The 70,867-nt window shown below is 46.8% G+C and overlaps 2 protein-coding genes across 4 annotated transcripts; both read right to left on the bottom strand.

Moving 5' to 3' along the window:
* Positions 1-27,557: 27,557 nt before the first annotated feature.
* Positions 27,558-55,704, bottom strand: RBM28 (RNA binding motif protein 28). Its single transcript, XM_016213392.2, has 19 exons — positions 55,496-55,704; positions 51,740-51,898; positions 51,353-51,447; positions 50,882-50,957; positions 50,308-50,400; positions 49,508-49,579; positions 48,243-48,429; positions 47,938-48,080; positions 46,241-46,313; positions 43,204-43,313; positions 40,595-40,668; positions 39,650-39,785; positions 38,358-38,422; positions 36,015-36,173; positions 34,065-34,214; positions 33,647-33,721; positions 30,846-31,102; positions 30,155-30,254; positions 27,558-28,063 (listed from the first exon to the last, which is right to left on the bottom strand). Exons 1-19 carry the CDS (start codon positions 55,611-55,613, stop codon positions 27,929-27,931), a joined length of 2,277 nt encoding a protein of 758 aa, XP_016068878.2. The 5' UTR covers positions 55,614-55,704; the 3' UTR covers positions 27,558-27,928.
* Positions 55,705-59,775: 4,071 nt separating this feature from the next.
* PRRT4 (proline rich transmembrane protein 4) lies at positions 59,776-68,847 on the bottom strand. 3 transcript variants are annotated; one of them, XM_087821390.1, is made up of 4 exons: positions 67,876-68,847; positions 67,686-67,790; positions 67,211-67,330; positions 59,777-62,152 (listed from the first exon to the last, which is right to left on the bottom strand). In XM_087821390.1, the coding sequence occupies exons 1-4, from the start codon at positions 68,525-68,527 to the stop codon at positions 60,327-60,329; spliced, it is 2,703 nt and encodes a 900-aa protein (XP_087677516.1). In that variant the 5' UTR covers positions 68,528-68,847; the 3' UTR covers positions 59,777-60,326. The 3 variants fall into 3 exon arrangements, with proteins under 3 accessions (XP_087677517.1, XP_087677516.1, XP_087677518.1); XM_087821392.1 differs by having other exon boundaries at positions 59,778-60,891; XM_087821391.1 differs by lacking the exon at positions 67,211-67,330 and having other exon boundaries at positions 59,776-62,152.
* Positions 68,848-70,867: the final 2,020 nt, after the last annotated feature.

The raw sequence follows: 70,867 nt of genomic DNA, 5'->3' as shown, positions 1-70,867 counted from the left end.
CGGCAACAGATGGCCCTGCCAGAAATGCTTTGAGCTTCTCTGCCCTGGCCTCTCTGATTGCTGACAGCCTTCTAGAGCCTCGTTTCAGTCTGGATTCTTTCTAGGAGAGGAAAGAGAGGGAAATCATTTTGACCTTTTGCTTATTTGTACAAAGAACCAAAACCAGTTTCTATTAGCTCTTAACTTCAAGCACATAGCATTAAACTTAGAAGAAAGTGGAGTGATTGTCCTTGGCTCTGAGAAATTTTTCTGATAAGAACGGGGGACTTTTTCGTTATTGATTGTAGTGGGTTGAGCCTTGATATAAAATCATCCAAACTGTCATTGCTCTTGTGGGGCTCTGTTATTGGTTTCTCTGTTTTTTCTCTTTTCCAGTGGGAAAACGGGTTCCTTTTTTCCTCCCTTATAATGGAGTGTATGCTGCTGACACTTTCTATTGTGAGGCATGGCTGTTCTGGGTGCTTTACAATAAGCGTGGTGATTGTCCTGCTCCCTTATGGTGGAATAGCTCCTTGTCCTCTAGGAAGGACTTTCCCACACATTATTATATTTATCCCCACAAAAACCAAGGTGGAAGAGTATAGTGTTTTACCCATTTCTTTAGATATGGAAGTAGACTCAGAGAGATTAAGTGGCTGGCTGAAGTCACATAGCTATGTTGCCTTGGGTAGCAGGAAAATATTGGCAAGTAAGAAGCAGATATTTATTCAAGGCTTTATTTAACAAGATAAAACTTTATTGCTGAAAAACTAATCAGGGCTAATGCCCCAGCAGAGTTAGTTTGCAGTATACAAACTACAATAGCTAGCTCCAAAGGGCCAAAACACAAACACAGGGCCACAGAGCCACCAACAGTCATGACCAGAGCCCAGCACAGCATGTCAGCACTTGGGCTCACCCACAAGCAGGTCCAAGAGGTGCAGCCCCAGCCAGCCCCCTGCAGAGCAGTTTGTGGCTCAGGACAAGCACCCATCTGGGTGGTTCAGCCCTGCTCTGGAACTCCTCCACCCCTACCCAGTTCCTTCTCTCCTTAAAGGGGCTGGTAACTGGACCATGGACCAGACTAGGGCTTTGTTCAAGAGAGAAAGGGGACAAGTTTGGGGAAATCTCAAGCCTGAGTGCTAACTCCAGCCTTGTATGCTGGAGGTTCCCTTCCAAGGACTCTCTTCTCCTCCACCCACCCCCTTGTCTTTCCCTCTGTGCCCGTCGGCCACACTAAAAAGCCTGGTCAGGTAAACAGCTGGCACTTTCCCTTGGTTTCTGTGTCACTTACAAACTCTGCTCTTTACAAAGAAAAGAAAGGAGCCAGGTGGTCAGAGGAAACAGTGTCTCCTGTCATGGGAGGAACAGCCTCTGGGGAACTGGGCAAACTCTCCAGTCCTTGTCCTGTCCCTAGAAACCTCCAGCTGATTCTCCCTCACGCAGACACTCTGTCTGTGTCCTGAGCAAAACACAAGGTGACAAGGTAAATGGTACCATTTAAAAAGTGGGCCCTGACCCCACCCTACCAACCCTGTCCCGGGGGCTCACTGTGGAGGTCCTGAGAAATCAGCAGGACAGACTGACTGGAGGAGAAGTGACCCAGCCCCAGAGCACTATGGGAAACCTGCTCTGTGTTGGCCCCAGACCCCTCACTGGGGTTTTAGAGATGAAAGCACCTTCCCAGCAATGTCTGAAGTGAACGGGACAGGGTTTATCAAAGCCTGCATGGACCAGAAGAAAAGGGAGCCAGTCATTTCACTCTGGCCTCCCCAGCCTGGGCGAAGGCTTCCCTGGATGATCAGGTTGTGTGCTGCTGGGAGGCTTCCATTCCAGAAGGTGCTGCGAGGCAGCAGAGAAAAATAGCAGATGCCAGAAACTCATATGTCTGAAAGGACTTGTTTCCTCCTGTAGGAGAGAAACCAGATCACTCCTCCCAGCTGGAATAGCTGCAGTTTCCCACTTCTCATAGAGGAAAAAAGATGCCAGAGGTAATCAAACCACATCATGCTGGGAACCCAGAGCAGCCCAGCACCAGCCTCTTTGAAAAGCCCCTTATAGGAAGATACAAATTCAGTTTGTCTTGTTTAGGGGGGAAATGAGTTTTAAATATGTTGAATCAAAAATATCTTATGTACTACACATTAGTGATCCAGAGAAATGCCTTGGAGAAAAAATTATCTTGAAAATTTTAAGTACTCATATTGCCAAAGGACTGGGAATTTATGCCTTAATCCGAGCATGGAAAGTGCACACTGGACACCCACATTCCCAGACTGGTCCCCAGAGGAGTGGGTGACTCAGACAGAGCCCAGGTTCCTCAGGGCCAACCCAGGGAACTTCCCTCAGCGACACCTCCTGCCTGCCTCCCAGGACCTGTGACTTCGACAGCTTCCTGCCGGGCTGCACTGCCAGGGCCTGAAGAACTCAGGTCTGCCCTAGGGAGCCAGCCTGGCCTGGCAAGATGGCAGGAGAGGACTGGGGAGAGGGAAAAGGGGTCCAGTTGCCACTGATTTCCCAAGCCTGGTAGACACTGATGCTATTTAAAAGCCAGTTTACAAACCCTGGAGGGCATTGGTGGTTCTCTTCCCAAGACCTGGGGGAATGGGAAGCTCTGGGGACTGGAAGTCAGGAGATCTGAGTTCTAAGCCTAACTCTGCCACTAGCTGGCTAGTGCTAGGGTCTTGGATAAGTCTCTTCCTCATCTCTAGTCCTCAGTTGATAAAACAGAGTTGGGTTTAAATGACATCCAAGGGCTCTTTCGGTTCCATGACGAAAATTTTTTTCTTTTTGCTCTCTCTTTTTTCAAGAGTCTGTAGAGCATTGTAAGAGCGCAGGCTTTCAAATCAGTCTGCATGGGTTTGAATCCCAGTTCAGCTGCTTTTTAACTGTGACTCTGAGCAAGTAACTTAACCTCTCTGTGCTTCCATTTCCCCTTCTGTAAAATGGAGATAATAGTACCTATCTCATTACCTTGTGAAAGGGTTAACAAGAGTTTTGGCTAGCTTCTAGCTCATAGCTATTATTTATTGAGTACTATATGCCAGGCTCTGTACTAGGCGTAATAATACAGAAATGAGCAGAATGCCATGGTGGTTGCTTTCCAGAATGATATTGTCTCCTAGAAAAATGTTACTCAGGGAGCCCCTCTCTTATGTCTCTAAGGATAGGGTGACTCCTAGCATTCTGCCTTTGTTTGGTACAGGGTTGGGCATGGAGTAGGTACCCCTGCAGGTCACTGAAGCACACACCAGTTGCCTAACATCTCAGTTTTTTCCTTCCCTGCTTCTTTATTGCTTTTCTGCTCGTGATTCCACTTGAAATCTAACTTCAAAGTTAATAGAAATAAAATCTCCAGCAAAAGAGCTTTTCCTCCTCCCTCACCCCTTTCTCTCTAGTTTCCTCCCCAGTCACCACTTGTTCATATTGCATCACTTGGTCTCATAGCCCTGCTCCACTTGCCCCGTTTGGGGAGCTAAGAGATCCCTCGGTGCCTCTCTGCCCTCCTAAGAACACACTCTGGCCTCACTCTTCCTAGAACCCGACCCAGCCAGAATCTCCTTGGTTAACGAGGACATTGGCTGCGGGAACATTCAGCTTTGTTTTCCCAGGGCCTGGGGGAGGGGGGAAATTGCGGAGGAAGAGAAATTGCTCAGCTCCTGCACAGTCAGCAGGGAAGGTAATAGGGATTAATCTGGGCACTGTCAAATGCAGATGTGTCCCCAGCCCAGGAGAGAAGACAAGCAGCTGCTGTCTCAGGGGCCAGCTGTGCCCTGCAAGGGGGTCTGGGGAGAACACGGAGGTCCTGGCCCAGAAGAGGCAGCTCCAAGTGATCCTGTGCAGCATCTTGGAGGTCTGGAGCCACCCTGCCCCGTGCTGCCAGCCAGGAGAGATGGTTAATGGATCCATTTAACAGACATGTTGGAGAGCTGGCAGGCCAAGTGTTTACATCCAAATGCACACTGGCTGTTTAAGGAATCCCCAAATCCTTCGCTGGAGCCTAGATTATGAAAAACATTTCTAGGGGAATCCTGTGGCCTCCTTGATCAATATCCTCAACTTCTGGCTGCCAGAGGCTGGGAGGACTGGGGAAGGGCAGCCCTTTGCCCCATCCCAGCAGGTTCTGGGGCAGGCCAATTAAACTTTGGCACATGAGGAGCTGTGGTAAAGATAGCTGTTTGGCACACATTTCTTGAGTGCCTACTCTGTGCCAGACACTGTGTTAGGCCCAGGAGAAACAAAAGCCATTAGGAGAAAATAGAGGAGCCCATAGATCAGTGGGCAAACTGCTGCACGGAGTGGAGAGAAGGCTCCCAGAGCTGTGGGAAACACACAAAGGTAATCGCTGGGGTCCTGGTGCCCCTGCCATGCCCTCTCACTCCCACCCCCGCAGGAGCCAGAATTCTTTACAGTCACAGTGACTCATGAAGGGTTCCTTCTAGCATGATTTCTTTAAAGAGGAAAATTTTGAAGCCCCCCAAACTTCCAGTAGTAAAGGGGATGGGGACTATAATGGCAAAATTTTAGGAATCCTAACAGATTTGGGGAGGGGGATAAATAGGGGGGATGGGGTTCTCAATAAATCACAGCTGGCCAGAGTCAGGATATTTGGGATCTGACCCATGCCCTGTCACTCTAGCTGGGAGAGCTGGGCAAGTCACCAAAGCTCTCCAGTCTACCTCTCAGAGTTTCTGTGCTGTTTAGGTGACACAATGCATGGGATAGGAAAGGGAAAAATGCCGAACCTGGGCACCGCTGGCAGGTCCCACTTGTAGGGGCCTTTCTGTCCGCACCCACAGTGGTGATGTGCCCCCTTCTCACATACCTAGGTGTGAGCTTGCTGGTGACATGTGGATCACGGTTCACATTTCTTTATATGTAAATCACTGTTGAAATAATACAATATTCAATGAGGCTAAACAGAGAAACGACCCTTATCATGAAGTGTGTGTGTGCGTGTGTGTGTGCATGTGTGTGTGTGTGGGGTGTGTGTGTGTGTGTGTGTGTGTGTGTGTGTGTGTAAGAGGTCTTTGTGACTGCCACCTTTCATGACCCTGAGCCAGAAGAGCCAAGCTTCTGGAAAGGCAGCTTGGAGGCCTTCTAAACAGGCTAGTTGGAAACCAGGTAGCCCTGGGACCTGGGCAGGGGGGACCGTGGTTCTCCGATGCCTGGCTGCCAATCCTTTAAGCTGATTTAGCCACCGATTTGTCCCCAGTGCCTGGAAGCTGACCAACAAACGCCAGCCCATCCCCCCTCCGCAAATACGGGCCGGCCGTGACGCGGAGTCCCAGCACCCCTCACGCCATCCCCCATCCTCACCGCCAGGTGGCGCCCGGCCTGGGAGGCCCGGCCTTGACCTACAAGCCCCGCGGGCGCTGGGGGACGCGAACTTCACCTCTGACGCCCGCCTCGGTCTCGCCCAGGAACCGCGGGGGCGGGGGGGGGGGGGGAGGCCGTGGGTTCCAGCGCTGCCTCTGGACCCCTCCCCGGGGGAAAGGGGTGGGCAGGAGGCCCTGAGCGCCCCTGGGCTGGGGCCAGCAGCCACGTGGGAGGGTAACAAGGGCCCCGCACAGGGCTGTCCGACACCGGATTCTAATCCTGACGCTGGGCCGCCCTTGACAAGCGCGTTCAAGCCTCTGCGCCTCCGTTTCCTCATCTGAAACACAGCCGTGCGGGACTCCCCTTCTTAGGTCTATTCTTGATTTACTCCTCTGTGACTCTGTAAATAAATGTTTCGGGCGGGAGCGCACCCAGTCAAACCATGCAGCAGCCACAATAGTTTGCTTCCCACCCAACGCGCCAACACAACACGTTTGGAAAACAAGTTTTATTTCTCGTGCAAACTCAGGTCTGTGGGGCGGCCGAGTGCTGCGTTGGGAGGGATCCAAGGCCTTACCTGGGTCCGTACGGGACAGGATGGTTTGGGGTTAGACCCAGAAAGGGGGTTAAGAATCTCAGGGGATCGAATCGAATTGGAGGAGACAGCTCACCCCCAAACCCTCGTAAAACCGCTGCTGCTTTCCCTTTAGTCCTGGGCAGGATTTATCTTCTCAGATATGACTTTGCGACCCTGCCCCGGGCTCTTCACGGAGCCCACTCTGTGCCCTTTCATGGGGCCGAAGGGCAAGAGCGGGTCCCAGGGGCCCCGGGGCTCAGGGCTCAGGCTTCCTGGGGGGTTCCCGCCCCCGCAGGCGCGGGCGCGTCCTTGCTCCCCGCAGCCCGGGCCCCCGCGCCCCGCCGCGCGCTCACTTGCGGGCCTGGGGAGAGCGCTGCACCCGCTCAGCAGATGTCCCCGTATTGCTGGCCTGTCTGCCGGCTTTCCACCACCAGCCCGTCCCTCCACACTCACGCCTCCCCACTTTCTTTTCGCTTCTGCCCTTGAGTCTGCAATGCCAAGTCCAGCAAGCAGATGCGCAGGAAGGGGAGAGACGTGCCCCGGCGCCCCCAGGTCCCTTCGCCTCGACCCCGGCGAGCCCTGCCCTGCGGGGACCCGTGCTTCTGGCCAGGCAACTGAATGTCCGCCCTCGGGGGACACTGGCTGGAGAGGGCGCTGCACCGCGGGGCGACAGTCCCCTGTGGTTCCACGGGCGCCCTGCCTGCCCGCCTTCGCTCCCTCCCCCACAGAGGCTCCTTTCTCTCCAGCTCAGGGAGCCCCTAATCCTACGATTCTGGACCCTTTAATAAGTGCTGTACATTTAACTCATTTCATCTTCACTGCAATTCTGTGAGGAGGTCCTATCATTAGCCCACATTGTTGCTGTCAGCAGCCAAACCAAGCAATAGTAATAAAATAATAATCAGAGTATAGCAAACCAGTAATTTTCCATCTGAGCATTAAGATTTGAAGGGATATTTGAAAGGTCTCTGCCCACAAAATTACTAGTTTACACTCAGGTCTAAAAATCTACCAGTCTAAGTATTTGGGATAAGTATGTTCCAAGCAATATTTGGCATATACTTATACTAGAGACTTATCTGTTATTTATCTGGAACATACTTATACTAAAACATGATCCATTGTATATCTGAAATTCAAATTTAACTGTGTTTTTATTTGTTAAATCTAGCAATCCAGCCCTGTGGGCACTGCCCTGAGGCTGTAGAGGGCCTTCACCTATCTAGAAATGCCCTCTCCAGGCACAACCACAGAACCCTCAGCTGTGGGGAACCCCAGGTGGCCCCTGTTTCTGCTCCATTCTACTCAGTACACTCACTCAGAATCTCTTCCTCCCCCAGTGCTGCAGCTTGTTCCCAAGGCCACAGCCCCCACCCACCTCTGCCCAGGTGAGCAACTTACCCCAGAGCTGGCCACCTAGGATGCTGCAAAGGGACACCCCTTGGCACGGGAGCCGAGTGAGCCAATCCCTCCAGCTGGGTTCTATGGAGTTTGAGCTTCTTCCCAAGGCCCCCTTTCTTGCCCCACCAGGGAGGTAAGGGGTCCAGCCTCCTAGCCAACATGGGGTGGGGGGCCGGGAGTAGGGCTGGAGACCAGTGAAAAGGACTTGGACATTAGACTGATTCAGCCCCCAGCTGAATACTGCTCCCCTGTGCTCAGACAGCTCCAGACGTTCAGAGCCTCCATTTTCTCATCTGCAAAACAGGGATGTTATCGCTCAGCTCACCCCACTGCCATGGGAGTTGGAGGAGAGAAGGTAAACACCTCAGGAATGAATGTGGACAGTACATGCTGATCTCCAGCATTCCTACCTGCCCGGCTCCAGTTTGGGAGCTGTTGGGGCAGCATGTGCATCTTGGTTACAAATATCCCCCAGTGAACATTGGGTAGAGCCTTATATGTCAACGACCAAGGTGCAAATGGGCCACCTACCTGAACCTTCTGGAAGCAGGCCCCTGGCTGTACTTTCTGACCCATTGCTGACTCAGAGGGCAGATGCCTCAGCCTGTGGGGGAATCCTTGGGGTTGACAACATGCCACAAACATCCCCAAGGTGATGACTGCCTTTTGGGCCAAGGACTCCAGGAGTCCTTAGCCCCTCTCTAGGATTCTATCCTATCCTCCGTGGGCCCCAGCACAGCTCTCCCGAGGCACAGCTCCCTCCTGGGTCACAGCCATGAGGCCCCACAGTGCCAGCACAGACAGGAAGGACAGACACTGCTGTATGCCAGGCCCCAGGTAGAACTTCACCCTGGCATTGCAGCCCCACAGGAGCAGCAGGGTGCCTTTAGCTGGAAATCCTGAAGCTTGTCTCCATTCCTTCATTCACCAGACACACATTGGGCACTTCTCCCCAGCACTGCGGGTGGGGGCACAAGGACAAAGGCAGCCAGGATGGCCTTCGGGAGCTTGGAGCCAGTCCTGCACACTTTGCCTCTCCTGAACACCTCTCCACAAAACCCCACCATGTCTCCAGGCTGCCAGTTTCCCCTCCTCTGTCCCTGCACACCCCTAATTCCACCCTGGTGTCAGAGAGGGGAAAGGGAAAGAATAAGGGGCTTCAGAGCGAGTTTCGGGGTGTCCGTGCTGAATACCAGTGGGCTCTGCCAAAGACCCAAAGGGTCTGGCTTGACTTGTTTCCTGCAGCACATGCTCATTGAGGATTTTTATGTGCCAGGCCCCAGGGCTACAGGAGCAAACAGGACGGTGGGTCCTTGGCCTGATGGAGCTTACGATCTAGCACAACAAAACAGATAGGTAATAACAATCCAATAACAAATGAGATGATAATAGCTACATAAATAATAACGATTAGATTCGTAGAACAGTGCGATGACAGTTATACTGGGAGAAGTAAAACTGCTGTGGCATGAAGCAGGGGTCCCAGCCAAACCTAGGAATCAGGGGTCTGGGTCAGAAGAGGCTCCCCAAAGAAGAGGTGCGCTGGGATCTGAGGGCGGAGCAGGGGTTCTCTAGGTGAAGGGTCATGTGGGATAGCCCGGGGATATAATAACTGTTTTTGGAGTTCCCAGGACAAGAGAAAGGTTCTGGAACCTTGAAAACATTACGCTAAGTGGGGGGAAAATTATCAGACACAAAAGGCCAAACATTGTGTGACTCTATTTACATAAAATGTTCAGAATTGATAAACCTAAAGAGAAAGAAAGTAGATCAGTGGTCGCCAGGAGAGGGAGGGGGAATGAGGAGTGACTGCTAATGGGTCCAGATTTCTTTCTGGGGTGATAAAAATGTTGCTGAATTAGGCAGTGGTGAGGATTGCACAGCCTGTGAATACGCTAAAAACCGCTGAATTTTACACTTTAAAATGATGACTTGTGTGGTATGTGAATTATATGTCAGTTTTTAAATGGGGAGGGGGTGCTAGGGCCCACTGAACAACTGAATGAAGCTCACTTAGGACGAAAGGGAGAGCTGGGCCAGGCAGATCCTGCAGGACCACCTTCAGATGGACTCGGTCTGAGGGCTGTGGACACCAGTGGGGGGTTGAAGCCAGGGAGTTACATGGTCAGGTTGGCATTCTGAGAAGATCAGTCTGGCTGCAGCAAGGAGAGTACATTGAATGAGAGACGGAAAGATCAGTCAGGAGGCTGCTGCCGTCATCCGGATGAGAGGCAGTGGGGACCTGAGCCAGGGCAGCAGGGAAGGAGAAATGCAGGATTCCAGCGAGAGACAGGAGGCAGAGTGGACAGAGCTCCGGGATTGCTGGGGGGGGGGGGGGGGGGTAAGAAGAGGGGGGAGTCAAGGTGACAGGCAAATGGCACAGAGGGAGACTACTGTGTAAAGCTGGAGAGTGTTTGGGGCCATCGCTTCATGATATTATATGTCTCTATTTTAATCCAAAGGCTAAAGAGTTTGGTGGAAATTTAAATTACCCCAGGCACCAGGCTAAATTCCTGTCTTTTCAATTTTATTTTATTTTATTTTATTTTATTTTATTTTATTTTATTTTATTTTATTTTATTTTATTTTATTATTTTATTTTATTTTATTTTATTTTATTTTATTTTATTTTATTTTATTTTTGCAATTCTTAAATTGTCATGAAAGTCGGAAATTTTCAGACACTTCAGAGTGCATCCCAAATTATAGGACAAAGGGAAACCAAGAAAATGAAGAGTGGCCGGACTGTCTTCGCAGTTCCCTGGGACCAGCCCTGCTAGCCGCAATCACAGCTCCCAAGCACGAGTGGCTACTTGCGGGGCTAGTCTGAAGGAGGAAGCTTTAAAAGCAAAGGGGGTGCCAACCAGAAGGCAGGTCTCAACTAGACAAGTCTGATTCCTTTAAGGACCCAAATAGGGACCCAGGGAAACCCCTGCTCAAGCCCTGGGAGTGAATGGAAGGTGGGAAGTTCTCTCAAGTTGCAAAAACTCTGTATTTTTTATTCAAATATGAGTATCCAGCCCATTGTCTTGCATATAGTAGGTTAGTAAATGTTTGTAGAATTAAATGGAATTTGTTTAGAGAGAGAGAGAATTTGTTTCTCAAGTTACCTGAGGGGCACCTCAGCTCCAGCAGTCAGTTCAGCAGCTCCAGAGTCCCTTCAGCTACCCAGGCTTGTCACCATTGCTCTCAGTTAGCTCAGTGGCTAGTGAGTGGGGTGCACTTAGCTGACCCTGTTTCAGCCTCATCACAGCCCCTGAAGGGAGGGACTGTTATCCATCCGGACCTTCAGAGAGGTCCCTGGGTGATACCACCAGCCAGGCGGTGGCCCTGGGTCATAAACGCTCCTTCTGCCCTCAGAGTCTGAGCCCATCACCCCACACCAGCCCCCACAGACTCTGGGACTGAAGTCACAGCAAGCAGCCCCTTCCTGTCACCATTCAGAGCTCCCTCCCAGTGATCCGTTTGGACAAACACCTGCTCTGTCTGGTCCCAAAGCTTATGCCAACATGGTCTTGTTCTGCAGGTAGAGGCGGGGATGGAAAAATCCACAGATTCCACTTTGAAAAGAACTTCAATGTGGGGGCAAGGGAGGGGGGGAGGAGGAGAAAAGTATAAGAAATGATTCAGAAATAGCTGAACTTTGAAAAACAGCAGAAAAATCTTTCGGATGCTGCAGAGAAGTGCATTTTTAAATGAAGCTGTGCCAAGGGACTGAAAAATTGCTTATGAGCAGAGGACATGGGCCCAGGGAGCAGTTGAACTGACAGGGCAGACAGAAGAACTGCTGGGAGGGCACTTTGTTCAGAGGCAGCAAAGGAAACGCAGAGCACATTCTTAGTCACTGAATTCCAGAAGATCACCCAATTCTACAGCCACTAAATTATATGACCACTAAAAGTGATAGATATCAAACACAACAGACACTAAGTACTATGGCCACTACATACTCCAGGCACTAAATACTATGGAGACTAAATACTTAAAGACTCTAAATACTTACAGACATTAAATACTACAGATACTAAATACTACAGATATTTAATGTAGGCACTAGATACTGCAGATAGTAAGTACTTAGGCACTAAATACTACAGATACTAAATACAGGCACTAAATACTATAGATACTAAATACTACAGATACAAAATACTACAGATACTAAACATTACAGACACTAAATACGACAGATACTAAATATTACAGACACTAATACTGCAGTGACTGAACCCTACATGTCAGACAGAAAATTCTAGTATTATGACTTCAATAACTGGGCTTTAGAAAGACCAATAATGTTTGTTAAAAAAATAAATAAATAAATAACAGTCTTGGAGTCCCTAAATTCACCCATAGGCCCCGATGTCTGGGTAGCCAAGGTAGAATGACAATGTAGTAGCCTGGTGGCAGGCTGGGACCGGAGGGAGGGGGAGGGAGAAAGGTATGCATTCACTCCCACATGAGGCCAGAAGCCTCCCTCTCCTTCTGGGCCCTGGGCAGGCCTTGCAGTGCTCTCTCTGAGTGAGTCCTCCCTCCAGGCCTGGAAGTCAGCTCACCTGCCCCAGCCCCAAGGCTGGAATAGGGCCAAGAGAGGACCTCGCCCTCACCACGCACAGCCACAGCCTCCACCACAATCTAGCTTGGGGGAGGAGTGAAATTTCTGTTCAGTTTGGCTGTCCCTTTGGCACACAAAACCACCTCTGCTCTTCCTCATTGATATGAGACCAGGAAACTCTAAAATTGCCCACGCCTTTTTAATTTTTTTTTTTCTCATCAAGGTGGATGTTTGTGGCCAAGAGGTATTTGGTTTTTAACTATGTTTGGGGATTTGGAAAGGAGGGTGTAGGTTCTGTTTTATTTAGATTTTATCTGTTGGCGCCTTTCTTCTGGGCATCCCAGGAGTTCTGTTGCCAGTAGTCTTCCCTGTCAACTCACCCTGGCTATCCAGAGAGAGTCCAGGGGGCAAAAGAAACCCGGACTTTAATTAGCCTGAATGCTGAACTGGACCTGGCTGCAATATGGAACAGAAGCTCTGGACACTGGCCCTTCTTTTGGCTCTGCTGGACCCCCAGGTGTACCTTTTTCAGGACTGGGTTAAGGGGTATGGGACTTTACAACTCAAGGGATGTAACTCCATGCCAATAAAAATCATTCACTGTCCCGTGCAAATCTTAGAAAATTCATTTTCTAAAGATATCGTAAGAACCTCACTCCCACGAGTGAGGGAGGAATTTGATTCTCTCACGAGGCTGGCTCCTTGGTGTTCCTCCACGGCCTCCCTCTCTCCCTGTGGCGAGCTTGGGCTTCCTCACAGCATGGCGCCCTTAGGACAGTTGTACTGCTTCCTGGTGGCTGACTTCCAAGAGGGTGGGTTCTAAGAGTCAAAGGCAGATCTTCCAAGTCTCAGCCTCGGAAATTGTATAATGTCACTTCTGCCACATTCTATTGGCTAAAAGAAGTCATTGAGCCATCTCATGTTTAAGGAAGGAAAAGCACATTCCACCTCTCAATGGAAGGAGGAGCACAGAATCTGTGGCCATCTTCAGCGCCCTGCAGCAGCATAGTGAACGCTGGGGTGTGCTGCTGGATGCATCTGGGTTCTCCAGAAGACAGAACAAATAGGAGATGTATAGATATCGATATCTATCTCTTTTATATTTACTATAAGGACTTGGCTCACACAATTATGGAGACTGAGAAGACCAAGGTCTGCAGTAAGCTGGAGACCCAGGAGAGCCAATGGTATAGTTCCAGTCTGAGTCTGAGTCCAAAAGCAGGGGAAAACTGATGCCCAGCTCAAAGACAGTCAGGAAGAGAGAAGAAAATTATTACTCGGCCCTTTATTCTATTCGCCCTCTCAACAGATTGGATGAGGCCCACCCACACTGCGGGGAGGGAGGAGGAAACTGTTTTACTCAGTCTACAAATTCAAATGTTAATCTCATCCAAAACACCCTCATAGACACACCCAGAGTAACGTTTACCCAACTATCTGGGCACTCATGGCTTAATCAAGGTGGACACATAAATGAGGTATCACAGCCATCCAGCTCCCCTTCCAAACGGAGGCATTTGTTTCCCGGCTGAGAGTGTTGGCTGCTCACAGCTGGGTCTCTCTCCAGGAATTTCCCTCTCCCCAGGTTACACCCTCCTCAAAGGACAGCCCGCATCCAATGACCTGTAGATATGGGAGGCACTAGAACCCGGTCACCTTATCTCTGAAGGGCCATCCCAGCTTTAGGTCTCCTCATGGGATCAACTGATGACTCTGTTGTCACTATAGATGCTCCTCAACTTCTGATGGGGTTACATTCCCATAAACCCATCGTAAATTGAAAATAACATAAGCCAAAAACTCATTCAATACACCGAACCTACTGAACACCACAGCTTAGCCTATCCTACCTTAAATGTGCTTAGAACACTTACATCAGCCCAGAGCTGGGCAAAGTCATCTAGCATAAAGCTTATTTTATAAAGCTCAGCATAATGAGAGAGTATTACACTGCATAACAGTAGCCCAGGAAAGGTCAAATGTCAACATCTGAAGTACAGTTTCCACTGAACGTGCTTTGGTTTTGCACCATGGTAAAGTAAAAAGAAAATCATAAGTTCAACCATCATTAGCAGGGGACCATCTGTCACGTATGTCATACATCACAGTTCAACTTCTTCTGCCCACTCCTCCTGCCTTACGGTCGCTGCTCTCAAAGCTCTCCCCAGTAATCAGGCGCAAATCTCTGTCTCCGAGTGTTGCTCATGACCCTGACCTAGTCAGAGAAGGACCTGGGTGAGACCAAGCGCTGACCAGGGCATGTACAGGTTTACATAGGCTCTGAAATGTAATCAGCAGGAGTTGTGAGGCCGAAGTGTGAGGGAGAGGGAGAGGCCTGTGTTGGAGTGAATCCAATGGGAAGTCAGGAGACTGAGGGGAAAACTAAGTAAACACTGACCTAACCAATCTGCTATTGTTAATAATTTAGGCTGTCTCTCCAGTTTTCATTGTTATAAATGAAAAAACATTGCAATATATATCGACACCTCAATTCCTTGGTCCACAGTTCCAATCACTTATTTTAGGACATATTTTGAGCAACAAAACTATGAATTAAAGAACATAAGCATATTTGAGGCTGCCAGAACTTTCCAAGGTCCCTATTCACACTGCATTTAAACAAGCAGTCTCCTTTAGGCAAACTCCTAAATTTATAAGAGACACGGTTTCAGGAAGGTCATTGATTCAGCTGGAGAGTTAATTATTCATTTGAATTGGTTTGTGCAAAAGGCTCCTGAGAGCCTATAAGAATAAATTGAAAAGCTATTAGAACTAACAGGCGAATTTAATAAAGTAGCTATATGCAAAATTCAATAGCTTCCCCATCAACTAGCAATAGCCAATTAGGAAATATAATGAGCATGGGTGGGAAGGGGGAGCACAGAGCATAGTCACAATAGCAACAACAATAACAAAAATACCTAGAATTGGCTTTACTGACAAATGTAGGAAATGGGAAAACTCTGTCTTAAAAGTTTGTTAATTTCTCCAAAACACATGGAATAATAAATTAGAGGGAAAGGCATGCCATGTTCCTAAGTGAAGACTGAATGTGCTGTAAAGCTAACATATAGATTTAACACAGTCCAATTAAAAGTCCAAGGAGCCCGGCCGGGCGTGGCTCAGTGGTTGAGCATCGACCTAGGATCCAGGCGATCGGGGTTCGATTCCCGGTCAGGGCACATGCCCGGGCTGCGGGCTCGATCAATGACTCTCATCATTGATGTTTCTCTCTCTCCCCCTCCCTCTCTCTGAAATCAATAAAGATTAAAAAAATTAAAAAGTCCAAGGAGACTTATTGCTTTGTTGTTGTTAAACACACCAGTTATTCTGAAGTTTAGCAGAAGAAATGCATAGATAAGAATCGCTAAGACTGCCTGGCCAGGCGTGGCTCAGCGGTTGAGCATCGACCTGGGATCCAGGCGATCAGGGTTCGATTCCCGGTCAGGGCACATGCCCGGGTTGTGGGCTTGATCAATGACTCTCTCATCATTGATGTTTCTATCTCTATCTCTCTCTCTCCCTCTCCTTTCCTCTCTCTGAAATCAATAAAGATATATTTAAAAAAAAAAAAAAAAAAAGAATCGCTGAGACAAATATTTGAAGATGGATATGGAGGAAATTTGTCCTTCCAGATATTGCATACACAGTGAAGCTAAAATGATGAAAGTTGTATAGCTGGCCAATGCGAGAGTTGGCAGACGTGTCAGTGGGTCATACTCACAAGCAGAAGTTACTGTGCACGAATCTAGTGTCCAAAGAAGGCTGTACCACGATCCTGTCAGAAGAGGCCACATTATTTAATAAATGGTACAGAGACAATTAGTTAACCATTTGGGGGGGGGGGGGGGCGGGAATGATGCCTTCTCTCACAACACACATCCAAATAAATAGATTCCAGGTGATGAAAGAGTTAAATGTTTTTATGGGTTGAGTTATATCCTTTGAGGGGAGAGATGTGCTGATGTCCTAACCCCAGCACCTCAGAATGTGAGGTTATTTGGAAATAGGATTGTTGCGGGTATAATTAATTAAGATAAGGTCATTCTGGAGTGGGGTAGGCCCCTAACCCCCTGTGCCTGGTGTCCTTATAAGACAGCATGGTGAAGACAGATGGGAGCTTTAGGATGCCACAAGCCAAGGACCTTCTGGAGCTACCAGAAGCTTGAAGAGGCAAGAAAGGGCCCCTCCTTCCTCCCCTATAGATTCCAGACGGAGCCCAGCCCAGCTATCATCAGACTTTGGCCTCTAGAACTGTGAGACCATCAATTTCTATTGTTCGAAAGCACCCAGTTTGTGGCATTTTGTTAAGCAGCCCAAGGAAACTAATACAAATGTATAAATTAGAACTGTTTCAAAAATTCAAAGAAAATATGGGTGAAAAATATATATGCTTTCAAAAACAGTAAGGACTTTATAAGCATAAAAGCAGTGGAAAAAGTTCAAAGGGAAAATCAATACTGTATATATATTTTTAAAAAGCTTGAAAACTTACATAAAAAATAGCGTTACCAAAACTAAAAGGTGAACAGCAAACTGCTGAAAAATGACAAGTGGCCATTATTTTTAATATATAAGGAGAACTCTGAAGTCTCAATAGTAAATTGAGCGAAGACCTGGAACAGACAATTCACAGAATGCATGTGACTGTACACATAAAAAATGTTTAATCTCATTAGTAATCAAATTCTCATAAATTAAAAAATAAGTTTTGCCTTTCAAATTAACGACATTTTATATGATAATGCTTAATATCAATAAGGGTGCAGTAAAAATTGTTTCCCCTCCGCAATACTGTCAAAATAAAATTTCTAGCCCTAGCCAGTGTGGCTAAGTAGTTACAGAGTTGGCCCAGGCAACCAAGCGCCCAGGTTCAATTCCCAGTCAAGGGCACAGACCTGGGTTGCAGGCTCAACCCCAGGCCCCAGTCGGGGTGGGTGCAGGAGGCAACGAATCAATGTGTCTCTCTCACATTGATGTTTCTCTCTCTCTCTTCTTCTCCCTCCCCCCCCTTCCACTCCCTCTGAAAAACAATGGAAAAATATCCTCGGGTGAGGATTAGCGTGTGTGTGTGTGTGTGTGTGTGTGTGTGTGTGTGTGTGTGTAGATTTTTTACAGTGTTGTTACATCACTATTACCTATTTCAAGAACTTCCCATCATCCCAAACTGAGACTCTATACCCATTAAACAATAACTCCCCATTCCCCCTCCCTCCAGCCTCTGATAACCTCTATTCTGCTTTCTGTCTCCATGAATTTGCCTCTTCTAGGTACCTTATGTAAGTGGAATCATACACTATTTTCCCTTGTGGCTTATTTCACTTAGTGCAATGGACTAAATAGGTAACTGACCCAAATTCATTTGTTGAAATGCTAACCTCCAAGGTGATGGTATTAGGAGGTGAAGCCTATGGGCGGCGATCAGGTCATGAGGGTGGAGCCTCCATGAATGAGATTAGTGCCCTTGTAAAAGAGACCCCAGAGGATCCCCTGCCCCTTCAGCCATATGAGGTTACAGTGAAATGACGGCCATCGGTGAGGAAGCTGGGCCTCACCAGACACTGAATCTGCTGGAGCCGTGACCTTGGACTTCCATTCTCCAGAACTGTTAGAAATAACTTCCTATTGTTCATAAGCCACCCCCTTAATGCTCTTCTGTTACAGCAGCTTGAACGGACTAAGACATTTAGCACAATGTTTTCAAGGTCCATCATGTAGCATGTTCCTTGGTGCTTCTTGCCCTCCAGAACTTAAAATCTCTTGGGAGAAGACCTGGCCTTTGTCTCGCTTTCCCCCTTGTCCCTCAGCCAGCTGGAACAATTCCAGTTGTTCACAGCCTCCTTGGGAAAGGACACCAGTCCCTCGTTAAGACTCTGAATAGTCTAAATCTCATGGGGGTGCCCCAAACCCAGTGGCCCCGTGTAAGTCCCTGGGAGCCACAGAGTCCTTGCCCCAGCCCAGGGGTGCAGCCCTCACCCTTGGGAACGTTTATTCTTCCTGGAAATACAGGCAGCCTCACCCCACCCTACTCCTCACCCCCACCACTGCTGGGGGCCCCATGGAGATCACTCTCATTATATTCATTTAAGTGCCTGCTCTCTACCAAGTTGGCCTGCTCAGACAGAAAGTCAACCCACCCCATCCACCCTCCTGCAGCTTCACCCCAGCAGGGTGGACAAAAACTAGAAATAGACTTTCAGTGGGGCTGCTGAGGGTCCATAGGCATCTGGGTGGGCAGAGGGGACTCGCTCAGTTAATTAGCGCAAGTCCCTTATGAATTGTGTGTTCTGAGCTTGGTAAAAACGGGTGGGGTGCTTTGGTAGGTGGTGAGTTGCCTGTCCCAGGAGGTCTGCAAGCAGTGGGAAAGGGATCTCTTGCCTTCCCACACAGCTTTCCCTCTGTCGTCCTCACGGGGGCCTCTGGGTGTGGGCATAGGGATGGCACATGCATTTTACTTAGTGAGATGATCCCTAGCACACACCTGACACACTGCGTGCTCAGTCAGCAGTGTCAGCCGCTTTGGGAACTATTAATTGAGTGCAGAGTCCCATCCTCCCGGGGAGAGTAAGAGCAGAGCAAAGGGTTCTCCTCCTGGACCAGCTGCACCCACACGCAGCTGGCAGCTGGCCCTGCAGGCAGGGAAGCAAGGGTGTGTGGTTTCCTGAGCAGCCACTTTGGCATGGCTCTCCTCAGAGGTTTTCATAACTATGAGAAATAAAAAGGCATTATCTGACCTCCAGGGGAATGAGAATATCTGCAAATTCCAGGAAAGGCAGTTATAAAACGGAGGAGAGCGAGTTCGCTCTCTGGGTATTGGCAGCCTCAACGCAAAGCCAAGGTATGGAGCTCTGGCTACTGCCAAGGAAGTCACAAAATAAATGTATTCACAGCTCAAACTCTCTTTTCAACTATTGTTATGTGTATGGTACAACTGGCCTCTGATAGCACAGGAGAGACAGGCAGAGAGAAAAACAAAAAACATTATAAAAATATATGACGACCGGTTTCTTTTGTCCTGGGATTGGAGGAAAGGAGCTGATCAAGCAAAGGAATTAATTTTAAGTTAATAATTCATTATAAAAACTTGGCATTATCAATTGCATCATGGAAGTTTTAAAACGTTTTGGTGCTATCCAAACATTGCGTGAAAAGAAAAATGTCCTTCCTTTTCTTACTGTGTAATGTGAAAAAGAGAAATCTTTTTTTTTTTTTTACCCTAAAAACATTTGGTGTAGCTGGCAAAAAGTGTTTTCAAATACAAGAAACAGGCCCCTTAAATAGGGCCCAGAGACAGAGCTCTGGGCTGCTCGGAGCCCTGCTCTGGTCCTTGCTCAGGCGGTCAAGGATTCTTAGGAGGGTGACATCCCGTTTTCATCAGCTGTGAGACTGGGATGGGCACAATTTCCAGAACTGTCGCCAAGATCCCCTGAGAGAAGAGATCTGAAAGGGCTTTGAACAAGCCCTGCTCAGCCAATCTTCATTTGAAATGAGCTCAAACCCGGCCCCATTACCGGGTCAGCATGAGAACCACTCTGCAAAGCTGAATTGAGCGGGTCACAGCCAGACCACCTTCCCTCAGGCAAGCTGTGTTCCCGTCTCCCACAGCCAGGCTGCCCCACCCTGCCGGGACGGGTCTGGAAGGGAATGAGAAGGAAGGAGATGGTTCTCTTTGCGCTCTCTGTCCCACCTGGAGAAAAGTTTAAAGCCAGGAGGGACATGGAGGGGCCCACCGTCCCTGCCCCACTCACTCTCTGGGTCTCTCCCAGATCCCAGAACTGCCACAGGGTCCCGGGACTGCCTCAGAAAGGCCCCGGGTCCCAGGCTGAGGTTGACAGGCAGCCCCCAAGCCCTGCCTTTGCCCATACTCGACTCTTGATCCAGAGCCTGTGGCTGTGACCCTGCCCCCTCTCAAAAGCCATGGACTCTTCTGGGTCACATCATCGAGGAGATGTTGAGAAGCAGGGCAAGGGAAGCCCATGCTCCTTCAGGAAACTCTTTTGTACCAATGGGGAAACTGAGGCCCCCGGGGGGTAAGGTCATGGGGCAGCAGAGATCAGGTGAGGACAGAGCACTGGCCTGGGAGTTAGAGGACCTGGGCCCATTCTGTGCTCCTTCCCTGTCTGGGCCTCAGTTTCCCCTGGAGATCATATTCATCGATCTGCCTAACACCTGAGGAAGGTCTGGAGTCTGATTTGAAGAGAGAGGATGCTTTCGGACTTCAAGTGGACACTGCTGGCCAGGAAGGGGCCCAGCGCTCCGCCTCTAAGTTGTGCAGCATTTTATTGGTGGCATGACCCACCTCTGCAGCAGCACCAGTCTGCTTTGCTCCTCAGAGCCCTGCTGCGGAGCTGGTGGCATTGAGGGCTGGCCAGCTCCACATCCTCTGGCAACTGATGGCCACTGTGCTGCTGGAGGTGGATGTTTGTTGGCGTGCTTTTAAAAGTAAATTATCTATCATTCTGACTCCATCCACAATTGTGCATCTAATTCCAATGTATGAGTCCCCCCACCCCCCGTCCGCACTAAGCAATTCTCTTGCACCAGCTGGGTGTCCTACAGTTCAACTCGATTCTGATGCTATCTACCTGGAGATAGAGTCAGATCCCAAAGGTTAAGGGCTCAGTCCTACAAGACTGTCCCCACCCACCCCACCTCAGATGCCAACTGTAAATCCAGGCTGTCACCTGTGCTTCTGATGGATGGATGTGCTATAGATTGGAGGTTTTACCAACCCCCCCTTGGGTTCGATTACTTTGCCAGAGCAGCTCACAGAACTCAAGAGAAACATTTTGCTTAATAGATTACTGGTTTATTATAAAAGGATATAACTCAGAAAGATGAGAGAGATATGTAGGGCAGGGTGTGGGAAAAGGGTATGAGCTTCCATACCTTCCCAGGTGCACAATTTTCCCCCAATCTCCACCTGTTCACCAACCCAGAAGCTCTCCGAACCCAGTCCTTTGGGGGTTTTATGGAAGTATCGTTACATAGGCCTTATCTGGTTAACTCATTGACCATTGGTGATTGGTCCAGCCCTTCTCTTCTCCCATCAGAGGGTGGGACTTCCAATTCTCTAATCACATGGTTGGTTCTCCTGGCAAAGACCAAACATACTGTATGTTTCTTATTATAAATCATAATATCTTATTAGAAGGGTGCGCCTGAATCCCATCCTCTCATTGCAAATAGTGTAGGAACAATGTTCTGGACTTCACCCCCATCCGAGGTGCCAGCCTTCCCCAACGTGGGCTCGAGTACACAGATAGCAACTTTCCCGCAGTAGCATCCGAAGGGAAAACCTCATCAAAAGCACAATGCTTGAGTGCAGCTGGTGTGGCTCAGCAGTTGAGCATCAACCTATGATACAGGAGATCCTGGTTCTATTCTAGGTCAGGGCACATGCCCGGGTTGTGGGCTCAATCCCAGGTGGGGGGCGTGCAGGAGGCAACCGATCAATGACTCTCATCATTGATGTTTCTATCGTTCTCTCTCTCTCCCCTCCTCTCTCTGAAATCAAAATACATTTTTTTAAAAAGCACAATGCTTGAGTATCTTTTGGTTGAAAAGTACAGCAGTGCCGTGTCCAACCCAGGAGAGAGGAAAGGGAAGGGAAAACGGAGAGAGGCTGACAGTGAGAAGGGGACACTTGAGAATCAGTTTCTTACAAGTAGGCTTTTTGCACACACAGCCTTTAACGTGCAGGCCTGTGCATAGTGCCAGGTCTCTTGCTATGAGCAGGGCTGGACAGGGATGGGACGGGCTCTGGCCACAAGAAGGATTAAGCAACAACTGAGGGAAGCTGCTGATGGACTGAGGCCCAGGCAGTACAGGGGAGCAGAAAAGGAGAGGAACCGGCACTGAGCACCTGCTATGAGGAAGGAAGCTGAGTAAGAAAAGAAAGTGAAAACACATAGAACGACAGGTTGGGGAGAGATCACTGCCGCACATGGCTGTTCAGTATCTCCCTCCTCATCACCATCATCCTCAGTAACCAATTACTAGGACAGCCGTCTGTCAGGCCTGCAACTGGCATTACAGGGAGTGAGTTCTTGCCATCGGAGGGTTCACAGTCTCCTTGAGAAAACAAAACCTACTAGAGATGACAAGTCAGTCACAGAATCTGTCAATTGAGTGAATGCCTACCAGCGTGTCAGGGACTGAGAAAGGGATCTCATTGCCCTGGGATGGTTGGGGTCCCCAGGGGAAAATCGGCCTTGAGCCTGAACTTGAATGCTGGATGGCACTGGAGTGGAGACAAATCAGTATGGTCAGGCAGTGCAGAAAGAACACAGGCGGTGTGTTCAAAGGACCATGACCAGCAGTTTATTTTTATTTTTCTACTACTCCATATTTTGGGGCCCTTTCACATACATCACCTCAGGAAATGACTCTGTTGTCCTTCACAAGCCCAGCTCAGCCCTGGGACAGATGGCCTTCGGTGAGGTCAATGGAATTAAATGACCTCCTACTATGTGTAAATCATTGTTAAGTACTGCAAGGTGTGCCGAAATGTGTAAAATATAGTCCCTGCCCTCAAGGACAGAGAGGATTTTCTTTCTGTCAAATGGCCAGTGAGGGAGATTCGACAGCAGTGAAGACCTATGTCTGATAAAAGGCAGCGGACTCTGGGCAGCATGGACCAGTCCAAGAAAACTGGATTCGCCATCTATCAAGATGCTCCATTTGGAGGTGGTCCAAAAGGTATCGGTGATGCTGCAGTTTTCTTTTCAGAATTGGTTACCAGGCTCAGTCTTGTGTCTTTCACATTCTTTCCTGTATATTCCTCCACAATCGCAGGGGCTTGCCTGCAGCCAAGCACCAGTTCAGGATCAGAAGCCAAAGTAATTGCAGATGCACCTATAACCGACCCGGGGCTAGGCCACTGAATAATTCTGCAATTAACTCTGGAAAGCGAGCAGGAGCGAAAGAAGCAAAACAAAGCGACGCAGGTGGGTAGCTTCTCAGTTGGTCAACTTTGGGCAAAAGGAAGTCTCTGCTTGGCCTGAGAGAGAAAAAGCAACCTAACCCTCGCCCTTAAAGTGTCAGTTAGGGCTGAGTGGGAGGAAGCAGGAGTTGAGCATCACCTGACACAAACAGAAACACAAACTTATCTTGGGCATCCTCACAGTCTAAGGATGTGGCTACTGCCATGAGCACTCTATGGAGATGTTCAGAAACCTGCCAAGCTGCATGGGCAGAGTTGCTACTTACATGACAAAATTGGCCGGTGCCTGTCAGTCACTTCACAAAAAGTGAGTTGCAGGAGTGCTAAGCAGAGACCTGGCTCTTTGGGTCAGCTGGACGGTCAGCACTCATGTGGCTACTTGACCCCTGCTTCCTCAGATGACTGAAGGCCAAATACATGGTGAGAAGGGGGCTGCTGGAGCCTTGAGGTTCTGGCCCTGAATTTTTATTTGGAAAACCTCTTTTCAAGGCAAAAACATACCAAAGGACGTTTGGAAGTATTTCAAAGATTGAATTCACATGCCCTAGGTCTGTAACACAGGAAGCTGCAGATCTCTGAGGACAGTGGAAGACTAATCCTTGCTGCAGGCTAACTCTAGAGGAAAGGACTGTACATCCTGGATCAAAGACGGGAGCAGTTCTTCAAAACTACCAGCCCGGCCGGGTGTGGCTCAGCGGTTGAGCATCGACCTGGGATCCAGGCGATCAGGGTTCGATTCCCGGTCAGGGCACATGCCCGGGTTGCGGGCTAGGCAGCTGATCAATGACTCTCTCATCATTGATGTTTCTCTCTCTCTCCCCCTCCTTTCCTCTCCCTGAAATCAATAAAGATATGTTTAAAAAAAAACAAAAACTACCAAATAGCCAAAAAACAACCCCCCAAAACAAAACACCCGCAAAGGAACAGCCAGCACACAACCTTAAGGTTCTTTATTTAAAGAAAATACATCTGAGCCAGGCTACAGTGTAACCAAACAGGAAAATACTACTGAAACTTGAGAGTTTTGACTGATGGCCTTCAGTCTTGGATGTTAACAAAAATGTTTGTTATTGGTGTTTTTTAACCAAGCAGTCTGTACCTCCACCTTCATGTTTAATTCAGAAAACTCCCATTTTACGAAACATCAGGCTCTAAAATAAGTAAGCAAGCACAACTCTCATTGCACTAATGCTCCCCAGGCAAGGGTAAATGGAGCTACCCAGGTAACACACAGTAAGGTGTGCCAAAGGAGGACACCAACAAGGAACCTGGTCATTGAGAAAATGGGTAATTTGTCCTATCTTTTTTTTTTTTAATCCTCACCTGAAATGTTTTATTGATTTTAGAGAGAGAGGAAAGGAGAAAGATAGAGAAACATCAAAGTGAGAGAGAAACATCAATCAGTTGCCTCCTGTACATGCCCCAACCGGGGATCAAATTCACAAGCTAGGTTACGTGCCCTGTCTAAAATTGAACCCCAAACCTTTTGGTATGTGGAACGATGCTCCAACCAACTGAACCAAATGAGCCACCTGGCCAGGCCAGGGCTGTCCTATCATTTTTTAAAAAGAACTGTGCAGTGCCCGGCCGGGCGTGGCTCAGCGGTTGAGCGTCGACCTAGGATCCAGGCGATCCGGGTTCGATTCCCGATTAGGGCACATGCCCGGGTTGTGGGCTGCAGCCGATCAATGACTCTCTCATCATTGATGTTTCTATCTCTCTATCCCTCTCCTTTCCTCTCTCTGAAATCAATAAAGATATATTTTAAAAAAAAAAGAACTGTGCAGTAACTTTCCAAGTAGTTGAATGTTTTGAACACCCTGGGTTGCTAAAGCTGACAAAAGAAATATTTAGATCTAAGAAAATCTGGCAAAGCTATCTGAAGGAACGCTAATTTTCATCTATCCTAAATGTTAAGATATATTTTTGAATGTTAATTTATACATATCTGTATACTAGGGAAAAAAGCATCTGGTGAGCAGAGTTGGCCAAGGGAAAACAGATCTACTGACAGGCAGGTTGTGAATATTCCATGTATTTCCTTAACAAAGTATCTTACTCCCTCAACAGTGTACAGACTTCGGAAAGATGTATTGCCAAGTTATTGCAAGAATGTTTCAAACTCCCCAAGTCATACTGTCTCAAGGTAACTGGAGATAAAGTCCCTGTCCTTCAGTTCTCTCTGCTTTATCTGTCTTTAAACCAATTAAGGACATTTTGGGGCATTCATTAGTTTCCCAAGACAGTGCAATGAAATAGCTATGTCCCTGGGTCAGCAATAGTTCTGAAGAAAGCATCCTTTATTATAGCATCAGGCTGGCACTAGGGAATCAAGAACTTTGGGCTATATTTAATTCTTTCTCTGGTCTAATAAGTACTGTTTCTTCCTTTGCCCCCTTATTTTTTCCATTCAAAAAATACTCACTGAATACCTTCTGTGTGCCAAGCTCAATTCTAGGTGCTGGGCCTCTATGACTGAACAAGAGAGATCAAGTTCCTCTCACAATACGTTCAAACTAGGGAAACAAATATTCAGGTAGAGATGAGTGCTAGAAAAATACTAATAAACAGGGTCACAGAATTCAGTGCCTGCAGGACAGAGGGGAGGGGAAGAAAAGCTCTACTTTAGTCAGGGAAGAGCTTCAATAGGCGGTGACAGCCCGGAGGAAATTTGAGCAATAAGCAAAAGATCTGAGTGAAAAGCCCTCCAGGCCAAGAAAACAAACACAAAGGCTCTGAGGTGGTAAAGAGTCACATGAACTGAAGGAAGGCCGGTGTGGCCAAAAACAAATGAAAGGAAAAGAGTGGATAAAGATGAGGTAGGAGAGGTGACAGGGGCTAATGAACCTAGGACACTGCATGCTTTGGGAAAAAATTGAAATTTCATTCACAGTGAGATGAGAACAAATGTGTGTATATATAATATTCATCCATAAAGAAGAATGAAATATTGCTATTTGTGACAACATGGATGGACCTTGCTAAGTCAAATAAGTCAGAGAAAGACAAATACAATATAGAACAGATGGGGGGGTATGAAATTTGTGAAGTGAGTCAAAGGTACAAAACTTCCAATTATAAAAGAAGTCGTGGGGTGTAATAATGTATGTCAATTACACCTCAATTTTTTAAAAAGTGAGATGAGAAACCACTGGAGCTAAGCCATCCCAACCATGGCACAGACTTAATGAGGACCAACTATATGAAGGATACTACACAGAGAATGACAAGGTTTTCTCTTGAAAGGGGCCTCAGGGTCTAGGGTGAGACATGAAACATATCTTCAGGTCATCTTGGAGCCAAACAATAAAGAGCTGGTTGATCTTTACCACCTCCTTTAGCCCAATCCCCTGGACATCACAGACTTACTACAACACTTAGACCGTTCCAGAGATGGGACTCATGCCTGCATTAAAGTTCTCCCTTATACTGAACCCAAATCTGATTACTTGTGACTTTTACTCATCTGCTCCTTAGACCCTTCTGGGCTCGACCAACAGCTATTACACCGCAGGAATTCTCTTCTCAAGCGGTCAGTGCCAGCTACTCATCTGACTTTTAACTTATTACAGAAAACTTTAAATGTTCACAGGAGCAGAGAGAACAGTATAACAAGTCCTCATTTACCACAACCAACTTTAACAACCAACTCACGATCAATTTACCTTCCACCTGACATTTTGATTTCCTGGACCAACTTCATCACTACATTTGTCTCACAAGTGTGGCCTGGCCAGCCCAGAGAACTAGCAACCCACTCAAGGCGTCCCATTTCCACTAGGACAGCCTAATGGTCCTAGTACATTGTGGCAGCCACACAGTTTCTCCACAATGCAAAATCAATTGCCTCAAATTGTCCCACCAGAACTTGTTCAGTAGGGTTTTTGGACCCAAATGAGGGAATTTATGTTTGTTTCCTGTGATTTTCATCCTATCAGATTCAGTCCATCCCTTCAGGCTATTATGATCCTTTTGATATTCACCATCCCTCCCAGCTTTTGTGACACTGTAAATTCTGAAAAGTAATGAAAGTCATCTCTACCTTCTCTGAGATTAAAAAGAGAAAGAATAGTCCGGCCGGTGTGGCTCAGGAGATTGCGGTTCGATTCCCTGTCAGGGCACATGCCCGGGCTGTGGGCTCGATACCCAGTAAGGGGCATGCAGGAAGCAGCTGATCAATGACTCATCATTGGTGTTTCTATCTCTCTCTCTGAAATCAATAAAAACATATATAAAAAAATGAGAAAGAATATGAATATGCATAACAATGAATTAGAAAAAGAGTTTAGAGCTGGGAAGTATCACACAAAACTTCAGTTAAACTCCTCATTCCATAGAAGAAACTAAAATTCACAGAGTATGTGTCTGCTTCAAGGCCATCCATTAGGTAAAGGAAGGTCCTAGATCTCAAGCTCACTGCTCTGTCTGCCATCCTTTTCTTCTCTAAGTCCTCAGGTGGAGGTGTTCGGTGATAGAAAATGCAGGTTATCACCAGTCAGGCTAGTGTCTGTGGACCACTGCAAACTGATCTCTTGTCAACTATCAACAATAACCCATTCATTTAGCAAATAATTATCACATGTTGTTCTCTGCCAGACCCCATCCCCCTTAATTACTTTCCAAGTTTCTCCCACCCTCAGAGAATAGGCTGGAAATCATTTTTCTCTGCCCTTTTTTAATCAATTCCTGCAGTATGTAGGACTCTATAACTGAATTAGTTAGGGATGTCAAAAATGTTCATAAATAACAAAGGATTCACATATATTAGAAATAAGAGTCTGTTATTCAAAAAGCCACAAAATATCTTATTTAGAGAAGACACTTAAAATATACATCTTAAAAATTTAGCACTCAAGAATGCATTTTGCAATTGTTTCCATTTGAGAAACAGTTAAAATGGATAATAATTACAGACACAACTTCACATGATAATCTAGACAATGGGCAAGAAGCATCACAATGTTTTTCTGAGATTTCATGGTTAACCACACAGAGTCCAGATGTGCACAGCCCAGGGAGCCCCCCAACAAAGTGGCAGTGCAATCAGGGGTTTCTTTCCCTCAGTAAATGACATTGGGGCTGGGAAGGAGCCTGGGAGCTTTACCAAGCAGCGCACAATCCAGCTTCTTATCCAGTCTCCAGTCTGCTGGCATCAACTGTCGAACCACTTGCTCCTCTTTGCAAGAGGCGCTCCTTTAGAAGGTCCCAATAATTTCTGCTTATATTGTTCGACCAGCTGGTTAAAGCGAATTTCTGCCTTATTTCCCTTAGCTTTTTTCTTAGGTACCTACAAATGAAAGGTAAGGAAACAAAAGATAGTCAATTTCAAGCAGTTAGTATCACCTTACCTAAAGGCCCCCCAAGAAAGAAAATAAGTAGGTACAGAGATCTTGTCCACCACAAGAAGGGGACTTCCACAGAGTGTGCCTTGGAGAGAACAACCCTCAAAGAATCACCCACTGGTAAGAAATCAGACCGGGAATGCATAAGAAAAGGGCCCCTAAAACACTGTTCAGTTGTCTGAGGCCACTCCCCAGTGCTTATTTGAATCTCCTCACAGATGAGTCAGCCCAGAGTGTAGATGTTTTCACTTGCCCTTTCCCTCACCAAGAACACTGCTTGTGGGGTCTCAGAGACAGAGTTTTATAAGATAGTATATATAGGTCCAAGACTTCTCAAGACACACAGATTTTTTGAGGATGATAGGAAATTAATGTTTCTTGTACCCTTAAAAGGGAGTAGGGAAGGAGAAAGCTTGACCTCAAATGTTCAAGAACTTAGGACTACTATTTTCTCCTGAAAGGAACTACGGCTCCTTGGAAAAACAGCTAATGCCAGAACCAGGGAATATGTAAGGTGAACTGGCTGTACTAGAAAGCAAGGACAATAACAAGACGGGGTCATCTCACAAGGACTCGAGTCAACCTGAGGGGTTTCTGCTGGCCTAATAGTATAATGACTGCATTTGATGGAAACAAATCAAGTATATAAAAACTCAGGAATTCATAATACTATGAAATCTTACTGGTCACTATTGGAGGTTGATAGGACACCAACTCATTATTCTAGAAACTGATAAAGAGGGGGGGAATCAAACGTTTATCCTGCCTTTCTCATACAAATGGTATTTCATGATAACCAAAGAGTTGAAAAGATTCTTTTTTCCTAGAATTCTACTTAAAAAATGCAAAAAGGCTGATAAAATTAGAAAATCACCATTCTGCAACCCATACTGAAATAATGGATCCAGACAGCAATCCTCCATGGTGCTAAAACCATTAGGTGAGAAGTTGATGGAGGACTTCACAAGTGGAGGGATAAGACAGACAATCCCTAAGCCTACTGATGAATTTGAGCATCACCAAAAATGGGGTATTAGATGCCTTATGATATGATGAAACAAAAGGCACACAGCATTAACTATGAAATACTTTCGCCAAGAAAATTGAACTTGAATCTAATCAAGCCTCTAGATCTAGCTACCAGTGTATAGGCAATAAGGGGTGTTACAGAAACAAGTTAAATGACACCACAAGGCAGCAAAGCAGCTAAACTCAAAATGTAATACATTCTAAAAGGCAAATGACCTGGTTTCTCCAACAAATTAACAGCATGGCAAAAAGGGGGCTGATGAAGAAGACTGGATATTATGGGGGGGGAAATTTAAGAGATATAAAAACCAAATGTAATACATGGACTTTGAATCCTGATTCATACTAACCAACTATAAACAAATATTTTTGAGGGTACTGAGGACATTTTAATATGGGCTGTGTATTAGATGACATTAAGGCCTTCTTATTAATTTCATTAGATGTGCGGGGTGTGTGTGTGTGTGTGTGTGTGTGTGTGTGTGTGTGTGTGTGTGTGTGTGTGTGTGTGTGTGTGTGTGTGTGTGTGTCTGTTGTGTGTCTGTTGTGTGTCTGTTGTGTGGGTGTGTGTGTGTGTGTGTGTGTGTGTGTCTGTTGTGTGTCTGTTGTGTGTCTGTTGTGTGTCTGTTGTGTGTCTGTTGTGTGTTTAAGGCCTGGTCAGTTGGAGATGCATTCTGAGGTATTTTCCTGAGGAATATACACTTCTACATGAGGCACATTTACAAGTGAAGTAGAGTTTGCTTTAATGTGCTGGGGGCAGGGAGAGTGTATGGGGGATATGTAAAACAGGATAATTGTTGAAGCACAGTAATTGATATGTGGGGGTTTATTTTTCTATTCTCCCCACTTTTAGACTGTGTACCTCAATGTCCTCTAAAAAGCTACAGTCCTGCATATAGCTGCAATCTAAAAGCCCTTTTTTCCCCCCTCAACAAATCAAGGCACAAAAGCGACTGCCAACCCCAGCAGAACCTGTCATGCCAAAGCCTCGTGCCCTACAGACTCACCTGCTTGGGAGATAATTTCTGCTTCTCTTGCTTCCACTGGCTTATCTGGGGCTTTGGCTTTTTGGGAGGGAGAGACTTCACTTTGCCTTTGTCCCGCAACCTGAAACAATATGGTGAAGTGTTACCCCCAAGTTCTTCCTCTAATTGGCACCCCGAGGTTCTCTCAGCAGGGAAAGTAAAATGCCTTTTCTTACACTGGCTTTTTCTAAAACCATGATAAGTCATTCTAAATAGGGATACTGCACCAGAATGCCCTAAGGCTCGCCATTTGTACATTTGTTTTGGTTTAAAACTTCAAGAGAATCTCAAAAAAAACCTTCATTTAACAAATATTTTTTTAAACATCAACTTTTGTTCATAGCACTAGTCTGTTGCCCCAAACACAAATTGCAGGGGAGCCTCCAGTAGGTGGGCCTCAGCTGAGACAACCATCAGGACAGGAGGAAGCTCTTCAGAAAAGGGGGAAAATGGCATGAAAGTCTGCCCTGGAAGGCTCCTCAGTGGCCCCCTCTACCAGTTCTGTTCTGGCTTCCATGTGGTCCAGGAATAACACCTCTGCTTGTGCTTTGGGACTGGCACAGCACTGAGCATCCCTGTCATCCAAACAAAAGCCACAAAGAGGAAAAGAGCTAAGCAAAAACAAACCTTCTCAAAGCCATCCACTGTTCTATGCCATCGTCCTGCATCTCACCTAATTTTTGGGCCTCGGTGTGAGGGTAGCGCCAGGACCTTTCTTCTTTTCTTTCCATCAGGTAACTCCACCTGCTCCACTTCGGCCTTGGTCTGGAATCCTGTCCATGAGATAGTGCCCGCCTTCCCCTTTTGCTCCTGTGTGTGGTTTTGAGCTGCTTTGTGTTGGTCTTTTCCAAGCTGCTTTCTGTTGCTGGTCTTTTCTTTCAGTTGCTCTTGCTGGGGCCCACCAGTTGTGGACTTGGATTTCATTTTTTGCTGCATAAAACAAGAGACCATCATTTGGTTTCTGGATGAGGTTTATGTGTTGGAAATACTCAGCACAAAAGCAGCTTTATGTGAGGTTGGTGAAGAAGGAATTCTTCCCACTAAAAGATAGAGACTTCAGGAAAGTGAATACAAGTGGTTCACAGGCCCTAATATAGTAACAAATGGTTACTGGGTGGGGGCACAAAATAAACATTTTCTTTTCTATATGCAGAAACAGAGAGAAAAGTACATGCATGCAAAAGACTTAAAAGCCAGTGGGGGGGGGGGGGGAAGGCTAGTAGCATGGGAGAATTACTAAAGGTGTAACAAATGTATAATGGAAATACCAGAAGAAAGAAAGGAACAGAAGAAATATTTGAAGTAATAAAGGCCAAGAATTTCCAAAATTAATGACAGACACTAAACCACAGATCCAGGGAGCTCAACAAATAACGAACAAGATAAATACCAAAAATCTACACCTAGGCATATCATATCAAACTGCAGAAAATCAAAGATAAACTCCTGAAAGAAGCCAAGGGCGGGGGGGGGGGGGCAGGGGGCTCCCTTACCTACAGAGAAACAAAGATAATATTACATTGGATTTCTCTTCAGAAACCACGTAAACAAGAAGAGAATAGAATGAAATATTTAAACTTGGGGGGGATCACCAACCTAGAATTCTGCATCCAGTGTAATCATCCCTCAAAAGTGAAAGAGAAATACAGATTTCCTCAGGCAGCCCTGGCCGGTGGCTCAGTGGGTTGGAACATCATCGCATACACCGAAAAGACTGGGTCCGATTTCCAGGTAGGGCACATACCTAAGCTGCAAGTTCAATTCCCGGTCAGGAAGCACATGAGGCAACCAACTGATGTTTCTCTCTCACATCAATGTTTCTCTCTCTCCCCCTTCCTCTCTCGGGTAAGGACGAAAAAAAAAATCTCAGATAAACAAAATCTAAAGAAATCTGTCACCAGTAGACACGCCTTGTGAAAAATGCTAAATGAATTTCCTCAGAAAAGGAAAATGACCTAAGTCAGAAACTCAACTCTACATAAAAAAAGAAAATTAGAGAAGGAATCAATGAAGACCAAAAAAAGATGCTGTGAGAAGGAAGGAATAAAGGATGGCACATGTTCATGCTGCACTGAAGTGGAAAAAGAAAAAGATTCACATGAAATTAATGTTGTCCTTTTCCCCTTAAAAACCGGGACAGAAACATTGATCCACAAAGATCATTACGTGCCTGTTACATGCCAGTCTCTGTCTCTAAGTGGTACGGGCACAGATGGAAAGAATAGTGTCTGCCTCTCAGGACCCACAGCCTAGTGGAGACATGAGACAGGCACAAATAGAGCAAAGCAAAAAACTAACGGAGTTTAAGGAAGCTCATGGGGGTACAAATAACGAAGCCTTATCTCTTTTGAAAGAGGTGGGAAAATGCTACTTGAGGAAGTATATTTGATATGAATACAGAAACTGAGTCAGAGGGCAGGGGCACTTTTACGCAGAAAGAGCAGTATGTACACAAGTGCTGACAACAAATAAACCCATCTGAATTTTTTTTTCAAGTCAGTAGCTTCAGGATCACCTCCTGAAGCAATGGCGTCAGGCAGTAAATAAACCTAGGATAAAAAAGTTGCCTTGGACAAGGGCCAGATCCCAAGTTTTCCAACACAGGGCACTGTATTAACCACTGAACTTGCTCCTCTATTGGTCATGCTCACACTATGCGCCATAAAGACCGCAAATGTTTGGCATACATACAAGCTAAGGGATAACAGCTATGTCAACTGTAAGAGCTTTGGTATCAAAAATAGTCTGGTCCTATATGCCCTGGAGGAAATGGGTAAGAGAATGAGTATTGAGTATGTGCTGACATGCGAGACAACTTACATGTATTAACTCATTTAATCCCCATCAACCATGTGAGACGGATACTATTAATTCCATTTTACAAACTAGGAAATGAAGCTGAGAGAGGTAATAACCTGCCAAGTAACTCAGAAAGCAGGAGAGGCTGAGTTTGAACATAAGTATTCCAGTTCCCAAAGTCCCTGTTCTTTCTTCTATACTGCACTAGATTAAAAACAGTACTAAAACTATCAGGCATCACATTCCTGGAGCCATCTAAGAAGAAAAAAGAATTATGAAAGAGACAGCTGAAATCTACAGGTAATGCAAAACTTTAATCTTGGCCATTAATTTTGACATGGACCATCACCAAGCACTGTACAAGAACTGCTGACTGTGAATAACATCAGTCTGTTTCTCTTCTCTCCTTCCTTTCCCTTCTGCGGGGCTATCACGACAGGCAAGCAGAGGAGGAGGTAGTCTGGAGAGTTCTAGGGAACTAAGAGTAAAAGGTAACAAAGAACCTATTGAGGTAGAGACCTATTTCAAGGGGGGAGAAGCACAAACTGAACAGAAGTTTAAATATGGCCTTTAATAATTCTCTTGGCTGAACTGTACACTTAAAAACAGTGAGTTATACATTATGTGTTACGAACAACAATTTAAAAAAACAGAAAAAACATTTCGGTTCTGTACCTGGCTGCGCTGGATCCTTAGTTCCTTTATTTTAAGCTTCCTTCGATCTTCTAAAGAGAACTCCACTATTGGTCTCTGTGTCAGAAGGAGACAGAATGTCATTCATTAGATTTCCTAATCTCTGAGTGCAACGAACTGAACTGTCCCCCACCACTGCCAAGTCAGAGGTAGCTTGCAAGTCAGAGGTGGCTGCTCACTTACTCTACTTCAAGGTAAGGGGCCAGTTGTGCAAGTAGTCTATACAATTTAGAGTTCCTGCCAATCATCTTATTACCTGAATCACTGCTCATTGCCTCCATCGACTTGCTACTCCTTCCCATCATTCAAATGACTGAGAGGGAACTGGACACGAAGGAGAGGAATGGTTTTCTGCAAATGGTCCTCAGGGGAACAGCTCTCCCCACAGGATGAGGCTCACCTTTTGAGGCCCAAAGATTTCTGGGTTGTTGTTGATGTGGCGTAGGGCTGTCAGGGCATGCTCATGCTCCTGGAACTCTGCAAAGGCGTAGCCCAGGGACTGACCCTTAATTTTCCCATGAACTCCTTTGAGGTCTCTCATCACCTTACACTATGAGTAGAACAAGAAAAAGAATCAGTAATTACAGGATGAGAAGCCTTAACAGATTCAATTATTGGGACAGACCCTTCATATAGATCCAAGAGTTGTACTGAAATGACATTTGTGAATGTCTGTCTTATTAGAATACACCTACTGAGAGCACAAAACAAATAGATATTTTCATGCTTTCTAAGAGTTTATAGACATCAACACCAACCTACAAATAGCATGCATATAATATAAACTTTCCAAGGAAAAATTATAATAGCTAACTAATGACAATACATACAAGTTCAGAGGTCCATGGTACCTGAATTTGTATATTAAGTTATCACTGAGGATCAAGTGTAGTCCCTAGATCTTATCGTTGTAGAAACCACTCAGAAAGGAAATTACTGAAGAAAGGAAGGAAGAAGGCCTGATGGCTTTAGATAAGAAAGACATTTCAGGCATGGGGAAGAGCCTGCCCAAAAAAGGGTTTCAGAAATACAGGAAGAAACTCCACTGTCTTTGCTTGGCACTCAGATCCTCTTTGACGTGACTTTTCCCTAAATCCTTACGCTGAATGTAACAGGCATCCTGGGGCACTGAAGTACAGTAAGGAATCTTGGGAAAACTGATTGTTCACGTGCTGTTATTCCTAGAAGCTGTAGTTCTCATTTTGGAGAGGTCTAGGCATTAGGAACACTTGGATACTGCATTTGGTATACATCCAGTATCTACTCTGTGCCTAGAACTGTGCCATCTACTATAGGGAAGTCAAGAAAAGCATAAAATCAAGTTCCTCAAGAAGCTTACTATCTTTCTGAGACACTATACTTACACATATGAAAGAGTTAAAGAGAAAATTCGATACAATGCAATTATAAAACCTTAATTTCTCTAAATGAAGACAGGTTTTAAATGCACAGACACTTATTAAGTGTTGTGGATGTTGATATGAGGAATTATACAACTGACTCCTATACCAGTAACACTTTGAACAATTTTACCAAGAGTGGTGTCAGATATGTGCTGATATGTTCACACTCTCTCACGTAATTCCCCAAATACCAATACCATACATTTTGGTGAGTCTTTCAGGGAGTACGAAAAGTTATGGTGATGAAACAGAGTAAAGCTAATTCATAATACTGGCTGTGTTACTCTTTCAGTAAATTCTGATTGACAGAATACTATGCTCCAGGTGCTATGCCAAGCATTAAGAACAGTGAGATGACACCTGCCCTCAAAGAGCTCAGTCTGGTTGGAGAAATGACTGACAGACAATTAATTACAGGACAGTGTAACAGCAGGCGCTCTGACAGAGAAATGCAAAGGGCACCATGGGGGGAAAAAAAAGGTTTCTGTTCTCACAGTATCTAACCAAGTCTTGGTATGAATCCAGTGTTTGTCTAACACAGCTGTCAAAGACCTGTGCAGCTCCCTGTGCTCACCACAGGGCACTGAGGACTCTTAACCATAGGCTAAGCACCCAAATGGTAATAAAAAGCACACAGATTATTTTCTCTGCAAGAAAATTAACATTACAGCACCTGGTATAATGCTGAGCACACAGCAGGCATTCAATAAATGCTTGCTAAAGTACTTCACTAGGGAAGAGACATTCTCACATTCTACTGCAATCTGATCAGATATGAAAGGCATTATTAGAATAAAAAAGGCATGAAAACTGACAAAGGGAGCCCTGTCTGCTGACAATGTGTCCAGAAGAAAATCTGTCAATCTGTTAGCACTAAAGCCTGAAAATAAATGCTTGATCTGATCCAGGACGAGTACCAAAGTTCTGAGGGGCAGGGCAACTCTCACCTCCTTGATGTGCACCCCCTTCTCCCCTCTAGTGGCATTCAGCAGCAGCTTTCTGAGCTGTTTGTCATCCACGGCCTTGGGGAGATTGTGCAGGCAGAGCCTGGTGCGGGAGACAAAGATATTCTGGTCCTTCAGTTTCTGATGCTTCAGTAGCTCAAACTGAAAGAACAACAAAATGTTAACAATCCAATCCACCCTTTCAAAATGCAGGCTCAGCCCGGCTGGGCATGGCTCAGCGGTTGAGCATCGACCTAGGATCCAGGCGATCGGGTTCGATTCCTGGTCAGGGCACATGCCTGGGTTGTGGGCTCGATCCCCAGTCAGGGGGTGCAGGAGGCAGCCAATCAATGACTCTCTCATCATTGATGTTTCTCTCTCTCCCCCTCTCCTTTCCTCTCTCTGAAATCAATAAAGATATATATATTTTTTAAAAATGCAGGCTCATAGTTCTCCAAAACAAAAGAACCATGACCCCATCCAGTAACTACACCTATAGAGAAAAGGAGGGAAATCACCCACCCTGTAGCCTTACGATGCCCAGCACAGGAAAAGAAAGGTTCAGGAGGCAAGATGGTGGGCACATGGTTCAGTCATAGGTAGAGTCAGACTGAATCAGAAATCCAGCCCTAACTGAAGAAGTTGCATGAAACGTCTTTTTAATGTTTTTATTGATTTCAGAGAAAGAGGAAGGGAGAGGGAGAGCTAGAAACATCGATGAGAGAGTCATTGATCGGCTGCCTCGTGCATGCCCCCTACTGGGGATGGAGCCCCAAACCTCGGCCTATGCCCTGATCAGGAATCAAACAGTGACCCCCTGGTACATAGGTCAACACTCAACTACTGAGCCACACCAGCTGGGCACATAAAATTTTTTAAGCTGCCACTTTTTTCACCTACAAAGTGGAACTATAGATGGAAACAATACCAGTTTCTCAGCAGTGATGTGAGACCAAAACGAGATATACATAAAATCCTGACTTCAAAACTTGGCCCAGAGTAAATAATAATACTGTAGTTAACATTTATCCTCAGTCCTGGTCTACTTACCAACTCAAACTATCTAATCCTTCCAAAACAAAATGGGATTTATTTAAAGAATACTTGAGAGAAGCTGTCTCGTTTCTACTCTGCCACCTTGAGGCAAAGAAATGTCCATGACCACAGAAATGAATTCTGCTTCTAGAGCACCAGCCTCTACTATGCTGCACAAAACACTGATCCCAGGGCAGGCTGTCTCTAAATAAAAGATGACATTCTTCTCCTGATGTTTTTAAAACTAAATTAGTAGAAAAAAGGTTTAAATTATAGTTTTTCTTTCATCAAGTCTTCTCATTCCTGCTGCTCCTTGTTTGGCAAAGGTACTAACAAATCACAAAATAAACGGATACTCTGGAAATGAACAGTAAAGGGATATTTGAAGAGGCCTAAGTTCAACAGTCTGATTTTCCTTCCAGGAAAAGCTGTGCCTGCTGTAAATTGTAATGCATATAATCTAGTGAGCTTTTTGCTAGGAAAATTTGTTCTAAGAGAAAATTAAATGTGTCACTATTGCAATGTGATCAGAAAAGGGTACACAGTGCCCCCCAAATACCATCAGTTCTGGATGCTCACTATCAAAAAAGGTTGAGAACACTAGTCTAGACAGGAAGCTGTACACAGGAAAATCACACTGCCTCTTGCTGTCATTATATTCTCATCTCGGTCCATCATCTTCTGCACTTTCAGGTTCCACAGCTAATTCTAAGTTGGATTAGCTTTTTGAAAGTAAGCTATATGGGCAAAAGTAAAACTTACTGGGAACTAACACTACCAAGCAGCAGAGGAATTTAACGGCATCAGTTAGCAGTGGAAACTCCCATAATACAGAGCTTTCCAAAAATTATTTTATAATTTGGAGACATCCTCCTCCTTCCCAAAATGGGCATCTTAACTATCCCAAGACCCACATCCACCTTCGTCCTCACTAATTCCAGCCTACTCTGAGCCTCCTTCCTTATGCTATCCTGCATTTATACTGACACCTAGTTATACATAGCCCTGGCCTCTAAGTGACTACTGCATGATCTCCAAGCATGCTATTCAGCAAACATTTACTGCTGAGTGTTAGGAAAATAAAGAGTAAGATCCAGTTCTTATAATGGCATATAATGCTGAACTAATGTTATGTATAATGTTGGGTTACTTGCTGTTTCACCTGTGTGCTTCTTTTCTAACAACAGTGTAAGTATGGCCTGTCACTGATACTTGGCTCTTTGATGAACACCTCTACCATTCAACAATTGTTACTTATTGATTTATAATAAGTCATGCAGAACCTGAAGGCTGGGAACCTAACCTACTCACCCGTTCTCTTTTGGCCATATCAGCAGCGCTCACACCCTCTGCAGCCTTCGTCCCAGCACGAATCACTGCAAAAAGAGGGAAAAAGGCCAAGACATCAGCAAGGGAATTTTCACTGAGCAACAAGAGGAATGTTATTTGAATGATGCAAGCTCTTTGTACAGGGCCCAGAGGACTATGCTGGCCAGGACATAGAGGCATTTGGGTAGGGCCAGAAATAGGCTACAGGGCTAAGTTCTCAGCTCAGAGCTACTCTCAAGGACTAACACTGAACATTTTGCAATTTTGTTCCTCTTCTCCTTCTCTCCCCTCAAAGAAGCTTCATCTGCATGCCCAACATCAGATGGAAAGGCCTAGAGAAAGTTCTGAAAATAAGTACATTTTAGGCATTTGGGTTGCAAAACTGCTCCACCTATAACCTGCCGTTGGAATTTCACTGTTCCTCATGCACTTGGGGGCCATTATTAAGTGGAGAAATAAGCCAGCCCAGGAAACAGCCAGATCACCATACAGAGGCCTAGTACTGAAGGCTAATGAGCTAATATTACCAGTCCAGGCTGTACAGCTGTGCAGCAGGTGGGCTGACAAACACTGTATGACCTAGAAGGAGGGATTCTCTCTAGATTTTTTTTTTAGCTAAAGCTAATTTCTGATTATCTTTCCAGCATTAAGAGAAAAAGGTACTCTACACATTTTAAATCCAAAAGAGTAATTTTAGTCATAATTTCCACTCCTTCAGAAAACTTATTAGAAATGATGACAAGAAACAAAAGTAATTTGAGTTTCCCCCCTTTGCCCTGCCAATTCTCTGATGAAAAGGTCTAAAGGCAAGAAGGCAGAACAGACAATGAGATTAGTTCATCAACAAATTGGGTGAAGGTTTCCTAACAGAAAGCCACATCTGCTAAAGTGGAATAATAATATAACACTGCTGCCCTGGTCAGTGTGGCTCAGTGTCTCGATTCAATTCCCAGTCAGGGCACATACCTAGGCACATACCTAGGATGTGGGTTCAGTCCCCAGTAGGGGTGTGTACAGAGGAAACCCATCAACGCATCTCTCTCACGTCTCTGTTTCTCTCTCTCCCCCTCTCTATCCCTTCCTCTCCCTCTAAAGTCAATAAAAAACAAACCCAAAAAACATTAAAATAATAATAGTAATATAACACTGCTGAAGAGGACATTTGGGGTTTTAATGTGAAACATGCCTCCACACATAATATTGCTGGGTCACTGTCACAGCACAGGGCCAGCTAACTCAAGAGGCCTGGTTTACGTCTCCCTTCCACTACTCACAGCCTTCTCGGGCCAGGTAGAGGTTCCGGGTTCCAGTCGGCTTCTTCACCTTCTTTGTCCGCAGCTTTGCAGCCTCATCACGGGTCACTGCCAAGTCAACCCTGAGCTGCCGGCCGTCCAGTTTCAGCCCGCCACCCTGTAACACATTGCACCCCTCTCTCTTAAACACAGAACACCTGACAGGAAACTAAGCACCTGACAAGGAACACCAAGGACAGGGAAACAGCAGACTCCAATTAAGCTATGGAACCCAATGCCAAGATATTTTGGCCCAGCTAACAGTATTTACTATAGCTGTGCAAAAGGTCATGTGTGTATTTAGGGTGGTCAGCAGTAACTTATTTTATGGGAGATGATTAGGCCCAAAGTAGGCAAAATTGAGGAAAATGATCTGTAAACAAGCAAATTTTTAGAAATCTAAAGAAAGCTAATGAAATGGTAGTGTCAACTCTACTCAAGGAAATTTAACAGGTAATGGCAATACAAGATAACTACTCAAAACAATTTATACTTGGTTATGGAATACACAGAAAAATTCTCCATCACCCATACACTTTTTCCCCTCAAACACTTACTACACTTGACAGATGGCCTAATCCCATCTTGTTCCAGTCTTTTATGTCATCAGCCTAGAATAGAGGCTGACATACAGACAGTGATCAATAAATATCAGGTACACCTTTCTACCTGTTCTCACCCATAAAATAGGGATAATAATTGTACTAACCTTATACAGCCCTATATGGCTGATGTAAGGATTACATAAGGTAATGCATGTGCCTAATGAGAGTGCCTCTCACACACTAAGTGCTCAATAAATGTTAACTTCACTATTATTACATTATTGACAATTTTAATAATAATAAAGTTTTGTGTAAACATCAGATGTTGCCCCTAGGAGCCACTATTGCCTAAGTTACAGGATAAAGGAAATGTCTTCCTTACCTCGGTCTCTGGAGAAGCAGCTGCAAGGCATTTCTGAGCTGCTTCTTGAGTCATGAACTGAGCAAACGCACAACCTGCACAGAGAGACAAAATCAAGAGAGATGCCAAACTCCCATGGAAGCCAAAACCAGGAAGCCAAAAACAACACACAAATGGTGGCAGACTGGCACAAGTGGAAGGGGTGGTAGCATCCTTTTGTTAAATACCATAGAGACAAGCACTGTGTCAGGAACATCTGCTCACAATGAAATTTTATTACTTTCTTCATCTTTTCCAATGCTCCTAGAACTTTAGTCTTACCATCTCTCTCCTTAGTAACAAATATCCATGAGAAATGCTGAAGAAATTCCAGCCTAACATTTTATTCAGCATCACCTACTGAATGTCTATTAGAGGATTTACAAAATGAGGCAGCAACCACTTAACCCTGAAATTAATCACAGATCTCACTGCCATCATTGTTACTTGGGAGGCATTAGATAAGGGGACACTTGCCTCTTGGAGTAAAAGGCCCAGGCCTCTATCAAATGAACATAGCAGTGAACCAGAAATCCATGAGCTCAATTATCAACCCACAGTCCAGAATTTCCACAGGTACCTCCTCTCACTGGTTGGATGCAGGGTCAATTAACCCATCCTAATTTCTGCTATTGATTAAAAAACAAACAAACAGCTTTTATACGCAAAGGAGGGAAAAGTTCACCTTATGGGAAACTCCTCCAAAAAAGAAATATAAGTTTCATAATATTTTGTTAGTATTCCCTCATATATGAAAACAACAATATATTTCCTACAGCTCCTGGGGCACTAATCTTTTGTCCCCTATAAGAATGAATGGCAGCAGACTAACTGAAAGAACACATGGGCAGGCCAACCCAAGGGTCACCATCTAGTGAGGTCTTCCCTGCCTCCTCCAGGCAGAGCCGAGTGCCCCACCCTGCTAGTCCTTCACTCACATCTCTATTATAGCACCATTCAGATGGCATCTTCCCCAAAAGACTGGATGCGTCTGGAATAAGAGCCATGTTTCCTGGCTGTTTCTATATCCTTAGCACCTAGCATAGTGCCTGGCATTAATAAATACTCAGTATGAAGAAACAAATAATAAAGAAATATGGGGACGAAATATTTCTAATAGACAGATTATCTTATTTGTTCAATATGAAAAAAAGAGGTACTTCTCTTTGAATGGGTAAGAATTTTATCATTGGAATTTCCAGAGTCAATACTGGGTTCGGTCTTAACACTTCCCTAAAAGTCTGCAGATAATATTTTGCTCTTCCAGGCAGTGAAATGAAATGCTGACAGGGATAAACTGGAGCAGGAGGTCAAGGCTGTATAAGTGAGTAGGCAGAAAAAGTGCCAGAAAAATTTAGTATGAGCTAGGGAAAGACATGCATTACAAAAAATAATGAAAACTATGCTCATTAAGATCATTAACTCTCAGCTAACATTAACAGACCAAGACAGAGATCGAAGCAAGTCCACTATAGACTACATGCTGAAAATATCAACCCAATACACACACACTCAAAAAAGAACAAAAGACATCACAGTAAAGCAATATACTACCATATTTGGAACATTCTATGCAATTCTAGTTGCCCGTTTTCAGAAAAACATACTGGAAATGGAGAAGGTCCAAGAACTATAAGTGAATATCAGAGCTTAGGGCACCTCAAGTGATTACTCTAGTTGAACCCACTAATTTTAGATAAGAAACTGAAGCCCACAGTGGTTAAATGACTTGCCAAAAATCACCCAGCTGGTCTATGGCTTAGCTGGGATTAGATCACTAATCTCCATGAAGCAGTCCATTTTCTTTCCATCATAAGGCTTTATGCACATTTTTTTAGCTAAGTAAAATCCAAAAATACTCAGTTTGGAAACTATGCTTATTAAGGAAACTAATACATCAGTTTGGAAAATAAGAAAATTTAGAATATAGGTTAATAATCCATGGAGAGGCTCCAAAGAGCCCACAAACCCTCAGAAGTGGCATTTTTCTGAGGAGAGGGTTCACAGCTTTTGGTAGTTTGCAAAGAAATCAAGAATCAGAATGAATTAAGAATTTAAGAATTCACTGCTTTAGGAGAATGACTGCAACTGATGAAATCAATTATGAACAGCAATATACTGAAATTAGGACTGGTCAACCCTGGAAGCTCAAAGAAATAGCTTTAGGAAAAAAAAAATCAACGGCAGCACTCCTCTTACATAGTTTTCTTTCTGACTATTACCACTACGACAAAGTTTCTATCACCTTCTATCTCTAACAAACGCAACTAAAAAATATCCCAGTAATGTCAAGCAATGTGGAATAATTAATACCCATGAGATGCTATCTCATTTGAAATTCAAAGAACAACAAATGGAATTCATCACCCTAAGGTAAATACGGGCTTTAAAAAGCTTAGGCAAAATTATGGCTGGCAGTCGAATGAAAGACACTGAATTTGACCTCATGGAAGACAACCTCAGAACGTCCTTGGTGCTTCTATGGACCACTGAAACCTGGGCTGAATGTGGAGCCCCCAGAAGGGGTCCATAGTCAGTGCCCATGGCAGTAGTCTCACTCTTTTAGGGCCTAACCAGCTGACAGCAAATACCTTTAGAATGCTCTGTGTCTGGATGCAAGACAATGCAGACATATTTTAGATCTCCGAATTGCTGGAGGAGCTCCCCAAGTTCTTCTTCCTCTGAGTCAAAGGACAGGTTTCTATGGAAGACAATTAGGTCACAAGAAAGGTCAATTACAAAAGTAAGATCCATAAAGAAGTCAGACACCAACTGGAGTGATTCCCTTGCTCATGACCACCCTCCCTTGTTCAGGAATAGCACCGATACGGGTGGCCTCCACTGGCCAGCTTTCTGATGTATGACTCTGCCCCTTGACCTTCCTATGCCAATCAGATTCTCTCTCCCAGGAATTTAAAACTTGAACAGACATATACAAAGACCAGAAGTTGTAGATGCAGATTCATTTCAAAACAGCAGTGCCCCACCCAAGGAAAACTTCCAGGGAGCTGAAAATGTTCTATATCTTGATCTGGGTGGTGGTTACATAGATATATGTATACATCCATATCTATAAACATGTATAGGTAAATGTATATATATGCTCATATATATAAATACAAAAAATTTTGCTGAGTTGTACGCTTAGACTAATTCATCCTACAGAATTTGTTATACCTTAAGAAGTCACAAAAGTGGTGGAGTGTCCTCAGAGAAAAGACTCACTGCCTCCTGCAGCGGAGGTCCCAGAACTGTCCAGAGTTTCATCCCGTTCTTGAGGTTTGCTCTTTGACAACTTTAAATCTATGAACCAACCTAACATTTATCTGAAAAACCTGCTTTTTCACTTAAATTGGCCAAAATCACTTTCCCTGATTACAAACAAAACACTCACAGTAGACTAATGAGAAAAGTCAAATGTGTATCTCTTTCGATTAGCCATTTTCTCCTCCATGTTGCTATGAAATCCAGGTTTCAGTTAAAATTTTACAAAAGTTAGAAAATCCTTCAAGTGAAGAGATTAGAAAGTACAAATTGGTAGTAACAAAACAGTCTTGGGGATGTAAAGTACAGCACAGGGAATATAGTCAGTAATATTGTAATAACTATGTATGGGGCCAGGTGGGTACTAGACTTATTGAGCAGGTAACTTTGTAAATTATATAATTATCTAATCACTATGCTGTACACCTGAAACTAATATAAAGTAATGTTGAATGTCAACTGTAATTAAAAAATAAAAGAGTTAAGAAAATTTTTTTAAAAAAGAAAATCCTTCAAAATAACTCAAAAACAAACATGGTAAAGTTTTGTGGCTAAGTGAGAAAAAAAAAGAAAACTACTTATTTCTCTCCATGGGATTAAAAAATGTTGGAAGGAGATTTTGTTCTACTAAATTTCAACACAGTGTAGAGTCCTCATTTCCCAGCTATGCACAGCCTTCCAGGGGTAAGAAAAAGCGTCAAATAAATACCTATAATTTTACTTCTCTTAAACTCAGTTAACAACCCCATAAATGGTTCTATCTTATGGAGTAACAGATAAAAAAATATTCTGCAATAAGACTCATCCTAGTTACATTACTACTTCTCATTTACCTCATCATGTAGTTTTACTTCTTCCATCCCTTTACTTTCCTAGGTTCTTTGTTAATTTAGAACAGGGGTGGGGAACGTCCAGCCCAAGGGCCATATCATGCGGTCTGGCCCTGCCAAGGCAACTGCAAGCAGGACTCAAAATTCAATAAATCTAGGAGCTTTTTTCATAGCTAATTTTTAAGTCGATAATTTTGTATGGCCCACAAATGATGTTATAGATATCCAAATGGCCCTTGGCAGAAAAAAGGTTCCCCACCCCTGATTTAAAAGATGTATAAGGAACAGTATCCTTGGTATTGAGGTCACAGGCTTCTAAGTATGATTTTTCTTCCTTCTTGTTAGAATCCTCTATGAGTACAAAATTATTTATATAGCAATTCCATATAACACAGTAAAAAGAAATTATGGAGAGACATGCTGTAAAAAAAGAAAATGGGTTACAGCACAGCACGTATAGGCTAAACTCATCTTGGTAAATATTTATGATGATGTGGGCATGTGGTGGGTGTTCTCTGAGTAGTGATTAAGGTTAATGTTTTTGTGTCTTTTTGCACATTTATTTCCTAAATTTCCTCCACTAAACATAAATTGCCTATATAATAAAAACAATCTTAGGAGGCTGTACAGGAAGATAAAATACACATCTCTCAAATAAGATTCCTATGGCCCTGCATACTGGTACTTAAGAGAGAACAAGCAAGCAAGTTTGAAGGCGAGCTGAAGGTACCTCGACCTTCTGAAAATGCCAATCTACCGCAGTCGGTAGGACTAAAATAGCAATGGCGACATGAAATAAAATCCATCTGTACCCAACTCCCTCCCTCAGGTTCCCTAGAAACAGATGGGATGCCTTACTTTATTCTAGACACTACTTTAGAGGATAAGTTAGGCATGAAGAGAGAAATTGTTTGGGACAACTGGTGTCCCCGGGTCCCAGCACTCCCCTTAAAACAAAGGCCAGCCCAGTCGGCGTGGCTCAGCAGTTGAGCACTGACCTATGATCCAGGAGATCACAGTTTGATTCCTGGTCAGGGCACATGCCTGGGTTTTGGGCTCGATCCCCAGAGGGGGGCATGCAGGGGGCAGCCGATCAATGATGTTTCTCATCATTGATGTTTCTCTCTCTCTCTCTCTCTCCCTCTCCCTTCCACTCTCTGAAATCAATAAAAACGTATTTAAAAAACAAAAACAAAGGCCAGCAAGCAAGATGTCTGTCATACTTGAAGAATTGATTTCTTCCAAATGATGCCACCCCAATTACAAAGAATGAAATCTAAGTGACGACAAGATATGATGACCCCTGATATTTATCTTCTGTATATAGTTCTGATTCTCCTACGTTTCTCATTGCTTGGTATGTTCCTAGAGCCAGGTGTGCTAATGGTCTTAGAGGCATCTAACTTTCTGGCCTAGCTAACAGAACTAGTGCAAAAAAGGGGGAAGGCAGGGGAAAGGGAAGGAGGAGAGGAGGGAGGTAAGAAACCTATGATGGCAACACAAATAGAGCAGTTCTTGAAGTAAAAAGACATACCTTATAAAAACAGTTTTCCCTTCATTCACATCAGAGGGTAATTTTCTCTTCTTTTTCTTTGAGGCTTGTACATCTAAAGTAAAAAGAAAAACAACAAACTGAAAAATACTAATGTAAGCCATACAACAAAAGGCTAACTTCTTAAATATATAAATCAATAAGGAAAAATACAATTAAAAATGAACAAAGGATACGCAAATGAATATATGAAAAGATACTCAAACTCATTCATAATTAAAGAAAATCAGCACAAGAAATGCGATACTGTTTTTCACCAACAGACTGACAAAAACCAAAAAAAAAACAGATCAAATCCACTGTGGTAAGAGTATGGGGGAAAAAAGAGATTCCATATACTGCTGTGAAAATGTGAACTTTTTAGAAATATACAACATAGAACATTTGAGAAGAAAAAAATAACATACATTCACACATAAAATATACACTATGTTGTATATGTGTGTGTGTTTGCCCATAAAGGTATTAATTACTTTTAGATATACCAGAAACATAACACTGGTTGTCTCTGGGGAGGGGCCCTAAGTGGCTGAGAATCTGGGTATAAGACAGACTTGCTGTTTGTTTCTAATAGACACACATACTTATATATACACAGAAACTTTCTGGAAAGATACAAAAGAAACAACAGTGGTTACTTTGGGGAACCTTGGGGGATTGGTGAGAAACTTTTACTTTCTGTACTATATTCTTCTGCAAGGTATTTTTTATTAATGTTCTCTCATTATTATGTATTGGCCCTATAATTTTTTCAAGTGAAAGAAAGGTAATAGACAGAAGAATCTGGTTGTAGAATGCAAGGTCTCATAGTTCCTTCAGTGTAAAAGTTTGATTCTAAGGTATCTACAATTCTCTCCTCATGGAAAAAGCTTATTTCTTCAGATTTCTTATATGGTCCAACCAACATACCAGACTTACAGAAAATGAAGCAGAAGGCGGTGACCTGATAAGTAAATAAGAACCCCCATCCAGACAAACTAACGGAGCAGTGATTGACCATTCTTCATTTTGTAATGACCTGCCTCCCTCAATAAATGCTTTGAGTTTACCCAACATTAATAAACGTAGCAATAGGGTTTGGTTACAGTTTTACAAAATGCCCCAAGAGGTCCTTTATACCCATCTCAAAAGAGTTGTTTAAAATCCGCCTTGAACTTAGATGTAATATCCTGTTTATCCAGTTATACATTCTTGGATAATCAAGACAGAGAGGTAGTGCCTCAGAATTAAGCTATGTTTTAAATTCCCAAGGCATCTTGCCCGGCCGGCATGGCTCAGTGGTTGAGCATCGACCTATGATCCAGGAGATCTCGGTTCAATTCCTAGCCAGGGCACATGCCCAGGTTGCTCGTTTGATCCCCAGTGGGGGGGGGGTGCAGGAGACAGCTGATCAATGACTCTCTTATCACTGATGTTTCTGTCTCTCTCCCTCTCCCTTCCTCTCCCTGAAATCAATAAAGATATATTTTAAAAATAAATAAAAAATAAATTCCTAAGGAATCTTAACCCTCAAACAGCACTCCGGCTAATTTAAAAAACAAAATCAAAAAATCTTTATACAAAGTTTTCATCTTCGGCATTTCAATATAAATTTGACAGAACACCTTAGGGTCCTATTTAAAGAGGCCTGAGCTGTACGTTTCTCAGTATTAACTTAAATTAGAAGATCCCAGGCAAACCTTCATCCTCTTGCTCTTCAGTGTTGGCGTCACTCTGAGCCAGTTCCTCTCCACTATCAACACTGTCACTTTCCTCCAGGCCGCTGTCCTCATCGGAATGATCCTCTTCACTGCCTTCTGAGGGCACTGCTTTCTTGACTGCTCTGCAATGGCACAGTTCAGAACTAAGGACCTGGGTGGACAGAGGGGCTATCCAACTTCATGACACAGGTCAATTCTACAATGATGGGGCAGGGAAAGTCCTCCCCCCACAGAGACCATCCCAAATCTTCCTCTGTGGTCTCAGAACAAGCTGGGCCGCTTACCTGCCGTGGATCTGCACAGGCTTGGTCACCTCTGATTCTTTATTCTCCTCATCGTCACTCTCCTCCTCCTCCTCCTCTTCCTCTCCCATATCACCATCATCCTCCTCTTCTTCTCCCATGCCCTCTTCTTTCCTGCCATTCTCTTTACCTGATTTCTGATGTTTAGGTTCAGGTCGCGTCTCCTCAACTACAAAGGGAGGTAAAGGAAGTTAGCAATTAATTCAGTATCTAAAATAAGGGTATTTTAACAAGAGTAACTAATACCCTCAAGTTCCTAGTTCCTTTAGTTTTATAGAATCTCATATATTTTTCTTACTGTACAGAATAAGAGTAGGTATGAAGAAGAAAAAATACCAAAAGCCCCTCATCATTGAGATTCCCTTGGAGTCTGCCCCATTCATTCATCAAAAGCCTGAAGGTTACCTGGCTCAGCATGAGAAGCAGCAACTGAGCCTCCACACAGCCACCATCATGCACCACAGGCAGCACTGTGCACACGCAAGCCCAGCTATGAACTTTAATCTCGGTGCGTTCTGTTCTCCGAGCTCCTGGTAGCCTAAAAGCCATCTGTTTTCTAAATAAAACCCAAGTTTAAGTTTCCTTATTCTTTTTTATTTGTTTGTTTGTTAATCTTCACCCAAGGATATTTCTTTCTACTGCTTTCCAGAGAGAATGGAAAGGGGGGAAGGGGTGAACGAGAGAGAGAGAGAGAGAGAGAGAGAGAGAGAAACATTGATTCAAGAGAGACACATTAATTGGTTGCCTCTCACTCCTGGTCGGGGAGCAAATCTGCAACTCAGGTATGTGCCCTTGACTGGGAATCGACCCGGGACCCGTCTGTGCTTAGGCTGATACTCTAACCACTGAGCACACTGGCCAGGGCAAGTTTCCCTATTCTTAATGTTCCGTCATTCCTTATTACGGAAAGCAGAGAAAGGACAGCAAGTAGAGGGAACAATGAACTCAGACCTACTCCTCACTCACATCCACGCCCAGGAGTGAGCTTAGACTCAAAAGATCCTGTTTTGGGACAAGATCACCAAATGGGACAATATGAATTGACAAACAGCTCTGGATTTCTGAGCAGCAGGAAATTTAGAGTTTTTCTTACTCCTCAGTCTCATTTTGGGGGGTAATCTTGTGCTTTTGGTATATCCAGCCCAATATTCTCACTGACAAGTAGGTTCCTTTATACTTTTATTGTGGAGTTGTTTCCACACTCACCCCAAAACATACAATCCCTCCTACCCAACACCACACCTTACCTGGGGCAGAAGCAGACTGTGTATTTTTATATTTATCCTTTGCCACAGCCCAATCCACAGCTACTGTCCGCCCTGTCAGACAGAAAAGTAACATCTTTTTAATACTTCTATCTCCTGTAAATGACTTGCTATTCACCAAAGAATGGTGGTCCTAAAATAAAACTCCTAGTAGCTGTCTATTCTTTTTAAACCTTACCCTTTTTATCAATGAACAGAAATTTTGCCTTTCTACACAGCCATCATGACTGGGATAAGATATAATTTTTTTAAATAATTAGAGCAGTGTTTCCAGTTAGACCAACAAGTTTCCAGTCAGACTAGCAAGAGGCAAAACAGGCATTCTGGAATCATCTGCATCATACTCAGAAGTTAGGAAGTCTCTAACCCAATCCCTTCTTTAGTACCTGGTAAATCAATATCCAGAGTAGCCTCACTGTCAGTTTAATAGCCCATGGACGCTGAATAATGCTTATAACCAAGAGGGGAAAACCTGCAAATCCCACATTCCCCAGACAGCAACCCACATCTATCAGTGATTATTTCAGGGAAATTTTTCATTAGGGATTTACAAGAACACTCATCACCAAATAAAGAAAAGGTAATAATGACATGGGTTCTTTTGAGTTTAACTCTAAGAACAAGTGTTAGGAATATTTCACCAAAATAGCTTCTATTCTGAGAGTGTTGTGAGACTCTCAACAATGCAAAGTCGTTTTGAAAATATAACAAGTGGGTTACTGTGCTAATTCACCCAAACACCAGAAATATCTGGGTCGATGGCATGGGTATAGAAAACTTACCCTTTATCTCTTTCATGTTCATGTTTTTGAGAGCTTTTCCTGCTTCTAGGAGGTTTTTGAACTGAACAAAAGCAAAACCACGCATCTTTCCATCTGTGTGCAAATGTACAAAGATGTTAGAAGCAGCAGGTGGGGAGCCAACAGGCCTCAGAAGGAAATTATAGCAACACAGGCTGGCAAGACGGCCCATATCCTGCCAACCAGCCAGCTCCTTGCTCAAAGCTTATATATTCCTGCTAAGTATACTGTGACTTGGGCTTGGAGAGAGCAATGCGTTTTCTTAAACTATAACTTGCCTTCTAATACTAGCTCTTATCTAACTAAAAATACCATCAGGGGACACCTAAACTAAAAATACCTTACTAGAAATACCACCAGCACTATTACGTGAGTTTTTATTACTTGCCAAGCACTGTACCTAATACTTTATATATATCACATCAGCTGGGGTTCACAAAGACTATGACATGTACCTTGCATTTCTAGTTCTAATGGTGCTTAATTCAAGGGTAATATGGAATAAGACCATTATGTTAAATAATCTAATCCACACCAAATGAAGGTTTGCTAGTACCTGGCTTCCTAGGGATGTTAACTTCCAGGACAGCTCCATATTGAGTAAATACTGTCTTCAAGTCATCTTCCGAACACTGAAGACAAAAGTAAAGAAAAAAAAAGAGAAATTATCCCAGCAAATAAATATGAAACATTAATTACTAAATTAGTTCATTAGGAAGAACTTGAATATTTTTACTTCTTTTTTACTTTTGAAACTAAGACAAACATTTCTAAATAAAAGACATCTTGCTCTGTATCTAAGAAGCAAGAGGACAGATATCAGAGAGCTTTTCCTTCCCTGTCTCAGGAAGGCATCTTCCCTTATTGTCTTAAGTTTGTGTTTATACAGGCCCATTTTCTGAATTCAACAAGGCTAAGATTCATTCCCAAAACACATTATGTCCATTTTACCATTCTGGTGAGGAGTTCCACCCGTGAGCACCAACAATTTTCAGAAGAGGCAGTGTTAGTGTCCTCTGTCACTCACCTTAAAGCTCAGATTCCGAATAATTAATCTGGCTTTCTTATCTGCCACTTTGGCTTTTTTAGGCTTCTGCTCCTTCTTTGGGGACTCTGAATTTCCTAAAAAAAAAATAAGAGGGAATGGAATAAGTCTGTGTTCCAAAACCACCCACCTCGAGGTCCAGACCACCACACGAAAAAAGCTACCAGCAACAGATGGCATTTACCACAGGGATCAGGACCCCCAGATTTTCCAGGCTTAGAAGTAAACAAAAGACTAAAATGAGTAATAAAATACACTGAATAATTTTGGATATCAAAACCAAATTCAGGAAGCTCTAAATTTAGAAGCCCACCATTCCACTTCCTCCTCACCCTGGGAGAAAACTCCCTTCAGTTACTAGAAACTCACCATTTCTCCCCTTTTCCTTGGACTTGTTCCTCAGTTTTTTCTTGGCAACACTCACGTTGATCTTGCAGCCTTCAAAGGTGGTAATCTCCTTGAGGGCCCTCTGAACATCTTCCAGCATAGAGAAAGTGACATAGCCAAAGCCTCGACATGCCTTACTTCCTGAGCAGTAAGGGGGTGGGGGAGAGATCATCGTCAGCCAAGAGCCCTAAGCCAATAAATGCTCAAATCCCTAAGCTAGCAAATACAATTCCAGGGGCATCCTATCATCAGTTTGCCAAAATTCTCCAGAGGGACAGACACAAGGCTGACATCAGTGGCCCCTTCACATCTTGGCTCAGAACCTGTCAGGCTTCCTCTTCGAATTTGGTCTTTGGTGTTGGCACCTCTTCCTCCTCCTTTCCTGATAATCTCAAGATTATGGAGGATCCATGATAAAAATTACACCCCCAAAGAACTCAACATCAAGTAGAAGGGAATATCACCAGAGAGGGTAAGAATGGTAAATTCCATGTAATAATGCAGCTCCTCCTCACAACAGATCAGCAATGATGCCGGAGGGAGGCCCTGACAAAAGAACCTCAAACAATAAGCAGTGCTTCGGGAGCTGTAGGTACCATTATTACCAACCCTTAGTGATCAATATCAAATTAAACCTGTCCAAAGGAGCTGTAAATCTCTTATCTCACTTTATCTTCAGAACACTAAGGTAAGTAAAACGAATAGAGAAAAGTAAGTGAATTGGTTACTGTCCCCCAGGGAATTAGTACCTGAATTAATTCATTACTAGCTTCAAGCTCTTTCCATGGGAGTCCACCAATATAATGGCCACAGAGAAGAATATTAGGACCAAGCAAATGAAAAGTTGCAAAATAAAAACTGTAACCTGCCTTTGCCTTTTTTGCTATGCTTTTTTAAAATTTAACATTTTTGAGCAGTACATTTTTAAGTAATTTACTGCACTAAAAAGGAAAAAGACAGACCAAGTAGTCTTCCTGCTACCCAAAGAAGAAACACAGCTCACGTGTTCTGCTTCTTTTTCAGCTACACTTGAACCTGCTTCAGGTACAAGCCCTGAAACACAGGACACTGATCCACCTAACCTGACTAAAGCTGACACCTGGCACTAGGAAAGCATACTGTGATCTGGAGACCAGTTTCTTTTCTCTTGCAACAATTTCTCACAAAAGTCTGCCCACTCACCTTTCAGAAAATAAGACCAAGAAAAATCAGGGCCCTTCCTGACCAGTGCAACAAAACAAAGCAGCTGAAACACGAAGGAGTTCAGTGACAAAATAAAAACATACCCACAATAAATGCCATGCATTGTTTACATCTGCACAAAGCACTCACATTATTTACTTGAATCCTCACAACAATCCTGTGAAATTATTCTCACCTTAAAGAGGTTAAGTGGCATGACTACGTCACCAATACAGAGCAAGACTTCATCCCACACCATCCCTCCATCCCACTAGGTACAGCACTCTTTCCAATACATCTAGGCTGTGTGGACAGAAAAGCATATGGTTTCTTACTAAGAAAATAAGAGCTTTCTTTAAAGATTTAGGCCACATACACAAGGTAGGAGGTAAGGTTACATGTAGCCTATATTCTGAGGACCCAAAGAAGAATTCCCACTCAATGGCTTGTTCTTTCCTGAAACACAACTATTCTGCACTGTAGTGTTTCTTAAACTGTTTTGACAACCCACAGTAATGAACAACTCATAATGTGAACCCAGTCCACATATACATATTCCTTATATAAAACAAAAAAAAGTTTTATGAATACTTATGCTTTACTACATATGGATATACTCCCAGTTCATTCAAAAATTCTAGTCAAGACTCATTAACGGGTAATGATCTGCAGCTTAAGAAACATTCCTATATAGCACTCTCATTCCCTCATTCAGCCATATCTATACATAAAATGACAAAGAACCAGGCAGGTGCAATGGCTTGTATAGTGTTCAGAGCCACGTTGACAATCCTACTCTAACTTCTGCTGCTAACAAAATAGAGGCTAAGGATGGAGTGATTGTTAGCACACTGTCGGCCTGCCTACTCACATACTCAGATACCATGGGGCGATGGTGGGGACACAAGATGCTAGTTCCCACCACTTGTTCTGCTGAAAGGCAAAGAGGGAGCTACCTAGAGAGACAGCCTGATAATTAGAAGGAAACTAAATGTATGTCCTGGGTAACATCAGGCGCCTATCCTGAAAATCCCTTGAAGTCTAGGTAAGAGGAAGGAATGCTTCTACAATTAAAAACCCTTACAATTCATCCTCATTCTAATACATGCCAACCCTCCTGCACAGCGATGTGACAAGCATCAAACAGAATGTGAAGCATACAGCAGTACTCCACAAGTCAATAAATATCTCCAGACGCTCAAGCCAAAAACCTTGGACTCACACTTGACTCTTTGACTCCTCTTTTTCTCATACCCCACATCTGATCCATCAGCAAATCCTCTCAGCTTTAACTTAAAAAATATCCACATTCCAATCACTTTTTACCATCCATGGCTACCATCCTGGTCCAACACCATGATCTCTCACCTGGATTATTGCAAGAGGTCTCCCTGCTTCTGTCCTATTCTCCAACAGCCTATTCAACACAACGGCTAGCAGAATCTTTCAAAATCTTTCATACTTACTGCTCCTGCTCAAAACCAGTAGTTTCCCATCTCGGGTAAAAGCCAAAGTCCCTTGCAATGGCCTACGAGTTTCTACATAATCTGAACCCAGGTTTCATCTTCTAATTCCTTCCTTTCACTCACTTCACTCCAGTCACCCTCGTCTCCATGCTATTCCTCCAATATACCAGGCACAGTCCTCCTAAGTATCCTGGAGCTTGAAGTTTCCTCTGCCTAGACTGCTCCTCTCCCCTGACAGACACATGTTCACTCTCCCACCTCCAGGCCTTCCCTGGTTACTCTATCTGTAACTGACACTACTCGACACCCCTTACACATCCCCCACATACAACACACACACGCACACTCCCTATCCTTCCCTGAGTTATCTTTCTCCTCAGTATTTACCACCATTATCACTATATATTTTGCTTATTTGTTTACTGGCTGTCTTCCCCATCTTGAAGACATAAGTAAGGGCAAGGGGTTTGGTTTGGTTTGGTGCACTGCTGTATTCCCCCGGAACTACAGCAGTGCCTGGCACTTAGCAGGCATTCAACAAATGTTTATAAATAAACTGAGCAAATAAATAACAGGTAGGTTAAGAGCTCCAGGTCTGGTAATCAAATTCTGGGTCTGCAACTTACTACCTGTACAAACTGAAGCTGAAGTTACCAAAGTCCTCTCAGCCCTAGGTTTCCTGTCAGTAAAATGGAGTTAAGGCACTCCACCTAACAAGAATGCTGAGAAAAGTAAATGAGATAACACGTGCGGAACTCCGCACGGAACCTGACAATCAGCTGACTCTCAATAAGCCTTACCGAGGTTTTATTGAAAGGTTGCTATTTTCACTGTTACCAAATAAGATCTTGTATGTGCGCGTGCATAATAAACGGAAAGAGCTATTTAAACTTAAGGGAATGCTCTGACTTTCAGAAATAGACTCCTATGGACTCATTTAGGACAGAGTCAGTTTGGAAAAGAAACTCAAACCCCAGGCCCTTCTCCTAGGGGCGGGTACAGAGTCCCGCAAGCTGAAGTCTGGGGGGTGTCCTCACCCCACCGCACTCCCAGGAACCCCAGCCCTGCCCCGGCCGCCCCGCCCCCTCACCTTTCTCCGTCACCACGAAGCACTGCTTCACCGGCCCCACCTGACTGAACAGCTCCTCCAGCTGCTCACTGCGGGCCGAGGGCGGGAGGCGGCTCACAAACAGGGTCAGCCCAGCCATGAGGCCGGGAAACGGGCGCGCGCGGCCGCGAGGGGAGCAGGCGGGAGCACGGAGCCGAGGAGCCGGCTTCAGCACGCACACCGCGCCGAGGAGCCCGCAGCTCCCGGAAGTGCTGCACTCAAAAGAGTCCGGAGGGAAACGTGGTGGGACCGGAACAAAATGTTCCGTACTGAGAAAAAAAACAAAAAAACGGTGACTCCCGGGGCGGAGCTTCTTGAACCAGGGTCCACCCCGCTCCACCAGCCCCCACGTGCCTCCCGCCCGGCTCGGGTACCTTTTCTCCTGCTTAAAAATCTCACTTTCAGGAGATCCACCCCAGTTTACCAGGGCAGGCAGAAGTCGTTTTGCTCGCGGCCTAACCCAGGGTCTGACATATAATGGATGTTTAATAAGCGTTTCTGAAGTGCCACCACAGACTCCCAGATTACGTGTATAAAATGCAGTCAGAATGCACAGAGACACAGTACATCACAAACATTCAAACAATTCTCATGTTCTCAGAGAATGTGAGACATCTGTCACATTGTAGCAGGTGACTATAAACTTGCCTAAAACAGCTTGTAGACAAATTACAGCTGCTAAAATACATATAGAAACAGATGTACACAATTGTTCCTTCAATAAATATTTACTGGGTTCCTACTATGTGCCAAGTAAATATATACATACATACATACATACATACATAACAGTACAATCAGTGCAAGTAGACAGACATTAATTTTTTTTACATTTTATAAATGAATCACAGCGTGCACACTGCACGATCACATGAGAACATGCCCAAAGCAGATATAACATCAGGCTTATATACACAAACCTATAACCCAGGTCCTCCCAGAGACAGGGGAAGATCCTCCCTCAGATCAGCTTATCAGACAGATGCAAGGCTAAGGGGATCTCACTGGTCAGGAGATCTGGGTGCTCCTGGATCCTGAAACACAGAGAATGTTTGGCATCCCATTGGGCTCAGGAACTGACCTGTGTGCAAGACTGCAGCACCCTGAAGAACATCCAGCTGAAAAACTACCCAATGTATTTTTTAATGATTACTTTTTAATGGTATAACCTGAACACATGGTAGTAAAACTTCAAAAAGTACAAACGGTACAGTGAAAAGTAAGTTTCCTTTTCTTCTCAAACCCCATCTACTTTCAATAAATTCTGGATGGATGGATGACTGGTTGAGAGTAATGGGGGGAAAGGGAGAACACAACATCAAATTTGTGAAGCCCTCGCCCCAAGTAAATGATAAATATATACTTAAAAGAAAATGCCACAGTTATTTTGAAACACATAATTCAGGAGAGAAAGTATTGAAATACCATACAGATTTTTAAGGTTATGGGGTTAATCCCATACAGGATAAAGAAAGACAAATAGTCAAAGGAAACGGGATGGGTCATTCAAATAAAGTCAGTTTGAGATTCCACATTTTTTCTCCCCCTTTCCTGCCCCCTCACTACTTTAGCAATCAAAATTCCATCGCCAAAGATTAAATTGCAAGCTTCAGGGCCCCAGCCACGGGAGGCCTTCCCAGTCCTGGCTGCAGTGTGCACAGGGAAAAGAACAGGAAGAGGGAGGCTGCTCCAACATTCCTTTGGGACAGCCCTTTAAAAAAATGCTGTTTTAAGTACCTAGGACCCAAACCTTCCTTAAAAGACAAAATGAAACTGTGTTCCTGTGCCCATCAGGGGGCAGCAGCCACCCACAGTGTGAAGGAGTTTCGTGCCTCAGGAGAGGATTACAAGGCCACTGATGGTTTTTATGCTTCTTAAATTTCAGACCTGGCTCCCCAGCTCAGTCTCCCAGCCTCAGCCTCAGCCCCATCCCCTCCTATCCATTCATATCAGGGACACCACATGGTTCTTCAATCAGGAATATTTGCTCATCCATCTACCCAGGACACATGCAGGGTTCTTTATTAAATAGCAGGAGTCTTGGTACCCTGCACCACACCAGCAACGCCGCTTCCAGGGGAAATAAACTGCTGGCCTCTCTGTCATCCATCACTGTGCAGGAGCCAGGAAAGGAAGTACAGAGGCCGGGGCTGTTCTCAGCCAACCTCTCCAAAAGCTCCATCCCTCTGGCTACACTCCCCCTTGCAAGCCAAACCTTCCTATATCACTGCACAGTTTTTGTTCTTAACACTTCTCACAGTTGTTATTAGTTACTTGTTCTATTGTAATTATTTATAAGAGTAACTCTTTAATGTCTGCCTTCCCCCAAAGACCTTCAACTTTCCAAGTTCAGGGCTAGCATCACCTTGTTCACCTCTCTGGTCCCAGCACCTAGCACATTGTAAGCATTCAATAAAATGTTTTAAAGAAATTGAATGAGTGAAGATGAGTTTGTCTGTCAGTCCCCTACAGTACTAAGAATTGGAAATGAAGGGTATATGCATTAGGATGACCTGGACTCCTCTGGAAAACCCGCTTTGAGTAAGGGCTGAGTTATGAGGCAAAAGGGAAGGGTTGTCTCACCAAAGTCTCAGCCTCTTTGTAAAGTCAAAGGTAATTCTTTGGAAAAAGTGTTGGAGCTGGTGAACAACCAGCTGTATTCCTTGGCCCACCTCCAATCTCACCAGCCCCATTCAGAGCTTCCAGACAGAAAAGCTGTGTGTGAGTGTGTGTGTGTGTGTGTGTGTGTGTGTGAGAGAGAGAGAGAGAGAGAGAGAGAGAGAGAGAGAGAGAGAGAGAGAGAGAGAGGGATTGACTGGAGTATATGGAGCTTGGACTGCTTTGTCGGGAGATGTGTGCATGAGCCCAAGAACCCTGATGGGAAGAGTGAATGAGCAGCTGGCAAGGAAAGAAGGAAGAGATGGCAGAGAGAAGTTGACTATGGGCAGTGGCAAACAGCAAGCGCTACTTCCATGGTACAAAGCAGCTCTGATGCTGGGGCTCTACAGCCACCAGGACACCAGTGAGAAATGCCTGTAATTAGGAAGCTGACAGTTCTCTGGGCCTCAGCCCAGAGTGACGATGCAGTAAGAATTTCTGAGCCAAGCTGAGCCAGGTGATGGAGGAGACACAGTCAGAAGCACTCCAGTCCCATCCCTCAGCCATGCCTACCCAACCTCCTCTCATCTTCTTCCCTAATATGACCCCTCACTCCCCAAACACCTCACTGACTCCCCTCTTCCTTCTGAGGTCCCAGGCCCTCGCCACTCCTCTCAGCCAAAACAGATCTTCATGTGTAAGGGGAGCAGTGCTCTAATTCTTCTACTAGTGCACTGGATCTGATTTCCCTGCCAGCTTCCCTCTTGGCTCCCTCCCTTCCCTTCTCAAATCCTCATGAGCCCATGGACAGAGTTGGAAGAAAAACCACTCCTGTTTCTGTTTTTGCACTTCAAGCCTAGTATGTGTGCCCCTGGAGGTCTCCCTGTGATGTACAGGACATCTGCCAAAACACTGCCAGATTTTCATTTTCAAACCTAATTTATGACCCTGTTTTAGTGCCACTCTGAACTTCCCGCATTTTAGCAAAATGATAAATGCATGCTACAGAGCTCAGAGCCAAATGCTCTGGACGAGGGAGGGATTACAGAGCGCTGGTGGTTTGGATGTATTCAGAGGTCTCTGCACTGTGAGTCCTGCTTTGGTAGGTAGGATGCCGCTGGGGTTTGGGGAAGACAGGCTTTCTTCAGGGAGGATCTGCACCTATGGGAGATAAGCATCCTGCAGAGGAAGAAGGGTTGTGAGTCCAGCTTTGACAGGGCGCTGTTGGTAGGTGGAGCATGTGTGAATTCCTCTGGGAATGTGGCAGGAAGATTGCTGGGGCTCCCAGCTCAAGGTGATCAAGCCCTTGATATGTGTATCAACATTTCCACAAGAACTTTACCACGAACTAGTTCCTAGCCCCCTGCCCACCAGGACCTGAAGCCAGGCTCCTAGGGATGCAGACATTTCCACCAAAGACTATAGTTTCTGCCTCACCTCTCAGGGCCATGCTCCATCTCTGAAAAAGTCACTTCCCAGAGAGTCAAAGGGTGTTCAAGGAGTTGCTCCCAGGACCCTCACTCATTCCAAACACAGGACAAAACTTGCATTTGGATGTGAAGGTCGCTGGGGCCCGAGATGGGCCCACTCCACCCAAATGCTACTTCTCTTCCAGTTTCTGGCAGAACCCCTGCTGCTGTTGCCTCACCTAAGCTTTTCCAAGAAGGTCAGACTTTTCTCCTCTGAAAATATTTTATTGATAAATTAACTCTGTTAGCCTTCACCTCCCACCCAACAGCTGTAGAGTCTCCTAGGTGGGCCATGGACCCTTCTATAGGGAAGGGTCATGTGGAGAACATGGAGTCTCACATAGGGGTGGGATTCCTGGGCATGGCAGAGGTGGGTATGGGGACCGAGGACCATCCGGAGGTCTTCTGAGGATAGCCCCTCTCACTCAGCACCGGAGTGAGAAGTGGTGGTCAGGAGTGGAGCACCTTGGAGCTTTATTGCTGGTGAATGCCAAGGAAAGCGGGACCCCTGCCAGCCTAGAATCTCAGCTGAGGGCATCAGCACCCAGGGCCCGAGAAGGTGGCACTAATTCCCAATCAACAGAGCCTGGCTGCTGACCCACCCACCCAGGAGCCCCTGGATGGGGAAGGAAACAGGGAGAGGTATCTGAGCCAGGCAGGGCTGGGGGTGGGTTACAGTGTGCAGGTCTTGGGCAGAGCGGGCGCCAGAAGGGGGCGTATGCCCGGGCACCGACGGGGCTTTCTTTTCACAGGTCTATGGTGTCGCTGCCCATGCTCAGCTCGTCGATCTGTCGGCAGGCGTCCAGGAATTGCTCCTGCAGCAAGGCCTCTTCGGTCTGCAGCTCAGAAGCAGGCTCTGGGGAGTCGCGCGAGGATGCGGACAGGGCCTGGTAGGATCCTGAGGCCGGGAGGCTGGGGCTGCTTCCTGAGGGCCGCGGGGGGCTGAGCACGCAGACGAGCGGGCAGCGCGGGGGCCTGTCTGGGCTGGAGCAGAGCAGCATGGACGAGCTGTCCCGGGAGAGTCCGCACAGCGAGCCTGACGATGCGCTACTGCCGGCGGGCCAGGCCCGGGGAGAGGAAAGCTCCAGGGGCGCGGGGGCGCCCCGGGCCTCCCCGGACCTCCCACTGGGCCCAGCCCCCGTCTTTTTCCCCAGCGAGCCGGTGCTGCGGAGGCCGAGCCCAGGCAGGGCTTCCCCGAAGGCAGGGCCCTGGAAGAGGCCGGGCGCGAGCAGGGCTTCGCTGCAGAGGGCCTCCTCGATGCTGCGCCGCAGGTTGATCGGGGAGGGCGGGCGGAAGTCCACGGTGCAGTCGCTGCAGGGGGAGGAGGCCGGGGAAGGGGCGGGGTTCGCCGCCGAACCCTCGAAGCCCCGGCAGGTGCCTCCCTGCAGCAGGAGGTCGGGGCCCGGCCCAGCCAAGGCGCACAGCTGCAGCAGCTCCGCGTCGCCACGCGCGATGGCGCTGCCCAGAGGCTCCTTGTCCGGGGGCCCGGTGACCCAGCGTCCGGGCAGCAGCGGAGCCGCGTGGCCCGGGGACAAGCGGAAGAGTTTGGCCCAACAGCGCGGCGGCACGCGGGAGCTGCAGAGCGCGGGGTAGAGGCCCAGCAGCGCCAGCGGCAGCGCAACGCCCACCTCGCCCAGGCGCAGGCCCAGCTGGAAGGCCCACCAGGGCCAGGGCCCCTCCAGGCCGGGCTGGCCGCCATAGCCCAGGGCGTGCAGCACCTCGTAGCCCTGCAGGGCTCCGCTCAGCAGCCCGAAGGTCCCCGCCACGGGGGCCGTGCGCGCCGCGCGCCGCCAGGAATCCCGCGGGGCGAAGGGGCTGCGCGCCTGCGGGAGAGGGGTGGCGCCCTTGAAGCCAGACCCGCCCAGGGGCGCCCCGGCCCGCCGCCGCCGACCCCCCCAGCAGGAAAGCCCCAGCAGGAGCCCGGACAGGAGGGCGGCGAGGAAGGCGTGCAGCCCGCGGGAGGCGAGCCGCAGGGGCCGCAGCGGGCGGTGGGCGGCGCTGCCGAGCGCGGCGGCCGCAGCCAGCGCCAGGCCCAGGAGCAGCAGCGCGGCCAGGCCGGCTGGACACCGCGGCGGGCGCGGCCGGGCCAGCAGCAGGCAGGCCAGGCCCAGGCCGGCGGCCAGGCAAGGTAGCGGAAGGTCCTGCAGCAGCAGCCAGGCGAGCGCGGGCAGCCGGTCGCGGTGCCCGTAGGCGTCGTAGAAGAGCGGGAAAGCCCTGGTGGTCCCAGCCGAGAGCAGGAGCACGTCCAGCAGCGCCAGGCAGGGGGCGCCAGGCGGGCAGCGCCAGGGCAAGAGGGCCAGAGCCAGCAGCGCCAGCAGGGCCACCAGGCCGAAGAGGGCGCCTACCCCGTACACATGGGCCTCCCAGGCCAACCCCCAGCGAGCCCTGGCCTCTGCCCAGTCGGCCTCCAAGGTCAGGAAAAAGAGGGACAGCGGGGCCGCAGGAGGCTGCCCCTCTTGTTCAGGCAATTCTCCGACGCTGCAGGACCCTGGCCCACACTCTGGTTGCACAGAAGGGGTCCCGAGGCTGGCAGGAGAGGGATCATCTGGACCAGAGGTGCGGATGGTGGCGTCTGTGGGCAAAGAACATTTTTCTGAAGAAGTTGTGCAGGCCTCCCCCAGCCACTCCTGTTCTCCCTGCAGCCAGTAGCCTGTATGCCAGTCAGAGTCCTCATAGCATCCAGGACACACTTGTCTTTAATATGAGACACGACCTCTCACCTTTTGGCCACCCATCTTCCCCTCCCCCATCAAACTCCTCCTGCAGTAGTTTCAGCTCTCATCTCTGTCTCCCGCGGGGCCCCAACCCACCCCCAACTCCCTGTTTTGTTCATTTCCCTTCCTTGCTTTGTGATTCTACTGCAAATGGTTTTTGTTAAGAAGTCCCAAAATTTTACAGCTGGGAGGGACTGTGGAAGCCCCCTTGAGTTCAATTCTCCCACCTGAAACAAAACTTCATAAGAATGAGAATTTTTGTTTGCTTTGCTCACATCTGAAACCCTGTGCCTACAATGGTGCCTGGTACAGAGTTAGCACTGAGCAAATATACATTGAATAAATGAATCCTCTTATTTGCCAGATGAAGATACTAAGGATCTTCTGCGGCAAAATGACTTGTCCAAGGTCACGAATTGGCAGAATTGCCGCTAGAATCCATATCTGAGCCCCAGTCTGAGCCCCTTCCCACTATACCAGAGCCTCTTCCTAATACTAGTTTGCTTATCTCTTGTTCTGCACCTCTGACTTCCAGCTCCCACCTTGGAGCTAAGAGAAGCTCCCCCTGCCCTTTTTCAACTGCTTCCCTGTCTCTTCAGGAAAAGCTCCCCCCCCACACACACAGACGTGCATCAGGAGAGGTGAGACATTCCTGCCCCCACCCAGCACCCTGAGGAGAAGACTTTTCCTATTCACTGGCCTTCCTGCTTGCTACACCCCCTACCCTCGGCCTACCCAAGACTGTGATCCCAACCCCATCCTGACTCAATGGCAAAGACATTGGTCTAAAGCTCTTAACATAGATGCCCCTTTTGTTCTAGCTCCATTTTCTAGAAGGTGACATTGAGAAAGACTCCCCCGGGTCTCAAGACTATCTTTGAACTCCTAGGAAGGAACAACTGGGGAGATCATAATGGGATAAAATGCCATCTATGAGTGACCCCTCAGGGGTTGCCCTGGGGTTCGCTAACTCAGCCCCCCCAGCCTCATCCTGTGCTCCAACATCTTCCCCACATCCTGAGACAAAGGGAAGTCAAGCAAGAGAGGCTGAAGAGTAAGCTCCCTAATTCTACTCTCCTGGAGCAAGAGAGGAATTAGAAAGAGTTAGACCCAAGGATTATCCCCATGGCCAAGCAGCAAGGGAGGATGCTGGAAGCTGAACCTCTCCTACTGCACCTAGCAGGCTCAGCAGAGCTGCAGCTGCAGGCAAGGATGGAGGGAGAAAGATGGTGGGGAAGGGTGGGGACAGCCTGGTGAGGACAGGGAGGTGCACAGGAGACAGCTGTAAAATGAGGGGGAGGGTCTCCTAACAGACAGACTCCTGCCCCAACTGCCTGGCCATGCCCAACCATGCCTCAGCTGGACAATACAGGAAGACCCCAGGAGCACCGCCACCCAGGCAGTGCCAGCTCATGCTGGGGACATGTGACACAGAGCAGTCCTGAGAACGCAGAAAAGGGCTGAGGAGGGCAGAAATCAGTTCTGGAGAGAGAGGAGGGGACAATAGAATCAGACAACTGATGAGGATGGAGAAGGAGCAGCTAAAAAATTAAAACTCCACAGCTCGCTGCCTCCTGCAAATGGCAGCATGTGCTCTGGTTCCCATTCCTTCACATTCAAATCTGAAATGGGGAAGAGCATCTACTGCATAGGCTGTCGGGAGGATAAATGGGCGAGGTGTGCAAAGCTTTTTGGAGTGCCTGGTGCATAATAAGCATTCAGTATATGACTGCCGTCGGTGTCATCATTATTGGCTAATGTCTGTCACCAATCATCAGTTTGTGTTTGTGTTAGTGTGACCATTTCTGGCCTCAAACTAGTTCTTGATTTAACTAACGAAAGACTGTTGTCTCTTAGCACATCCTAAACTGGCTCAGAAAGTCAACAATTAGTCAAGTGAATGAACATTAACACGTTCTCGCTTTGTAAATCCTGTTTGAAGATGACCTTTTGGATGGACTGGCCACCTCTGAACACCTAATGAAGACACAGCCATGGGTTAAAGACATAGCTGGAAAGGGACAGCTTGCTGATGAGGAGTGGGCATCAGTCTGACATTAGCAGGGTCAAATATGCATGCTCACACACCCTCATTCCTTGGCCCCCTCGGATGCCCTTGCCCAACCCACTTCTTCTGCAAAGTGGATGAGTTTGCCTGATCTTTCCTTGGCCTTGGTGGGCTCTGCAGTGAGGGAGATGATGACCAGGAGCCCCACAGCCTGTGCCAGGCTGCCGCCCACATGCCCCCTCCTTTCTCACTGTACAGATAAGTGCAGCTTTCAGAGATCTGCTTCACTTCTCACCCCAGGGCCACAGGAAGCCCCATCACTCATCTCTGTCCCAAAGCACTATGGTAACTAGAGCAAGTTTCAACATTCCTAAGAAGCCAGAATAGGAATAAAAACCAGAAAATAGGCAAAGTACAGGCACAGCTCAGGTATCAAAGGAGAGAGTTCTAAGTAGGTGCACTGGTCCCAGGGGGCAGGACATGCCTGGTGTGCCCAGCACTGGGCCCATGTGGGTGGGGACAGGTGAAGAAGACCCAGCTACTGCCTTTAAAGGGTCTACTTGACCTCAGCCTCTGTCTCACCTTTTGAGGCTTCCCCAGAAAGGACCCTCAGTTTCCCCCAGAAGATAGTGCCTTCCTAGCATCCCTCTCCTGAGCAAGCCTCCCTTACAAAATCGTCCCACTCTAGGCCTGTGGCCCCTCTTGACCTCAGGGCTGAGGGAGGAGATGGGATGTCAGTGTGAGTAATTGGTGAGGTTGGAGCTAGCTGGGGAGGAGTCAGGGAGAGGGGCCAGTGGATTTATGGAAAAGTCAGGCCTGATTACCCACCAGCTGCCCAGATCAAAGGGCAGGCTCCACGCTGGATGCCGGAATCGACAGCCTGTTCAGTGTCCTGGCCCCATCCCTCTCCCCACCTCCACCTCCAGGACTATGGAGGATTGATACTTTTTGTGGGGGTAACATCTGAAATATTTAACACTGGAAATGGCACAGGTGCCAGCCAGGGTGGTCAGGGAGTGGAGGGGAGTGCTCAGGAGGCTAAGGGCAATGGGTACTTATCAAATGGTATAAAAGTCTTTCAAGCCCTGGCCAGTGTGGCTCAGTGGTTAAGAGTGTCGGCCTCGCCACCAAAGGGTCTTGGGTTCAATTCCCAGTCAAGGGCATGTACCTGGGTTGCAGATTCAATGCCCCATCAAGGTTCATGTTGTAAGCAACCAATAGATGTGTCTCTCTCAATGTTTCTCTCTCTCTCTCCCTCCCTCATTTCCTCCCTCCCCTTTACTCTCTCTAAAAAGAAAAATCAATGGAAAAATATCCTCTGGTGAGGATTAACCAAAAAAACAAACAAAAGTGTTAACAACCTACGTAACTGTTTCTATGTGTACTGGCTGAATACAAGCTCTGTCCAAAGAGAAGGGGACCTACTGCAAGGGAACAGAAGCCCTTGGGTCAAAGGTTAACCACACTTAGGTTAGAGAGGTCCTAGAAGAGATGCGGTGAGACTCCCTTTGTCCCCTGATTGACACTACCCCTTATACACACCGCTGGCTCAAGCAAGGCCCCTTGGCCTTCTCTCCAAGGGGAACAATCAGGAAGAGGCTGAGTTCCCGTAGCCATCAGTGAGGAGGGGGAAGGTGTGTGGGCCAGCGAGCTGGGCTGCCTCTGATACTGACCAGACTCATTAAAGCTGCCTGGCCAGCCCTGCTGTCACCAAGGCTGAGAGACTGCCAGCCAGCATCCTTCCCCTGAGGCCACAGAGTCTGCCCCCAGTCCCACAGCAGATCCTGCCACTGCTACACACTGGGCTGCATTGGGAGGAGATGGCAGCCTCCTGACCCACACGCCCTGGATTGCAGTGACTGTGCAGGAGTGAGCCAGGGTCAGGTGCTGTGTTAAGCCTGGAGGACCAGTGGTTTCCACTGCTAAGCTGGCTCCTAGTGTGGTGTGGCTGAGAGGATTCATAGCCACAGTAAACCCTTTCAGAGCAAAGCTGGGCCTGGAGGCCCCTCTTCTCCATGGCTCCCTCGGCCTCACCTACCAGAACCTCTCTCCAACCAGTGTGCCTTCTGTCCTGTGGGTTATGTGCCCTCCCATCACATCTTGGGGCCAGGGTCTGTAGTGTCTATGAGGTAGGGCCTGGAAGTGTATCTGAGATGCAGTGGGGGAAGAGGCAAGGTTAACAGCTACTATTTAATGAGCTTCTACTTTGTGCCCAGACTCCTGCCAGGAGCTTACATTATCTGGAAGCTTCACAATAACAAAATAGGAACTATTATTAAACCTTAGATATATGAGAAAATTTAGGCTCAGAGACACTAAATAACCTACCCTAAGGTCACCCAGTCAGTTAATAATTGGGATTCAAAGCCAAGTCTCAAGATTCTGGAGTCCCTGGCCTTTCCTCTGTACCATCAGCTTGTCCATGTGCTTTCTTGAACAATGATGGCATCTGTCTGCTCAAGATCTTCAAAGTCTTTCCAGTGAGGGGCCTAGCCCTGCCCATATCTGACAGCATGTCATGTCAGATCAAGCAGCAAAGGAGAGAGCCCCAAGGTTGGGGTTGGGGTGGGGAGTGAGGCCAGGCAAACAAGTGGAGGGGGGTGCTGGTGCTGAGGCTGTGGAATTCATGAAGGAGTTCCTGTGTCTGTTTGACCCTGACACGTTTGTCTACATCCTGCTCTGCCTGTGATCGCAAAAATCGCATAGGACCGTTACTTAACTCTGTGTGGGGCTGTCCCCAGCAACACTTGTTCTCAGACCATTAATATGTATCTTCATGGTGATGATGAAGAATGTGGTGATTATGGTTATGATGACAATGAAACAAAAGGGTCCCAGGATGCCAATTAGTGGCTAGCATGTAGTAAGTGCTCAATAAATGTCAAGTTCAAATGAATGGGACACTTACCTAGTGACGTTGCTGCAATTGAGGCAGAGCTTAGGGAAGCAGTTGGGTCTAGGGAGCCTGGGCTTGGGAGCTTTCTCTCCAGGGATGATGGGGGTGGGGACAGAGTGGTGCCAAAGAGCCCTGCAAAGGGAGCACATGGGGTTCGAGTGCCATCTTACCAGCCAAGCCTTGGCCTTTGGGCTTTTGGTGAAAAGCCTATCCTTCCCTAGAACTTGCTCTAAGAGAGCCCCTGTCCCAGGAATTATAGCACATGTCCACCAGGAGCTAAGCTCCAAGAACCAAACCAAACTTAGTATGGCAAAGGGGGAATTTCCTCCTGGGAACAGTGGCCCATGTCCCAGCACCTGGGAGGAAGCAATGCAGACCTCCCCTTGAGTAGAGGAAGAAAGGGAGGGCTGCTGGTCAGGCCCCTGGAACAGTGCCGGACATGTAGAGGTATTCAGTAAGTGTTTGTTGCAATGAAGTAAACACTCACCTGGAGAATCTGAGACTCTGGAGGCAGAGCTTGGGGATGTAGTTGGGCCTGGGGGGATCGCACCTGAGAAGTTCCGAAGTGGAGACAGAGTGGTGCCAAAGAACCCTGCAAAAGGAGCCCGGGCTGAAGCTCCCTCCTACCTGCCAAGCAGCCCAGCAGGGGCTCTCTTCAGGGTGGAGTGGGTACTCACCAAAGGGTCCCAGGCGCCCAGCAATCTCTGCCAGACTGGCCCGCAGGCTGGGCAGCAGGGGCAGAGTTCGATGCCCGAGGGTGGGCGCTGCGCCTGCTCTCAGTGCCATGTCAAACTTCAGTTCCAGCTCAGTCTGGTGTGGCCTGGGAGCACTGGATGGAGGTGCTGTAGCCGTCAGAGCAGTGTCCCAGGTCACAGTACCCATCCTGGGCTGATAGGGAGTAGTAGGCCGGTTGGAGGGCCCAGAGAGGGGGGATGTGGATTCTAGAGGCAGGGAGGAGGCCCAGGGTATAGGACTGCCTTCAGCAGAACCCCACTCTGGGGGGGAGCTCCCAAGGGAGCCCACCAGCAGTTCCCAAAGGGGGTCAGTCCTCAGTCCACTGGCCACCTCTTCCTCTAACTCTGGGCTTGACCCAGGAGAGAGTGGCTGGGTCTCTGTGACAGGGCTCCCCCAGGCAGCAGCAGGTCCCCGAAGGTGGAATTTGAAGTTAAGTCCCAGGTTGAGAGACAGCATAGAGGCCTCACTCTGAGGTGGTGGGGTCAAAGTAGTGAGAGGGGCACCTGGGATGGAGGAAGCAGGCTGGGGGCCCACAGGAACAGCAAGCAGGACCCAGCAGAACAGCCCCAGCCCCAGACAGCCATGCCCCGCCATGGCCCCACTTGGTCTCAGGTAGCCTCAGTGGGTAAGGGACTCAGTTCTTCAGAACCTTTTGAGCACGAAGGTCCTGGAGAAAGAAGAAGCACCATGAGCCCTGGCTGCCTGGGATGAATTGCCCAAGAGACAGAGGTTTTGATCACAGAGAAGGAGGTGGGGGAGGGGGGAGGACAGGATGCAAAGGGTTCTGCCCAAGGAGAGCTGCCAACTCCTTCCTCCGTTCAGGCCCAGCATGAATCTCTCCCTACAGTTTCCCTAAGGCTCCCTCTCCCTAAATCCCTGCCTCCCCACCTGCTCAATTTGAGGACCGGGGTGTGACCACAACCAGCTGCTCTCATCCTTGACTGATAGTGGATGGGATGAACTTAACTCCCAGACTCCGATCCCTTCCCTCCCTCTCTTCTATCCACCCTTCCACCCTCAAATATTTATTGAGGCTACTATGTGCCCAGCACCCTTCTGGTAATACAACTGTGAACAAGCTAACCCTCACCGATGAGGCTCAACCTATTCCCACCCCCACTTTGGTCCCCAGCCTAAGATGTTGGCCCTCTACTCCCCCGACCCTGGAGTCCAGGGCCCTGGGAGGGGCAGGGCGCAGGGCTGAGTGATCCGGCAGATGGAGAAGGCAGCCAAGCTCCCTGCTCTGGCAGAAGCTCTGTCCCTTCAGCCTTTCCCCTCTTTCCTGGGGCTTGGCCTGCTCCCTTCCCCTTAACCCTAGGAGTCTTTGGGGGAGGGGCAGCTTGGCCACCTCCGGTTTCCCGGGGAATATGGCGAGGCAGGCAAGCTGGGCAAGGAGCTGCTGCAGGAGCTCCTACCCCCTCCCCAGAACCCCCTCCCTGCGCACACATCTGGGGCGGGAAGGGGACGGTAAGCCCGGGACACACGTGCACCCAGCACCCCTACATCACACACACAGCCACACCAGCACCCATGACACACTCACCCACTCACCCTTCACACAGTCTTGCACACAAGTGCGGGGGGGGGGCCCACATTCAGTCCTGCCCGGCCGCCCCCCCTCTTACATGGGTTCAAACCCAAGCTCTGTGAGCTCCCAGCTCCCCCCACTTCTCTCTCCCACACACACCTACCTCACAGACACACACAGATACACTGTCATGCTGAGAGGCACACACCCCTACACACGTTCACACACTCCTTATGGACACACACCATCCCCGCCCCCCACACACACCCCTACACACACACCCTGCAGGGGCCCGCGTGCACACGCGCGCGCGCGCACACACACTCACACACACTCACACGCCCCCTGCGCGGACAGGCCGACCTGCTCCTCTCGCTCCCTGCCGGAGGCGGGTCTCCTCTGCCCAGTCCCGGGGAAGGTGCTGCGGCGGCCGCCCTGGCGCCCAGCTGGGCAACGCTCCGAGGAGTCTCGCCGGCTCTCGGGGTCGCGCCCGACGCCCTCGGCTCGTCCCGGCCCCCGCGGCTCCGGCTCGGTCACCGCGCCGCCCGGGTCTGGCCCGGCCCGGCCGGTGCCCGCAGCGCTGTGCCCTGGCGGGCTGCCCGGCCCCGCTCCCGCGCCCGCTCCGCGTCCCCTCCGCGTGGCGCCGCCTCCTGGCTGTGAGCCCCGCTCCCCGGCCGAGCCGCCCGCTCCGGGCTCCGCGGCCGCCGCGGTCGGACCGCCCTCCCACCCTCCACCCTCGCTCCCGCCCTCCCCTCCCTCGCCCCTCCTCCTCCCACCCCCTGCCGCCCGCAGTCCGCCCCCCACCGCGGCCAGCAGGCGGGCGCGCACGTCCGTGCGGGTCTCCCCCGCGCGCTCATTCACTCGCAGCTGCCATCGGCCGCGGCGGGCGCGGGCGCCTTGTTCTCAGCCTGGCGCGGGCAGCCACACCCCCCCAGGGCGGCCGGTCACACGCAGCCACCCGCACGCGGGCCTTCCCGGGAAACACACCCGCGGGCCTGAGCATCGCGTGTGCGCGCGCACTCGCCTACACGCGCGCACACACACATACACACACACACCTGGCCCCAGAATGGCACCCCCATAGAGGAAGACCCACTATGTTTATTAAGCCGTGAGTAGAAGTGTAATAGGCACTTCTGCACCTTTTATCTCATGAGTTCTCACCGCAAACACTGTGTCTCCATTTCACAGATAGGTACATTAAGGCCAGGAAAAGTAACGAATTTGCCCAGGATTACACAGCTTGCAGGGACTTGAACCCAGTCTCTCTGCTGCCCTCGCCACCACCTGAGGGCTTTCAACAGTTGTACTGCTACAGAGAATGCCCCCCATAGGCACAGGTGGACTGGTGAATATCAATTCATGTGTGTAACTTTTTTTTTTTTTTTTGCTAAAACTGATTTCTC

Source organism: Miniopterus natalensis, chromosome 10 (assembly GCF_054644295.1).
Source record: "Miniopterus natalensis isolate mMinNat1 chromosome 10, mMinNat1.hap1, whole genome shotgun sequence".
Lineage (NCBI taxonomy): Eukaryota > Metazoa > Chordata > Mammalia > Chiroptera > Miniopteridae > Miniopterus > Miniopterus natalensis.
This window is presented reverse-complemented; position numbering and strand designations above follow the sequence as displayed.

Bases quoted from the DNA above. Each gene is read 5' to 3' on its own strand.
- PRRT4 (XM_087821390.1), bottom strand. From the start codon at position 68,527: ATGGCGGGGCATGGCTGTCTGGGGCTGGGGCTGTTCTGCTGGGTCCTG. The intron at 67,791-67,875 runs GTGAGTACCCAC...CTCCTTTTGCAG, and splicing joins TGGGCGCCTGGGACCCTTTG to GGTTCTTTGGCACCACTCTG. The intron at 62,153-67,210 runs GTAAGTGTCCCA...CTTTGCCCACAG, and splicing joins AATTGCAGCAACGTCACTAG to ACGCCACCATCCGCACCTCT.
- RBM28 (XM_016213392.2), bottom strand. From the start codon at position 55,613: ATGGCTGGGCTGACCCTGTTTGTGAGCCGCCTCCCGCCCTCGGCCCGC. The intron at 49,580-50,307 runs GTAAGTTTTCTA...TCTGTCTGACAG, and splicing joins GAACATGAAAGAGATAAAGG to GGCGGACAGTAGCTGTGGAT. The intron at 39,786-40,594 runs GTAAGGAAGACA...AATGTGTTACAG, and splicing joins CTGCTTCTCCAGAGACCGAG to GGTGGCGGGCTGAAACTGGA.